Source organism: Cavia porcellus, unplaced genomic scaffold (assembly GCF_034190915.1).
Source record: "Cavia porcellus strain 051 isolate PalLab524CR breed Dunkin Hartley unplaced genomic scaffold, mCavPor4.1 scaffold_8, whole genome shotgun sequence".
Classification (NCBI taxonomy): Eukaryota; Metazoa; Chordata; class Mammalia; order Rodentia; family Caviidae; genus Cavia; species Cavia porcellus.
In genome coordinates, this window is record NW_026947491.1 from 64,554,413 (window position 1) to 64,615,277 (window position 60,865).

Below are 60,865 nucleotides of genomic sequence, written 5' to 3' on the forward strand. Positions count from 1 at the left end.
CAACAATTTTCAAATTTTCTTGGTACTTCTGTTTATTTACAGGTTTCTACATTCATTATTATACTTTTTTTACTTGTTTTATTTCAATAGTGCTGCAGTATGGACCTACAGCCTTGGGCATTCTAGCCAAAGTGCCGTATCACTTTTGATCCACGCTCCCAGCCCTGAGACTATTATTTTTAATTTTTCAATTAATTGTTCACATTGGAAGATGAGTTGGATTTTTAAAAATTTTCTCCAATATGTAGATGCATCCTCTCCTTTCCATGTATTGGTTATGAGGTTTTATTAGCTTAACAGTGAACTTTTGGCAGAAACTACAGAAATAAATTGATGCTGAAAATGGAACAAAACCAAACCAAACAATTTTAATTCCAGGAAAAACAAAAAAAAATGTGCACCATGGCTCACCTGTGAACAATATTACCATTTTTAGTTATATAAACACTTATTAGCAATCATTTTACACAAGACCCTGGTCTATTGGCTTATTCCACTGCAACACGTCTTTCCAGAGAGGAATCCTATAAACTGTTGGCTGTCAGAAAAATCCACACTTTCTCCATAATATTTATTTGATTAATTAAGCACTAAGATAAACTGTGAAGTCTAAGTGTTTGGGAAAGAGGCCTTAGGATGCACATCAGTGGTAGAAGGCTTGCCTAGCATGCCTGAGGCTCTGCATTCTATCCGTAGCACCATGGTGAGAAGACCTTCAGGAATACTGGAAAAGTTGGAGGAATTTTAATACATGAAGTGGGACATGGGGTAAGTTCTAAAAGACAAATAGGTCAGTCAGAGGCTGAGGTAAGAATCAAATGGACTGATAACTAAATTCCTGCAGTTCAAAGCCTGATTGCTTTCAGCTGATAATGTAGCACAGTTGACCACAAAGCATATCTGGAATGAAGTCTCTACTTAGCTATAAAACAACTTGTGACATTGGTAAATCAGTAATCTCTGAGACTCAATCTCTTCCATGTAAAAACTTATCTCTAATGTCCCTCCCAAGTATAAAGGAATTAAGATATTCACCATTAACATCCTTTTGTATATGACTTTTTTTTGTCTTTTTCGTTTTTATTGGTACCAGAGATCGAACTCACGACCTTGCAAAGCAGGTGCTTATGCCGCTGAGCTAAATTCCCAGCCCCTTGCATATGACTTTTTGAGGGATGAGTTATAATCAGTGAATGACTAGCTCATGGGAAGGAACTTGATAGCTTTGAAACTACTCACTCTCACTAGAATAGCAATTGTTTTATTTAGAGGCTCAATTACTACTTTCATTAAATTTTACATGTATGCTTTTTAAAAAAAGCTGTCCATTTGTTATCTGTGTGCTATGATTTTTTCCTCCAATCTAGGAAGAAGCTAAAATTTCAAATGAATTGTTTTGAAATTCTGGCTTTGTCACTTTCCTTTACATAAAGATAGAAGGTACCATTGAAGAAAGAAAACATATTTATACTCAATGAAACATTGTTATGGCTGGTAGCTAGATGTCCCCCAAAGCCCAATTTGTTCGTAGGTGGGGTTTTGCAGAAGTGGCTGGATCCAGGGTGTGTGCATGTGTATTAAGGGTGTGATAACTCAACTCAACTCATCTAAATTGATTTAGCCTAGTTGTTCTGGGTGATGATATTGGGAAAGCACACCCTGGGTGTAGGTGACACCATCCAAAAGGCTTGTAGCCTTGATGGAATAAAAGGGAAAGGAAGGCTTTCTACTGATGCTGCTCACTGCTTCACTGCCTTGCTGCCTCCTGCATGCTCTGCCATGAAGTGTTTCTGCTCTGTGATGTGCCTCTGACCTGCCACGATACCTGTGAGCCCAATGACTATAGACTAACACCTCTACAAATTGTGTGCTAAAATAAATCTTTATAAATAAATCTTCTCCTTTAACTTGTGGGTGGGTGTTGGGTATTGGATCCTAGAAATGAGAACGTAACTAAGACAAACATATAAGTGTGCCATTCCTAAATGAGAAAATGCATTCAAATTAATTTATTACATAACCACTTAGTGTCTATACTGCACCAGATCTGATGCTCACTGAAATAAAAAGTGTCTGTCTTGCAATGGTTCATGTCCTCATGCAGATGGAAGTTCAGTAAACCAGCAACTACATTTCACTGTGACATACGGAAGCACAGAAACTGAGTTTCCTGAAATGACACCTGTTTGGGCTTGTTTGGCACCACTCTCCTTTTTCCTGAAGTGATTCTTGGATTTTTCTCTGAGAATCATTCCTCCTCCCATTCCATGTACTTTTGAGTAGAGCTGAAGGCATAGAGTTTAAACCTTGACAATCGGAACATAAACTTGGGGACACAGTGATCGATCAAGCCAAACCAAGCCATCAGGCAGGCTACAGTCAGAAGCAATCTTGCAACACAGGGTAGCACATTCAGAGGCTGACAGACAAGGAGAGTTGGAAGATGAACCTAAAAATAATAAGAAAGAATTATGAAAATCATTGTATGTTACACTAAAGAATTTAGACTTTTTGCTGAAGAGATGGAGAATTCACATAGCTTTGGAAAGGTTAATGTGGTAGGGGTATGAAAAATGGGCTGGAGAAAGCTGAAACAAACAGCAAGAGGATGAATTAAGATGCCACAGTAGTTGTCCAACCCAAAGATAATGAAGAACCTGGACCATGAGTCTTGTGCAGGGACAGATAGAGAAGGTGAGAAGACAGTGAAGAGGGGGAAGACAAGACGTACATGCAGCGAGGAATGTGACAGCAACAGGCTGAGAAACTGTATTCTGGCGGTCTCAACTTTTGGAGAACAAAAACAAATCTCATTTTATTTTATATCTTTTTCCTTTTATCGGTACCGGGGATCGAACTCACGACTGCCTGCTTTCAAGGCAGGCGCTTATGCTGCTGAGCTAAATCCCCAGCCCCCACAAATCTCATTTTAGATCATGTTCTCAAAGTTACAAACCAGCTTAAATATCTTAGGATGCAGATGTCTGTCCCACAGTTTCTGGGTAGGATTCAGAGATTCTCCTTTTATAATAAGCTTCTAGATACTGCTGGTGCTGTTAGTTGGTCAGCAAACTTCACTTTGAGTAACAAGTCAGAAAGTAGATCAACCTGGATGCCAAATTCTCAGTGAAAAGCTTTGAGTTCCCAAGCTTATTGTATATATAATAGCTACCATTTGTTTTTCATTCTGGAAATTGGTGCTAAGGACATTCATTTTTCTGGACAACAGTCGGTGTCACACCCCAACTCTCAGTTATTGGAAAATTAAATTTTGTTTAGTATTAGGACTCTATCTTGCCAGAGACATAGCTCAGAGGCACAATCCCTGCTGGCAAGTACGAGGTCCTGAGTTCAATTCCCAGTGCAAAAAACAAAGAGACTCTACCCCACACTGAGGATTATGTGAAGATTCTCGGGTATTTAGTTCAGTATACTCGGAGAAGGCCTTGTGCTGTTCATTCAATCTTGTTACTACTAATATGTTCATTTTCTGACCTCTGTAATACTTGCTTCCCTGATTAAGTGCCAGGCTTGGTTGTAATCTGATGTTTCATGCTGCTACACATTCATTCTCTTCCTAGGATCTGCCACATCGCTCACTACTAGGTTCTCAATATTCACAGAAATGGACTCACTTTTTCTGCTCTTCTCTTCTGCCATTTACCTCCACCAAGCTCAAAGCCTTTAACTACTCTCCATTGTGTGAATTCAGGACTACTTCAATGGGAGCAGGCGTTTCGGTACAAAAGGGCGTTTTATTCTGCCCCGTGGCGGTAGAACTCTTAAGATCTTATACCAGCTATCAGGGAGTAACATCTAATCATTCTCTGGATTCTTTTACAGCACTGAGAAGGAATTCCGTTATTATTTTAATATCCTTATAAATCTGTTACCGTCTTTTGAGACCCCTATAACTACTCCATGCATAATTTCTACTTTACAAGTTGGGAAAATTGCATGAATTTAGAAACTCGTGTCAAGTCACATCGCTGATAAGTAACTGTAGGAACTCCAAACTATGTGCTTGGACTCTGGGAGCAAGCAGGGTGTGGTGTTATCAGTTTAAAAATGCCTGCTGAAGGTCATGTGTAAGTGCAGTTACCAGACTCAAATTCATAAACTTCATCTAGAGAAAGAAAAGTTTTTCAGTGTGCCTCTAGTAGAGGGCAAGAGTTATTTTAATCCCTGCAGCAACACTACTATGATTTTACAAATGTAAAGTTTAAAGCTTCTTGGTGACTTGGTGACACCAAAAAACAATGGCCACGGCTGCTTGCTTCCAGTGTGGTATCCCTTTCATCGCATCAAAATGACGTGGCCTGTGTTTACACTCACGCAAATTCCAACACAAATACACTTCAATTTAGGAACACCCAGGGAAAATAATTTGGCACATGCGCAGTGCTGCGCCAGCCGTTCCACCCTAGCGACCACGGAGCCTTAGTCAGCACGCATGCGTCAGGCGATTCCTTCAGTCCATTCACCGCGCGATTCCCGCCACTCCCCGCCTCTTTCCCGCCCGGATGTCGTTTAAGCCTTGCCGGATGTTGTTGTGACTCTGAGAGACACGTGAGGTACCGCTACGTCATCGCCAGGCAGGAAACATGGCGGCGGCGGGTGTTGCGAGCGGGAAGGTATGTAACGGCCTCAGGGAGTTCCCTTGCTGTCCCCCGGAACCCAGGTGTCCTTGCTGGCTGGCGGCCCGCCGGGACGGAGGAACGAGGGACTGTCTTGGTCCGTCACAGCCCATGGCGGACGTAGAGGAGGAGGGCTAGGGCGTGATGTCAGCTGTTTCCCAAGAATGCCGGTTCAGCCCAGTTGCAGAGAGCCAGTGCCTTTTCCATGGCCAGCTGGGCCTCGACTCGGTTCCGCTTTGCTTTGCCCGGAGCGCTAGGCCTGTATTCATATTATCTAGGGAAGGGACCGGCGCTTCCCTCTTTTCCCCCGATCGAGTTTTCAGTCTACTCCCAGATGCTCTGCGTCTTTTCGGTCTCGAGGCGTTAACCTGATCTAGCCCTTCATGTATTTGATGTTGGTGAAGACGTGTGTGCCACCGTCACGAGCTGAATGAGTGCTCTGCAGCTGTGCCCTTAGAAAAAAAGATTGGGTGCATTTAACAAATCGCTAAGTTGGTTGATGGCCATGACCAGAAAGGCATGTGTCCACGGAGGGAGTTCCTGTGTTGTCTAGAAAGGCATTTATTAAAACATTTTCCAGATGTCTCCGGGGTATTTCTAGAGGACTGTCTGTCGAGCTGTTTTACAGAAGTGCAGCCTCTGGGTTGGTTAGGAAGTAGGATTAGGTGCGGAGGGGATTTCATTGTAGAATTCCAGTTCATGTTCCTGGGCCATAGCTTGCGCGTGTTTAGAACTGTCAACTTTAAGAAACGGAATTGGCAGCTTTCCCCTGTACCAGGGGAATTTCGTAAACAGCTGGGACTGACTGGTAATGATTCAGAGTACTAACGACTGTGTAATTGTTACAGATAACGTCCTCCTTCTTGAGTTTCAGTCATATTCTGCTGCCTTCCACCCATTTTTGACTGTTTGACAGCGTTTCCATGGAGTGATAGATGAGTTTGCAGAGTATATCGTGGTTTTCTTTTGATCCAAGTGTGACCTTAGTAAATTGGGCAGTTATGATTTATTTGTTCTTCAGATTCTTTATCTACAGAAGTGAAACGATGGCCAACATTACTTCTTTTATTTGAGTGCTAAATAGTATTCGAAACTAAAAAAAGCCGTTACATATGTTGGCTCTTTTAAATGACTGATTGGACATCCTTTTTTTTTTTTTTTTTTTTTTGATTATTTAAGCTCTTGTCAGTTTTTGTCTTTATTTTAAAATTCACATTTAAAAAATTGCTAATAAATGTCTGGGATACGTACGATTACATTTGTAATGGGGAGTTTGGTGTGCATAACACTATTTTTTTTGGTTCTTTCTCCTTCCCATCTTTTCCTGCTCCTTCCAAATTTTGCTCCTGTCCCTATTTCCAAAACCTCCATTTTCATTTTTATATTCGAGATGGATCTGATCTTCTGCTTGACTCACTGCGTACTAGAAAGTTACCTTGTTCGATTTTTTCCACTTGGGCTGACCAGCCTAGCACTTTCCAAGAAGGGATCCTTTTCATTTAAGCTACAGTTCTCCTTTTCAGGTTTGATTTCCATAACACAAAAACAAAAGTGTTGAGAAGTAGAGTTGTGAAATACTGTACAGGACTTGTGTCACCTTTTCTTCGGAGCCATTACCCTGCATAGTCTGGCTTGTTGAAAGTAGTCGTGGATTTCTTGACTATGCTTCATCCTTCTTATTCTCATTCATTGCAGACCCACACTCATTCTTATCCCTCCACTAAAGCTGTTTTCCATGCCCAAAGCCGCTCCTTTCTCAAATAGTACAATTATGACTAGTCTTTCCACAGTAAGTGCGTTTCTGTCTCAATGGCATCATTCTTCTGGTTGCATGTATTTTTGAAATAAAATCTAATCTCTGACCAAGTCACAATAGTTTTAAGAGTTGTCTTAAATTTGTTAGCTCTTCTTTATTTTCAGTACCTCATTCAAGTTTTAGTTTGCTTCTGGTCCATTTTTTTGCTTATTGGTAGTCTCTTGTCCACAGTGCCTTCTTTACCAGCACTGGAATTTTTTTAGTTTAAAAGTGTGATTGGCTTATGCTTTAAAAAAGAAAACAAAAGCCTTTACTTCACTGCTGTGAGCATTAAAATAATATCCAAAACTGATTAATTAGAACATAAAAAAAGATAAGTTAACTTTATACTTTCCTTTTTTCCAATCTTCTTTCTTTAGTAAAGGGCATATAAAAGGGTGTGTTTATCTCCCTGCCCCTCCAAAGTTCACCTGAGACTGTCAAGTTGAGGGAGAGGTTAATCAAGATTCACAGGATTTATTTGTGGTACTTAAAAAAACCCAAACAGTACAAAACTCCACAAATGCAGGGTTATAGTTCTGCTCAATTAGAATCTCATTGTTGACGTCCAGGATGTAATTTTTCTATCACTCTAGTTACTTGCTTTGAGTGTCAGGGAAGATGGAGAAAGTTTTTTCATGCAGACAAACAGTGAAGAGTGATCGTTAACAGCTTGAACTCTGGAGCCAGATTGGTTTCAGATACTAATTTCACTTACTAGCTGCCAGTTTTCTGTTAAGAAATTAAGACTGCTCATATATATAAAAACAACACAGTTATTTAAAATAAATTAGAAAGAGGAAGCAAAAGCAAAGTTAGAAACTTAGAAGTACAATTATTAAATGCACTTTAGTGAACTGCAGTTGGCTGTAAGTTACCTAGTAGCAAAAGTGGCGAACCTGATCAGTGATGAGAATCTTGAGACCACTGATAAAGACAGAAAGCAAAAACTAGTTTCTGAAGAGAAGACCAGAGAGTATAGTCTTTTGTAAAGTCTATAATGGAGTGTAGTGAATATGATTCTGTAGTGTACTGCATTTTTTTGGTAAAAGAAAACACACCAAAACAAAAACAAACCTTTAATGCCTTGGTTGTGTTATGGTTTCATTTTGTAGGTAGGTCAGTAGATATGGGATACTAGTCTGATGACTTCAATTGTCTGGTGATTTGGGTAAATTCAGGGGAGGTCTTTGTTAACATATGTGGTGTATGTTTGTTAGACATTTATTTTGCTCTTTATTGAGCTTTTGGAAATTGGCTAGAGTTTGTTTAATAACCCTATTTAGTTCTTAGAGTTTAGCTAATTTTTTGGTATATAAGTGTGGAGCTAATTTTTTGGTATACAAGTGTGGACTCTTATTTTAACAGTCAACAGTGAATATTCTTGTGAATACTGAGGGGAGAAATAGGGACACTGCCATTCTGCTTCCAACAGCTGCACAGAATTGAATTAATGGAATTAGGTGAATTTTCAATAAGAGGGGGAAAAAAGAGCATGAAATAGTTTTTGCCATTACTCCGATGTCCCAGATGATTACAGTTACTTTCATTCATTATATGAATACTTGTTAATCACCTGATTTTTGTTCTAGGCTATTAGACATTGGAGATACATAACTCTTGTCCTTGGAGTTTATAGACAATTCTTAGAAAAACAGTCACTTTCTTACTTGACTTTCAGATCCTTGAAATGGGTGCTATTTTTCATGGATGTTTGTGTTTGTGGGTTGGCTGTCACGTGGTCAGATCACTTGGCTTAGATCCTGGCACATAGTTGGTATTTAGAGATGGGAAAAGAGCAAGGTGGAGAGAATGAGATGGGTTTAGTGAGACAGAGGGGTTCAGAATAGCTCCTTTGTTTCAGAATTACAGGATCCTAACTTTTTATTTACTTGGTCTTTCGGTAATTGTATCGAATTTTGTTCTGTGGAAAGTATCTTGGAACAGTTGGGGAACTGTTTTCTTCTTAATCAGAATTTGCTTTGAAATTTTTAAGTAACAATTTATTTTGTAGCTTAAAATTGGCGTTTAGAAACACAGCCTTAGAAAGATAAAGAATATTTTTTGTTTGTTAGTTTTGAGCTCTTTGAATTTATGGGGATTCTCCTGTCTCAGCCTGCCAGTGCTGGGGTTACAAGCCTGTCCCTCCAGGCCTGCAAGAATATTCTTAATATCTAGTAGATTTTCCTGGAGATCTTTTCTTTTCCTATACAAAATCTAGTAACATGGTATGTTATAATATTAATGTCTTTTTTCTTTTTAAATACTTGTTTTGATCGTGCATAGATCGTGTTTAGAAAGATTATAATCTAGCATTCGTATTTGCATTGGGTGAAGGAGGAAAATCTTTGTGAAATCTTCACACTCCTTATTGTTGTGCCATAATATATAGGTGGTTTTTGATAGAAGTCATTCATGTGGCCATTTTTGGATCTCAGACTGCTGTTATTACCATCTCCTGTCTGACATTGTTTAACACACTGATATCCTTAAGAAGCAATATACTCACCCTGCATATCTCGAAGGCTTGTTCTCTCTGTGAATTCCGTGGCTTGTTTTGCAACTACCTGTATTCTATTTTTTATCTGCTCACAGCCCTTACTAATGATTAACACATCTCAAGTAAAACTCTTTATTTACTTTTTTCCTTCTGTAACCTCATCTGCTCAGTTTTGTCCTTGATTTTTCTCACATCTAATCAAAGTGCTATCATTTTGACCTTGTAAATAGCTAAGCCATCTGTCTTTCCTCACGCCCAGTGTCATGGTCTTAGTTCAAACCACCGTGAATCGCTCTCACTGGATTACTGCAGCTGTTCATGCTTGGCCCTGCAGCCAGCATGTTGGGTTAAGCAAGGCACATGTACCTGTGCCATTCCCCCGCTAAAACTGTAGTGGCTTTTCTTTGTTTTTAGGATAAATTCCAAACTGCTAAATTCTTTAGCATGGCTAATAAAGTCCTTTGTGATCCAAGATAGTCTGTTTTTGTCTCTACTGTTTAGAGTTCACTTTCTGATACTCAGTTTTTAGCCACACACAGAATTGCTTTCTCTTTAGACTCTCTTTAGTTAAAATTGTCATTCTAGGGTCTCAGCTTACGTGTCATTCCAGCTATGTCTTCCTGATTCTTAACTTCTGCTTGACTCTTCAAAGTCTAGGTAAGATAGGTACAAGGACCTGCTTCAGCCTGTTTGTCCTTTTATAAATTGTAATTGTTTTCTTGTCTTAATTCCCAGTTAGACTGTTAAGTCTGTGAAGCCAGTAACTTTTTTTTAAATGGTGTTGGAAATCAAACCCAAGGCCTCATTCATGCTCTGCTCTGTTGAGCTGTATTCATAGTTCCAGTGACTGATTCTTATTTATTGCATGTAATAGCCTGCTCTGTGCCCGACACTCCATATATTGAAGAAATAATTGAAAATGTTTTCTTATTCCAGTTCCTACACGTATTTCCATCGTACTCTGGTGTGACCATTAGTTTAGTCAGACACTTTTTTCCCATGTCTGTGTCTTTTCCACTAATGAGCTTTTATTTCCAACATTGTATTGGTGTTCATTTGCTGAATGTATAAATGAAGAAAATTCTAAATCAAGTTAGTTGGAATGAGGGGTGCCTAGAAGAGCTTAGTTAGGCTTGTGCTGTTTTGAAGGATTTAGTAGAAAGTATTTGTGGAGAGGAGAGGTAAAAGGGTATTCCAAGTAGAAGGAACAGAATTCACGTAGAAAAAGACCCAAATGGCTGCACAATGTAGTGTATTCAGAGAGGCTGTGCAGGAGAATTGCAGGTTCAAGCCCAGCCTGGGCAATTTAGGGAGACCCTGTCTTAAATAGGTAGATAGGCAGGGGATATAACTCAGTGTAAGGAGGCTGGGCTCTGTCCCAGTACTACCAGAAAAAAAAAAAATCCCAAAAAACAAAAACCTAGAAACTGCAGAAACAAAATAAACAAGCAAGAAAACCCCTCAGGAACAAATTCAGGGTGGCCCAGGTCAGGAAGGCTGGGGTGCCGGGGAGTATTTGGAGGTGTAATGTCACTGTAAGAATACAAGTTGGAGTCAGAAGGATTTTAGACTCAGATATATTTTTTTATAAAGATCAGTTTTGGCACTGGTTGTATAGTACATATTTTTTACAGATTTTTGGTCAACTAGATTAATGAGAGGTCAGTGTCAGACTGAGTTTTGAGAGGTTTGTGATACAGAGCAGTGGTGGCAAATCTGTGGCATGCATGCTAGCAGGCTGTATCATTCAAAGCTCTAAAAGGTTTGCTATCACCGATAGAGTTAGCTTGATGAAAGAGGCATTTGTGATAACTGAATAGTTTAAGTGTCTTTGATAGAGTTCAGAATAGCAGGAGTCAGTTTAGTAGAGCATAACTGAATTTAAGATACCTGTGGTTATTGAAAAAGATCCAAAGTAGGTGCTCAGACACTTGGGTGTGCAGCTTATTAGAATATCTGCAATCGCACTGGCATTTTCTAATACTTTCTTCGAGCAAAACCTTAAATAATCTGCTGTGTATGCCCAGTGATTTTTAAAGAAGTTGGGATTTTTAAACTTTTTTGATGGTTAGATTAGCAAGTATGTGAATACTATAAGCTAAAGTTTAAGAACATATGTTACGTATACATAGTAGATTTTGGATTTCCATATTTGGATTTAGGGCAAAAGTTTTATCCTAAGCCTACTGGTAACTTTTAAAAAATTGGTTTGAATGTTTTTACTTACATTTAGTTTTTGGAAATAAATATTGTTAACAGTCATAATACAAATGAAAAATCAGCTCAACTTAAGTATAGAAACAAAAAATCTGTCCTGCTACACTGCAGCCACCCCCCATCTCCAACCTGCCTTTTTTTTTTTCTTTTAGCTTTTTCTGTCAGAGGAGTTGTGTTTGGAACTGGATGGTACGAAAATGCAACTTGGAATCTGGAAAGTTACCTGTTTTCTTGCTGCATTTTTGCTAATTCTAACTTTTTGCTACATTACAAGTTAACATCTATACTAAAACATTTACCATGTCCCCAAAAGCTCTTTTGATATTACCTTTGACATAGTTATTTTGCTAAAGAGAAGAGAAACTGCAGTTTTTGTTGCTGTCTGTAGACCATCATTGAAAGCATTATGGATGTACTTACTTAGGCATCTTTGCAATATTTAAGAGTAAAGGCAGACTCGGAGGGCATGAGACAGATTTTATCCCAAGTGGAAAACTTTCCTGCCCTTTTTGTACCTTTAAACAACCCCCCTCGCCACCCCTCCCCGGCACTTAATAGTTTACCTTGGGTAAGATAGTACCTCTTTAATAATACAGCCAGCTACATACAGGCAAAGTATTTTATCTTATTTATCTTTTTATTCAGTATGGTTTCTGGCACATGTTTGCTTAATAAATGTGTCAAAATGAGTTTAAACCATCAGTTTAGTGCCACCAAGTGGTAAATCTTTGAATGCTCTTGCTGTTTTTTTGTTCCTTTTGAATGCCTAATTCCAGTGAAGTGGGGTGTGATTTTTAAACTTTTAAGAGGTAGAAGTGATGTACTTTTCTTTTTTATACTAAAAATACTTCTGTACTTATTTTTACATAGATTTTTGACAGCTTAAAATAATAGGCTTTACAGTAAATTATTTGCATGCTTTATTGAGGTACATGTATTTAGGGTGTACTTACTTTTTTGGTACTAGAGATTAAACCCAGGGTCTCACACCTGCTGGGCCAGTGCCCTGACACTGAATTACGTCTCCGGTCTTTTCTAAAAGTTTGAGAAAGGGTCTTGTTTCGTTTTTCCGGTGGATCTTGAACTTATACTCCTCCCTTTTTACCCTCTCAAACAGCGAGATGATAGGAGTGTACCTCTACACTTGGCTAGGGTGTGTATTTGATGATTTTTGATGTATGTGTATACCACAGACCTATTAGCCCAGTCAAGATGCTGCAGTGACATCTCTGTGGCCAAAAGTTTCTCTTCTTGACACATTGTAATCCATCACTGTATTGTGTGTAGGCAACTGCTGAACCTCTTTTTGCCATTCTGGATCAGTCAGCATTTTCTAGAATTTTTTGGGAATGGAATTATATAGGGTATGTATTTTGGTTTTGATATGACTTCTTTAGGATAATTATCTGGAGATTCAGTCATGTTACATATATCATTAGTTTATTGTCAAGTAGTATTACATTGAATAGCACATTGTGCGGTCACCAATAGAGATTGGGATTATTTTCACTTAGGCTGTTGTACAAATAAAGTTACTCTGATGATTGGTGTACAGGTCTTTGTGTGAACATATGCTCATTTTTCTTGAGCGGATACCTCAGAATGAAATGGCTGGATCATTTCAGATATATCATATCCAGCATTTCAAAGCACTGCCAAATGTTCTCCCAAGCAGACATACCATTTACATTCCACTGGTGGGGGCTGGAGGTGTAGCCTATTGGTACAGTGTTTGCCTAGCATCTGACGGATGTCCATGCTATCTAAACTATCTAAGGATGTCCATGCTATCTAAACTATCTAACTGACTGTCTGATTTCGGGACATGGTCTTACAGAGTCGCCATATTGCCCAGGCTGGGTTGCAGTCCCCCTGTTTGGCTTCCAAGATTGCCGGGAATGCAGGTGTATGCCACCATGTCCCACTGTTTTTTCAACTTTTGACTAATTGAACAGCTGTGTATGCTTGCAGATTGTTTCTTTTAGTAGTTTTAGGTGGCTGTCCTCTGCCTTGGGTAGTTACTACTGATAACACGTGCACTCATCTGCTGAATACTGAAGGAAGCAATAGATCTTGAGTTACTGTGCACCTCTGTGTTTGGTAATCTGTCCTGTGAACTCTGGTTATCTTGGTATCCCTTATTTCCCACCTTTACCTCCCTTTGTCACAGCTGAAGAGACTGAGAGTAAGTTATATTTCTGTCTTCATTGTATTCTTTCTCTTGTACTCACTGACCATTATTCCTTGATAGGTAGTATTTTGAAAACCAACTTCCTTCTCTCCCTCTTTTTTCTAATTTTTTTTGACACATATCTTGCTGTGTAGCCCAGACTGACCTTGAACTCACAGTAATCCTCCTATCTCATTATTTCATGACCATTATTTCATAGATTTGATTATAGTATATTAATTTCCTGGTGAGAGAATGATCCAGTCTGTGTCACTTCATGTTGGTTGCAAGTATTGCTTGTTTTATAGGTTATTTTTTTCCCCTACTCTTTTTGGTAGGAAAAAAATTTTAATACTTGTTTTTTTCTGCATTATTCCCCCATTCTCCAACCCTAGGTGGAATGTTCTGACTATCAAATTTTTGGTTTTGATTTTTTTCCTTTTGTTTTCTCTGTTTTTAGAAACTTGTAGAATGACCTTTTTTCTCTTAGCATTTTTGTTAACGACCATTTTCTTTTCATTGGTCTATATTAATGCTCTTAAAATAAAAACTTAATTTTTATCAGTATGTTTGCAATACATAATGATTGTGTTCATTGTGGGGAGCTACTACATGTACACTTCTTAATTCTTTTTACATCTACTCCTAAGTCTCTTGTACCTTTTAAGAGGTGACATTGTTGCTAACATGTTGAAACAGTTTGTCAGGTGCAGTGTATTTAGAGAAATGTGCCACTGATATGTTTGACTAGCCTCAGGCCATCAACACAATCATGGAGTGGCTTTATACCAATTTGTAGTTCATACGAAAATGTCTATACTAAAGTGTCCAGGTATTGGTAGTCTGTGTGTACTCGCACAATAAAAAGATTCCTTTGAATTTTTCCCAGGTTCATTTGATGATAAGTGATGCTATTCTCCCACATCTTCTGTTTGATCTGTCTCTCCTTTTTTTCTTGAAGTATTTTTCCATAAAGCTCATGTGATAATTTTCATTGACACAGTTCCTCTAGTACCATTGAGGTTTAGTTTAATCTTATTTAAAATTTTGTGTTTTGTGATTGTAATCAGTTTTTGTTGCCAAAGAGAATTCCAGATTCAGAAAATCACACTTATTAAATAGATTACTGAGTCATGAGGCAAACAAAGATCCTGGTATCCATTCAGATTAGGAAATTGGCCTTTGCTAATTAAGGCAGAGTGTCTTAGTTATATTTTACTCGTTGCTGAGACAAAATACCTGACGCCCAAAGTTGGGAAAGGAAAAGTTTATTTCTCACAGTTTTTGGAGGTTTCAGTCCATACTTAGTTGGCTCCAAGGCAGGGTGGCATTGCAGGGCCACAGTTCATGGCTGCTGCAAATAGCAAGGCAGAAACCTGCAAGAAAGTGAGACATACCTTCTTCCTGCCATTACATTATATGCTGGCTCCACCCCTATGTGGGTGTAGCACTGACACCATCAATCCAAGCTCTAGACAATGAACCAGTCACAAATGCATAATGTAAATGGGTGAGACCTGGGGGCCACCGACATAAACCATGACATAGAGGATCCTCTCTGAGTCCCTCACCCCTTAAGGGTGTCCTTTTTATCTTAAATGCTTTCTTATAGATTTCTGTATTTTTAAAAGTACTTTAAAAATATAGATATTGTGCCATTTTTAAGTCCTTTCATGTCTTAGTATTGCTGGGTGTTTTTTCCAGTTTTTTAAGCACTTAAAACCTTTTGTCTTTTGTGGTCAATGCTATTCTGCTGTTCTTTGGATATCTTCTTTTCAAATTTCAGTTTGGGCTTCTGTTATTAAATATATTAATGTAATCAAATACATTTCTTGACTTTGAAAGATTGGACCATTCAGGAATAATTGTCCAAATAAAACTGTCGCTAGACCACCCAATTTCTGATTTTGACAACTGTATATTTTGTTGTGTAGTTTTCATACTCAATTTTCTTTGCCAAATGAACTGAAAGATGAAATAACATCATTTATGTTTGCACTAAAGATTTACTTTGCATGTACATTTGTAGTAGAAAGGGAGGCATTGATGATGCACTTTGTTTGCTGCTTGTAGTGCAGAGGACTTACGCATAGCAAGGATAATGGATGAATACTTCAGATTGGAATACACATAACATATAGCATAGAGGGATTAGTCTTATTGGTGTCTGTATATGCAGACCAGAAGAGCCTGTGGCAGAATGGTACTCCTCAGGAATCAGTTCTTAATAGCGTCTAATGAAGAGGTACTGTCTTCATGCTGTGGTATGATATCAGAAGGTGGTTTTTTTTTTTTTTTTTTTTTGAGTGTTTGGGATTAAACCCAGGACTTTGCATATGCTAAGGAAGCACACTGAACTACAGCCCCACCCAATGTCAAACTTTAATTGAACTTCCGTTTTTTGAATTTTGAGATACTTTAAGAAGTTGATATTTATAGTGAATTTTGTATTTTATATATCCTCACAAATTTGATGAACAGACATGCGATAAGTAAAATCAGTCTGCTTCTTGTGTGGAATGTTTAGAAATTCAGATAGGATAATTAGGGCTAAATTGCTAAATAGCTCTTACATTGATTTATACATTTAAAGGAATTTAAAAATTGATTTTTAGTCATGAAGCAGCTGCATTTTCTTTTTCTAAGCATTCCAGAAATTCTTTTCTTTTAAGGCAGCCACATGGTAGTTCTACTGTGCTTTCTTGAGATAATATAGTTGGAATTTATGGTTAGGGTGTCAGAAAATCTGAAATTCATTGCTTTTGATCAGTATGTAGTCTTGAGGAAAATCACTTAACAGATCTTGCCTGTTTATTCTGTAAAATCGAGTTGGAGAGAATGTGATCTGTTATAACATTCAGGGTGGCTGTGAGGATTTGAGATTAGAATGCTTTGAAAATAGAGTAATTTTCAGTTACAACTCTTACCAGAGTTATTTTGTATTTGAAATACATTGTGTATTGATTCAACTAATATTTTTTTTTCTGTGCTAACTCTTTACCATTGTCTGTTAATGTCCAAGAGAAACTGGTTCCAAGGCCCTCTGTTAGATAATCAGAATCTGAGGATATTCAAGTCCCTTAGAAAATGTGTATAGTATTTGCTTATAACCCACTCCTATCCTCTAGTATTCTTTAAATTGACTCTAGATTACCTTTATTACCTTACACAGTATGCTATGTAAATAATAGCTCTGCAATGTTTAGCGAATGACAAGAAAAAAGGGTGTATGCTCAGTACATACTCTTTCTTTGAATTTTTGATCTGTGGTTGGTTGAACTTGAAAATGTCAGATCCACAAACATGGGATACTCACTGTGTGAGATTTGTAAGATCTAGGAGTTGATACAAGTTAATGAATTTCGTACGTTACCTACTTGGCATTGCTGGCCAAATTACTAATTCATAGTAGTTAACATCAAACTCTTAAAATTGGAAAGCCAAACAGAACTGCTTTTAAAGACAAATGTTAATCTGCTTTGGAGTTGGTGAAGTTTTGGACATGTTATTTGTCTCAGAGTGCTGAGGCTTTAAGGAACACAGGAAGCAGAGTAAGTACAGCTTTGAGATGTGCCTGCTGCTTCAATACATTGTAGGTTTTTCTCCAGCTAAATTACTTAGGAAAGTTTTTTTCTTAACTAAAAACAGACAACACTTGTATGGGAAAAAGAATTACTTAATATGCTATGATTAGGTAAACTGTTTCATTTGATTGTACAGAGTTTATTCTTTACAATCCCACCAACAATATGTGATTCCAGTTTTGCTGCATCCTCATCAGCAGTTACTCTTGTCTTTATAGTTTTAGTAATCTAGTTGTTATGAAGCTATATTCCTAGGACTGCTGTAACAAAGCATCACAAACTAGACATGTAGCTAGGCACCATAAGAAACATTTTTAAATACTGTAAACAAATGTTGAAATACATGTAGTGTGTTTAACCTTATCTTTGCTGTTCCAGATTGTATATGAACAGGAAGGGGTGTATATTCATTCATCTTGTGCAAAGACCAATGACCAAGACAGCTTAATTTCAGGAATATTACGTGTTTTAGAAAAGGTGAGTTTTTAGTAAATGATTTTATTTAATAATAGTGTTCATCTTTGAACCATTATTAAAAAGTTTGAATTTTATTTGAAAGATACAAATATATATTTGACTAGTAATTGTAAATTTAACATGAAAATAACACTTGAAATAAGCTAATAAAATAATAAATGATATTTTAAATTTTACTCTGTAGAAGTTATAATAATACAAAATTTTCACAATAAAAAAGTAAGCAGAATTAAATCTATAGAGCAGATCAAACAATGTTTGATCAAACATTTGTTATCAAACAATGGTTGATTTAACAATGTATGATTTAACATTTAAAGTGCTGGTATTTAAGGGGTTATTTTGGGTTCTGGAAGTAAAAACAAGTGGATTAAAAATGTACTTTATTACTGAATATTAAATATTCATAATTTTTTTAGGATGCTGAAGTAATAGTGGACTGGAGACCATTGGATGATGCACTGGATTCTTCTAGTATTCGCTATGCTGGAAAGGTATTTAAGAAAGAAAAGTATGGCTAAGGAAATGTACTTTTTTTTTTAAAAATTTTTATTTTGAAAGTATACAACAGAACAAGTCAGAATAAAGCCAAGCTAAGATCGTACAGTGAAATTGGTACAGAACCTCACAGCAGGTTACCAGAATAACAGTAATAGGTATCACAGTATATTTTGTTATCTTTATAATAGTTGTTCTTTCAATACCGTATATCAAAATGAGATGAAATATAGAACACTATAGAACTTATCAAAACAGAATATTGAATAGAGCAGTACCATTAATCAGAAAAGAGCAAAACAATAATAAAAATATTTGTCTTCAAAGAAATGGTAGAAGGAAGTCCCCCTTAATCACTATGGTCAACCTCCTAAGAGATGCTCAGATTTCTGGTTCCCATTTGCTAATGGGTGGGGAGGAGGAGGAGAAGGAGGATAGGGGAAGTGGGATATTTGACTCTAAGCCATGTGCAGTAGGTTCACTATTGCTAAGCAGGGAGGCAGAATGGTCATTTGTTTTCACAGCGTCCTCAGTTCCAACATGGCGTGGATCTCAGGAGACACTGCTAGTTTTCCCCCTGGAAGGGCTGCAGTGGGCCACCCTACCGCCGCTTACCAGGGAGGGGAGGTGCTGGCTTGAGGAAATGCACTTCTAAAAATAACATGTTATGGCACATGTCTGTAATCTCAGTATCAGGACGCTAAGCAGGAGGGTCACTGCACGTCTGAGGTCAGCCTCGGCTGCATAGTGAGCTCAAGGCCAGCCTGAACCACATAGCAAGACTCCATGTCAGAAACAAAAACCACGAAACAAACAAAAAACCTCCCAGCTTTATTGAGATATAATTTATATACTATAAAATTTATCCTTCTACTGTATATATTTCAGTGATTTTTAGTGTATTTACAATTGATTTCATTTTCTTGGAGACATTTCCTTCTTAACTTTCTCACAAGCTCCTTTGAACTGGTCTCTCTCTTGGCCTCCTTTGGAGCAGTAACCTTTTTTCAACCCTTCTCATATCTTTGTCTCCCTATTTCCTATACATCATGTCTATTTCTGTTTTGTTTTATTCATGTGTTTGGTGCAGCTCTGATACTTCTTGAATAAAAAGGTGCTCATGGGAGTGCTGTTACATGTGTAGTCTGTCATTGGCTGGTATGTCTTTATCTGATGCGTGACTATAAATTCTAACATACCTTTTTTTTTTTTTTTTTTTTTTTTTTTTTTGGTACAAGGGATTGAACTCACAACCTAGCACTTGCCAGGCAGGTGCTTATGCCACTGAGCTAAATCCCTGGCCCTTACCATACCCTTTTAAAACTACTGCCTAGTATTCTTCTGTTGGTGGTTATTGGGTTTTTCAATATTGTAAACAGTACTGCTCAGATAATTTTTTATTTTTGACTTTTTGAGATAGGGTGTTATGTGGTTCAGGTTGGCCTCGAACTCATAGCAATCCTCATGCCTCAGCCTCCCAAGTGTGGGGATTACAGGTGTGCACCATCACACCTGAAAGAAAAAAAAGTTTTTGAGACAGGATCTCACTGTGTAGCCCAGGCTGGCCTCAAACTCATGGCAGTCCTTCTGCCTCTGCCTCCCAGGTGCTGGGATTACAGGCCTGCACCATCATATGACAGAAAATTCTTGTGTATGCGTTTTTGTGTATTTCTTTAGGGTACTTGATGAAAACATATTTTGAATTATAATAAAGAAAGCTGAATTGCCCTTTGAAGTTAGTACCAAGCATAGTTGTCAGCAGTGTAAGATAGTAGTCCATTGGGGCTGGGGATTTAGCTCAGCAGGCATAAGCGGCCTGCCTTGCAAGCACGTGGTCGTGAGTTTGATCCCTGGTACCAGGAAAACAAAACAAAACAAAACAAAACAAAAATAGTAGTCCGTTTTCTCTCACTGTGTTTCATATTTGATATTATCTTCTTTTCTCTTTTTTCTCCCTTCCCTCCTTTCTTTTCTTCATGTCTTCTCCCTATAAGGTCTCACTGTTACCTATACTGGTTTCAAACTTATAGATTCAGGAGATCTTCCCATCTTGGCCTCCTGAGTAGCTGGGATTAGAAGTATGTGCTGCCACTGCTACCTTGAAAACTATCTGTTAAAAAAATTGGGGCAAAAAAAAAAAATAGAAATCTTACGTTAATTTGCTTTTTTGAAATTGTACTGCATATGGACATCTATCTATATGTTGGTCACTATATTTTTTGACTTGGCTACTCATGCCCTTTGCTTTTTTTTTTTTTTTTTTTTTTTTTTTTACTGTTTTTATATTTGTGTATTTCTTAGTAAAGTGGTAGTTGTGGGTTGTTTTGTTTTGAGACTGGATCTTTCTGTGTAGTTCAGGCTGGCCTTGAACTCGCAGCTGTCTGGTCCTTTTGCTTTAGCCTGCTGAGTGCTGAGATTAAGCTGTTCACTACTATACACCATACATAGCTAAGAGTTGTTTTCTTGTTTGGTGGTTTTTTTTTTTTTTTTTTGTGGGGGGAGGTCTGTCATATATTTTCAAAACATTTTATTCTAGTCTTTAACTTTGTATAAAGTCTTTTGTTATATAGAAGCTAAATTTTGTGGTTTTTTTTTTGGTTTTTTTCTTTTTTATCGTACCGGGGATCAAACTCACGACTGCCTGCTTGCAAGGCAGGAGCTTATGCCGCTGAGCTAAATCCCTAGCCCCGAAGCTAAATGTTTTATTTAGTCAAAATATTTATATTGCATTTTAGAATTTTTATTTTATTCCTTTTAAAAACTGAATGTTTTATACAACTCTACTTATAGAGATGTTGCTTTTAGCAAATTTTGATTGCCAGTAAGAAAATACATAGAATGATGGCTTACATAATTTAGCTATTTTCCTCCAGAAACTCAAAGTCTAGAAACTGGGTACTTTTTGCAGCGGTTCTCTTACTTTCTCTTGACATAAAGTGGCTGGTGTTTTTAGACAACATGACTACATTCAAAGTAGGAAAAGAGAAAAGGAATGGAGCTTTTATTACGAAAGCAAAACATTTCCAGAAGTCCTGACTTGACAGCTGCATATTTTTTATTGGCAACCCTAACTGCAAATGAGTCTGGCCAACCATTTTGCACTTTTTTGGTGAAAGTGAACATGGAAGAAAAGGCTAAGAAACAGGGTTCAGTTGCCTGCCTCAACTTATAGAGCTAACAGTACAAACAGATATTGTGGATTGAAATTAAATTTAGTTTCAGAGTTTACATATTTCCGTGTTATAATTATTTTAGGACTCCAGTTCGGTTGTGGAATGGACCCAGGCCCCAAGAGAAAGAGCTAATCGAGGTGTGGAACATCTGAACAGTTATGAAGCTGAATGGGATATGGTTAACACAGTGTCTTTTAAAAAGAAACCACATACCAATGGAGGTATGAATTAAATCTTTTGAAACTTAAACTGATTTACTACAACATAATCTACTAGTAAATATAAGTGCAAGGAAAATTATCTAAAGCTTCAAGTCAGAAGGATGATTTGATGTGTTAATGTGTATAACTCAATGTCTAGTTATATTCCATTTTCTTTCTTTTTTTTTTTTTTGGTTGTGATTTCAAAAAAGGAATTAACACTTGTTCTTTTTTTGGTATTTCTAATGATAAAAAATAGAAACACTTTTTTTGTTCTTGGTACCCAAACTCACAACCTCTTGCCAGGCAGGTGCTTATGCTACTGAGCTAAATCTCCCAATAGAAACACTTTTAAAAGTTATCTTTCACCCACATTTTTATTAATCGTGTAGAACTTTAAAAATCATTTCATTTCATCAAGAAGCCCTGGAGGGAGATGGAGTATACTATTAAATGATATTCTAATTTCAGTGCTTACTGGCATCTTCACAGCTCCTGCCATCTCCCTCTTGTGTAGATTCAGTTTTTGTTCCCTTTTCCATGTTTCATTCCATATGTGTGCTGTGTGGTGATTTTCTTACATGTAGTTAACAAAGGTCAAGCTAATAGCTGGACATTATACAGTATTTACTAATTGATGTAAGGGAAATGTCCTTACTCATAGGATATGTATACTGTACCAAATAAGGCCTACCTAGATATCTATGATGAGGCCAGCCTATTTGGGGTTGCTTTAAAATAAATATTGAACACTTGTAAAAAGTTGAAATGTGAAGTTTTTTATTTTTTTTGATTGCTTTATATTTTATAATAGGATATTTTCTTTCTTAAAAATTTTGGCCTGAATTTGGGAATAATCCATGTTTAACTATTCAGAAGCTGACCAAAGCTTACTGGAGGATGTAGATAGAGTAGTTACACTTTACACTTCTTCGTGTCTAGGGAACAGTGGCATTTAAGAAATAAAGAGTATTTCATAAGCTTTTGATAACAATCAGCTTGTTTGTCAATGTGTTTTTTGAAAAAGGCATTTGGGCACTGAAAGGGTATGTTCTTACAGTCAGGTAAATAACCTGCAAGATTTTACTTTATGTGGAGAGTGAGGTGGTTTTACTCCTCTACACTAAATTGTCAGGATTGGTTTACGTGAAATATTTCTGTGATGATGACTAACGCTATTGTTCTTGAAGATGAAAGAGTATAAGAATGAGCAGAAAAATTGAGATTAAGAGTTTCGTAAAAAAATGGGACATTACAAGGATGAGAGAATCATGATCTGGCAATAGAGATCACTTTAGGTTGTAGTTCACAGTCTTGCTTGCACATTGAAGTTTTGAAAGAGAAAACAAAACACAAAAATTCAGACTTGGGATGGATCCCAGGTATCTGTGTTTAGAGTGGTTTTAACGTGTGGTCAGAGATAAGAACTTGTATAGATGTGGAGTTTATCACAACCCAAGATATGAGTACTGTGACTTTGCCACACACTGACTTACAAAGTAAATAGACTTCATGCTGTAACTTGTTTTTTTTGTACCGAGGATTGAACTCAGGACCTTGCGCTTGCCAAGCAGGCGCTTGTGCCACTGAGCTAAATCCCTGGCCCCTGTAATTTTCTTTTCTTTATTTATTTGGTACCAAGAATTGAACTGAAGACCTTGGCTTGCCAGGCAGGCGCTTATGTTGCTAAAAAACCAGCCTTATGCTGTAATGTTTAGAGTCAAAAGAAACAACTTCTAAGAAATTAAAGTCTTATAAATTTTTATGAGACACGTGGTTTTTTTTTTTAAAGTTTTGAAAACTTTTTTTCTTTTTTAGCCTTCAGGTTTTTTCCATTTGTGAAGCACAAAGGAAACTTGGGATAAAGCTTTAAGAATATTGACTGTTTTAACTCTGTATTTCTTAAGAACATTTATGTTTCATAAGTTTATATTGCTAAATCCTTTGTTTTTATATACCAGATTAAATATTTTGAAATTATTTCCCAGACCTGTAGTCTGTCATCATATTCCAGAAATCATCCAAATTAAATGTCATGTTCTTTTTTTTTTTTTTCTAAATGTCATGTTCTTGATGCTGATTCTTTTCAAGACTGTGGAGACTTACTGAATTATTTATAGTTTTTCTTTTCTGCTATTCAGTTTCCCCATGTCATTGTGTTGGAAATAATTTTTGCAAGTCTTTGGTTACATAGTAAGTTTATTAGAACTATTTACCTTCTCTTAAAGGAGAAAGAAAGAAGTTTTGAGTTAACTGTTGGCTTTTTCTTTATAAGCGTTTCTTTTTCTAGTCAACTGTTAGCAGCAGACTAACTTGCAGATTACTTATATATTGACTTGGTACTAGATTATGAGAGTAAAACATCTTTGATTACCTACTATCTGTTAGTCAGTCTTCAAGTGCTGGAGGTATACTTATGATCACAAGATAAAGGTCCTATTCTTTTTTTTTTTGAGACAGGGTCTCTATGCAGTTCAGGCTGGCCTTGAGTTCACTTAGCCAACACTGGTCTTGAACTCGCAACGGTCCTCCTGCCTAAGCCTCCTGAGTACTGGGATTACAGGTGTGAACCACCACTCCTGGCAAAGTTCCTATTCTTATAAAACTTGTATTATAGAGGAGGGACTTGCAGAATTAACTTACAATATTTCTCTCATCTTTTAGACCTTTACGTGAACAAATGTGTGAGCCTTTTTTTTTAATCTTATACACTATGTAAAGAAAAATGTCTATAAGTAATTTGCTTTTGTACAAGTTTCTAATAACTCCTAGCCAGCATATACTATTTAAGCATTTTCATGTGACTTTTCTTATATTATTTCAGATTAAATAGTCTTCATATGATAGAAGAATTAAAAAAATTATATCTGGCTCTCCATTGCTGTTTTTTTGTGAAAATTTTAGTTTTTGCAAATAAACTACTAGTATGTATCCTTTCTGGGTAGTTCAGGTACATTTACGCTTAGACGATTCATGGATAGGCTGGAATTCTAGAAATGTTCACATGTGTATCACATTTTAGTGGTCTTATGAGGACTGTACCAGTGAGACGTGTGTAACCAAGTGGGCACATGGCACTTATTTTAGTTTCAGCCTTAGAAATGGGTATACCATTCAGACAAATGTGGAGAAGCTAGACAGATCAGTGTTTATAACCTTTCTGGACATCTTTTAAATGATACTTGTTCAAGTATCCATAAAATAGTGATAGTTCCTGAATTCCTTGTAAATAGAGGGTTTTGTAAACTATAGATTTTGCTCTGATTTTAGGAAATCTTGTTGGGAATATGGAACTGTGGTGTTCCTGATTATATAGGAAGGTGATGCATATACAGGTCAGCATCAGTTGATCAAGTCCTGTAACTAGCTGCTTTCTCTGGAATGTGTGAATAGCAATAATGACACTTCTTTTGAAAAAACATTAGAGAAAATTTTTTTTAAAGTTTTTGAGCCACAACATCTTTATATTTAAATTATTAAAGTGACATTTTAGAAATTAATTTTAAGTAATATTATCATTATTGAGATTTTTTTCTTTGCAGTATATAATTTCAATAATCTTTAAGATGCTTGTTAACAATTGAGATGATGTTCACAGTTGTAGCATTTTACCTTCTGTAAAAATATCCACAAACCCTAAAAAATGCTGAATATAACTATAACTATAGTTGGCAAGATGATTGAGTGTAACTCTTTTCTTTTTGAGCCTATCTCTTCATGCTTAGTTCTCCTTGTTTTTTAAAATTTCCCTCAAAATGCCTATCTGTATAGTCACTCCAGTGTTAATTTATTTATGGCCAGTATGTTTACATTCATTATCAGTGGAGTTTCTTAAAGATAATTATAAAGTACGTGAAGAAATACTTTATAGAAAATAAAATGACTTTCCCGAGATATATCTTTTTATTTGCAGGGAGTCGGAAAGATTCGTATTTATTAATTATTTATGGTGCACTTGGCCTGTACCATTAGTTGACAAGAATTACCTTTTAATTCTTAGACTAATATTGGGAGGTAAGTATAATTATCTCCATTTACAAAATAAAACGAGGCGTAAAAGAGATTAGTTATTCACATCATTCAGTTAGTAAACTGGTAGCATTACAGTTTGAATCCAGCCAGCACGCTTCCGAAAAGCCACAGTCTTTTTTTGGGCAGAGCTTATATTTTACATAGGGATAGCATTTTTTGAATTTGTGTGTGGCAGGGTGATTGTTTCAAAATCATTCTTTTTAGGAAAATGTTAACGTTGCCATTTCTAATACAGGTTAAAACCATAGTAATATGAAAGCTATAGTGATTCCTTAGGGTCAGCAAGTTTGTTAGGCAATCACAATGAGCACTGTCAATACCTTTTAAAAAAGGTGAACAAAAATATTTTGCTCCATTTTCTTGTTTTTAAGATGCTCCAAGTCATAGAAATGAGAAAAGCAAATGGTCATTCCTGTTCAGTTTGACAGACCTGAAATCAATCAAGCAAAACAAAGAGGGTATGGGCTGGTCCTATTTGGTATTCTGTCTAAAGGATGACGTCGTTCTCCCTGCTCTGCACTTTCACCAAGGAGATAGCAAACTACTGATTGACTGTCTTGAAAAATATGTGGTATTGTGTGAGTAAGTATCAAATTATTTTCTACTTATTGAAACTGGATTGATATATTAATCCCAAGGCAAATTATGTTTATTTCTCATTGGGAAGCAATGATCTATGAGAGAATATCGGCAGCTTTATTTTTTCTGAGATATTGACTCTTTTGGGTCAGTGATTGAGTGAAGTGTTACTATTTTAGTAATTTGAATCTGAGACTTACCACGTTAGTGTTTTGAAGTTTGACCTAATATTTTATGCATTTGTTTAAATGGATGATGGATTATGTGTTAGTAATTGATGAATTACATGGTTACAAATTTATCTTTTAGTACATTAAGTATAGTTTTATTTGTAATGTTGGAACTTTGTCAGGCAAGCTTATGTCCTTTATAGAGTTATTTGTAGATCTGATGACTATGTCTTCTTTTTAATTTTTGCAGTGCTGAGATTTAAGGCCTTACATATGCCAGGCAAGCACTGCACCATGACCTTCTACTTTGCAAAAATTATGTCTCATTTATTTACCTGTACACATACATACATCCATACGTACTCTTTTGGTCTCATCCGCAACAGATATTTTTTTGCTATTTACTACTTCCCAGGAACCCTGCTAAAGTTATGTGATATGCATTAGTGAGCAAAACAATCATCTTGGATCTGTGAGATATTACGATCTTGTGAAAGATGCTTACAAGTAAATGGCAGTTAACACTGTAGAACTAAAGTGGAAGGAGTAGAAAGAGATGTTTAGTGAGAAGGAAGTTTTAGAAGGAGGAGGAGTACAAACACAAAAGTTATAGAATAAGATGTAGTTCATTGTTATAGGTCTGCAAAATGTGAGAGGAAAGAGTACCAAAGATGAGTTCAAAGAGCTTGGTAAAGGTCAGAGAATAAAGGATCTAGTCAGTTGTGTTAGCAGGTGTTCCCATCATCCAGATGAGATTATGGTGGCCTGAAATTAGGAAAATGACAAGCAAGATGGAGGAGGTATTAGAGAAATACTGAAGGTTAGATTTTGTAGTTGGGTATGTGAAGTGAGGTTGGAGAAGTACAAGTTTTGGTTTGGGAGAACTGCAGGGGATCTTCAAAAGAGTTTATAATAGCTTGTCTAAACTTAAATCATTTAAGTCTGGGAGTAAATGAGAGTTGGGAGATTTTGATCATGTATTTTCAAGCATGAGATTTTTCTCCTTCATGTTGACCGCCTCTGGCTCACAGAAGGCATGCCATTTCTGTACCAGTAAATATGAGGAAGTCAGGCCTGCTTAGTGGTATGTCAGTTTTGGATCATGAAGAGAGAAACTGTGAGTAGACTATCATTGAGAAGATTAAATAGATTCAGGAGAGGCAGTGTCCTGATTGGAACAGAAGATTTTGGCTGTTGCATAGCAAGCATTGACTTTAAGGTTTTAGCACCAAAGTAAGCTCATCAGTGTTGTGATATAACTTAAGAGAAGCTCATTTGATTTGACTGAAGCATAATCTCTGGAATGATGGAAGTGTTGCAGTCCCTCCATTCTTTACTGGTAAGATCATACTGTGGAGAAGCAGGCAGTGCATTTGAAGTGTGCCAGACTAACTGGCCTGCACTGAAGAGATAACCAGCATAGAGAGGAATTAAAGTGGTCATAGGAAAAGTATTTCAAGGATGTGTAAGTTTATTGTGAAGAATCTAGTGCAGCATTAAATAAAATCCAGTCAGTCAGTGGATTCCCAGCTTCTTCCTGTGGTCACTGTGGATGTGCCCTGTGTTAGCTTTGTTTATATCTTTAACGTCATCTCATGCGGTTCTCTTCTCTCTGTTTTCCTTTCAGTTCATAAAATCCCTTAAACTCTTTCTTTAAATTGTTTCTTTTGCTGGGAATATTCATTCCCTTTTCTGTTCTCTGAGATCTCAGTTTCATATTTTTTCAAAGGGGCTTTTCCTGAATATCCCCTTTCCAGTCTAATCTGATTGCTACCTCCATTCCTTATTCCCTATCTCATTTCTCTATTTCTTAATTGCATTTAAGAGCATACAGTACTTTTGTCTATTTTGTGTTCTGTGTTTGCTGTAGAATATAAGCTTCATAAATACAAGAATTGTTTCTTGTTTTCATTTTTTCCTCAGTTTCTAGGCACAAAGCCTAGTATATATCACAGACACAGCTGTGTTGAATAGATGGCTTGGTAATCAGTTTACTAACAGTAACTTTGAAAGATAAAAAATAAGTTGTAGGTTTCTGTAACTCCAAGGAGAAATTAAATCAGGAGACAGGAAATAAACTCAGAAGATAGAATTTTCTGTCATATGATTTTAAAGATAGTGTTGATAACACTTAGGCAATTATAGGAATATGTGTATCTTCAATGTGTTTTTTTTTCCGAGATGCATGAATCCAATCTTCAATGTGTTTTAATAGCATTTTAATGAGAATATTTAGTGAAATCTAGTTTCGTTTTCTGAACTTGTAAACATATGTGATAAAAATACCATTATTACTCACCCCAAAGAAATTCGGAACTCCCTCAGTTACTGTCACTTGTGGCCAATCACAGGCATCCCTAGTGAGGACAGATCACTTGCCATGTGAGTGAGAACACCAAATAACATATAAGACCCCCAAAATTATGGCAGACAGATACCTAAATCTCTTCTAGTCTCAGCATCCAGGTAGGATTTTCTTTAAATGTGTTTATTTCTACTTGGAAACATGAATTGGTGAAATAGGTGTTCTTCCTTACATGTTTTATTTTTTCATTAAAAAAGTTTTTAGGCTGGGGATTTAGCTCAGCAGCATAAGTGCCTGCCTTGCAAGCAGGCAGTCATGAGTTCTGTCCCCGGTACCGATAAAAAGGAAAAAGACAAAAAAAAAAAAAAAAAAAAAAAAAAGTTTTTAAAGCACCTACTATGTCTTACATATATCAGTACTACAAATTAGAAATATAGCAGAAATTTAAAAAGGATATGTTCCTTGCTTTCATGGACTTTGTAGTGTTATAAGAAAGACAAATGTCAGTTAAATACTGTAAAATTTGTGCTGTAAAAAAGTACTGTGAATAAGACATACGGTATGATAGCCTATAATAAAATATGTAAGCTTTTGTGTGCAATAGTAATTGAAAGTAGTGAGCTCAACTAATGGGGAGGATAAAGTGGGATGAGATGTGAGCGAGCCTAAGGGATTAATTACAACTTTTAATGATTTGGCCAAAGAGAAAAACTAGACACTGAAAGTAGCCTTCCTAAAATTTGATCTTACTGATTTTAATCATTAAGTTTATGATCCATCAGGATGTTTTTGAGAGAGGAGATACTTGTGTGAAGTGATTACTTTAAAATTTTTCTGGAATGTCAGCCATTTCTCCTTTGTATATTCTCCTAGAGAGAAGTTTACTTTTTGCCCATGCATAATCTGAAATGTGTAGACAATCCACCAAATATTTTATCTCTAAGGCTCTCATTGATACTGTGTGAAGACTGATGCCCCTACAAAACAAGTGTGTCTTGTTTCATTTCCTTTTAGAAATTATGCCAATTATTAATGCCTTATATAGCACAGTCAGATTCTTACAAAATTTCAAGTTCCTTGTTCTTGTTAGTTAGGATCCAAGTAAATGGAATTCTCAGATAGTTAAAGTTCAGGGAAATAAAAGCTTCTAAATATTATCCTAAAATTTCATTCTGCTTGGTGTCAGCATGGGGCTGAGGTGTCTTGTTTCTTGTCCTGAAGTAATTGTCTAAAGCAAATTAAGCCTTCCAGATTATTTCTCTGGTCACAGATCACAAAGAAATAGATAACAAAGAAGGTATAGACAAGGAAAACCTTAGTTTCAGTCTCACTTGGAATGCCAGCTAGTCAGTGAATGCCCTGGATCACCCTTCCTATCTTTTTTACCTGAGTTAATAACCAAGAGAATTGGATGAGAGACTGTTAAGTTATTGAATGTGACTTGCGCCTTGGCTGTTACCTTATGACTATATTCCGTAATGAGTAATTTTTGTTCTGTACAGAGCAGGCTTTCTTGTTACAGGAGCAAGAGTTCTTGCCACCCCGTGGATGAGGAGAGAATGCCAGTGCTGTAGGGATGGGTGGTCTTAGAAGAACCAAGAACCACGCAGAGGTTAGGTTAACTGCATAAATTTGTTTTTCAGCCTCTAACCTGATCAGGCAGAACAGAATAGCCTGGGTTCTTGAGGCTGTTTCTCAAATGATTTCATTATCGTAGGAGTCAGTATATTATACTCCCTGAAGGTATATTAAGGGCCCTTTAGTCTTAACATTTAAAACATGATGTTCAGGGGCATAAAACCATGAGTCACACTTTTTTTGACCTTTCACTAAATTGATTGTTAGGCTATGAGTAGAGCCTGTTGACTGTATTACATTATTTTGTATATTGGCCGTTTTTGTCATACATACTTATTTAAGCAGTAAAATATTCTAAAAAAGCCAAATTGATTTTATTGTACAGCATATAGATTAGATACTAGGTATAACATTTTGTTATTGTGAATGTTTATATCTTTCTTTTTTATTCACCTTTTTGATTGATAGCTTTTGCAATGATATTTGTTTCTTTAGTTTTACATATTGGTCAGTCTCAATAACAATATAAAGTTACTGCTTCTTCTCAGAGCACAAACATTGTGCAATTTAGTTTCTGGAGCTTATTCTGAGGTCTTAGTCTACCAAAGAAGCTCACTATAGAGTTTAGGAAGCACTTCACAGGATTTCCTGGAGGTGTATCATTGTATCATTGTGATATTAGACCACGTTTTGTTAAAGTCTTCAGTGGGCGGTAGTGGAATTAGAAGTGCTAGTATTGTTGCAATGACTTGAAAGTCTTAAATAATGTTGGTGTGGAGAGGGGTGTGCGTCTCATCGTCTCAGAATATATATTTACAAAGTCTGTCATAATTTGACAATCAGAAACATTGTAATAATATCTTAGAATTCTCTTCTTCCTCTTGAAGTGTGTTTGTCTAGCATTATACTATTTGTCCTTTGACTGATACACTTTTTAGTATTTAGTTGATTTCATTCATGACAGTAACATTTTAAATTTCATTGTTTTTTTTCCTCCTGGAGGTTCTCTCCATCACAAAATATTAGTTATAAAATATATTTACTTTTTATGAAATTGTTGTGATTACTTGTAGTCTTCTATCTTCAGTTTAGTGGCTACTGCTTGTTATAGAACCATAATTATAGCAGTGTTTTGACATCGACGATCACCTTTTGATTTTAAAGAAATAATTCAGTGTAATTTATTGTTAGAAATAAAGTAACTGCGGGAGCTATAGTGCTGTACTAGGAAACAGATTTGTTCTTACAGTAACTACTTTTGCTTTCAGGTGCTGAATTAGAAGTTGACCTATCATTTAAAAAAACCTTATGATACACTGTATGTCCTCAGTTACCACTCCAGAAATGTCCAGAAAAGTGTATTTAAGGAAAATGGAATGTTTTTTGAAAAGTATTTTTTTGCTGGGTGTGTTGGCACATACCTATAATCCCAGTACTTAGGAAGCTGAGGCAGGAGGATCTCTACTAGTTTAAGGCCAACCTTAGCTATAAAGTGAATTCAAGGTCGGTGTGTCTCAAAGAGGCAAAAAAAAAAAAATGTTTTTTGTTTTGCTTTTCTGTCCCACTATGTCAAATGACTCAACCTCAGCTTCTTTTAAAAATGCTACGGAGAGCCAGGCGTGGTGGCTCATATCTATAATTCGAGCACTGGGGAGGCCGAGGCAGGAGGATCATTTGGAGTGTGAGGCTTGCCTGGGCTACAAAGTGAGCTTAAGGCCAGCCTGAACTGCATAGTGAGCCTCTGTCTCAAAAAGGCAAAAAACAACACAAAACAAAAATGCTAAGGGGTTTATTAGCTGGTATTGTCTCTTTAGATCCAGTGTTGTTTCTGACTGTAAGAATAAGATACTGTTTTGGATTTCATATCCCCTCTAGCATTACATTTGCATCCTGTAACATTAGAAATGAGAAGAGATAACTGTTATTAATGATCTTATCTCAAACATTTATAATAAACTAAAGGTGTACAGCAGCAAAATAGCACATTTAATTTTTATTTTAAGCACCAAAAAGTTGAAGGTTTATTATAACTAAGTCATAAAACTTACTGAGTAGAAAAGACTAGATATTTGATTATTTGAAACTAGGTATCTGTTTGAGAAGCATGTTATTTTTTATTTTTATTTTTGGTACTGGAAATTGAGCTCACAATCGTGTGCTTGCCAGACAGGTGCTTATGCCACTGAGCTAAATCCCTGGCCGAAAGCATGTTATTTTGTAGTTACTAAGGGAGTGAGACTTGTTTCTAGAGTTTGAATAGACAAGAAAGCTAAAAACAAAAACTGAAAAATAATCTTGTTAAATGTTTGTATTTCTAGTCACAGTTAGCATGACTAATAATTTTTGTCAGATAACCACTGTATTTTGTATTTTTAACATCTTGTGTTGCAGTAGTATAAGCTGTAGAATGAAGATAGGAGCCATGTCAAAAGAAGACATTTTTTATATTGTACATATTTATTTGGTGCAATCTATAGTTGTTTGGCTTTAAATTTATGGTAATAAAGGCAGATAGATACATTATAAGACTAAGTAAGCAAGAGTTTCAGTTCATTACAGCATTAAACATTAAACATTTTTGGTTTTAAGTAGAATAAAAGTATACATCATTTGTTTTTGTTATGTCATCATTTAACGGAATACTTGTTAATGTTTCATGTTTTGAAGCTCGTTTAAGATATTTATTAAATACTTGCTAATGTGCTAATGGGACACTTCTGGAACTAAATTAAGATTATTGTTAGCAAAAGTAACTGTGTATTGGTAATAGGTAGTAATGAATATGCCGTAGTAGTATTTTCTATAAATCTCTTTTTTCATTACAGATCTCCACAAGATAAAAGAATACTTCTTGTGAATTGTCAAAATAAGAGTCTTTCACAGTCTTTTGAAAATCTTCTTGATGAACCAGCATATGGTTTAATACAAGTATGTTTCTTAAATCTGTTGTGTAATAATCTATTAATTTGATTATTTTATATAGCCCCTGCTTGTTACCTTTACTAGAATAATACAGGTATATATGCAGTCTTTATGGAACTGTGCTGTGTAATTTAATAGAGGCAATATGTTCCATAACATTTGCAGTACCCAGAAACTTTGCTTATGAGGTACCAGAGCTTAAGCCTAGGCAAGGGCTCCACTACTGGGATGCATCCCTGGCCTGCTTTAAGGCCTAGTTTAAGGCCAATCTTAGGGGTGACAGCTGATCTTAGAGGTACTACAAACTTTCTTAATTATTATTAAGGGGTGATACTTGACCTGAGACCTCTGCGAGTTTAAAAGCAAATTTTCTCTTTACCATAGTCCTGATAGTAAGCATCGATAGATTTTTATAAAGTTTTCATTGATTAGTAAGGTTTAACAGGATAGAAACTCTGAATTCATTAATGATCAGTTTAGGAAAAATTTGGGTTTGAATATTCTAACAAATACAGTATTTGAGTGTTTACTATGTTTTGGGCACATTTTTCCTTAGTTTTGAAGATAGATCAATGAGTAATAAGGAATTTTTTAGAAAGGAGGATGAGTGAGCTAAACACTTGACAGTAAAAAGTGAAGAGACAGCTATTCTTACGAAAATAATCAGTTATTTAATACCAATTTCTGCTAATTTGAATGAGTAAACAACTTGGTCTTCAGAAATGACTATGGCACTTACCAATAGAAAAGCGTTTTGTTGTTTTCCAGGAAAGCAGTACTTAATAGTAGAAAAGCTTTTTGTTGTTTTTCTAGGATAGCACTGCCCCAGAAAAAATTATTATTTCTGTACTATAAATATAAGAAAAATAAAATGTCAGCTAACATTTACCTGTCAAGCTTTTAAATTTAGCTATCAAATATTTTATTTTTGACATTCTCTGATGGTTTGGTGGTTAGAGTTTTGCATTTTCAAATATTTGCGTTAGACTAGTGTAGTGCATACTTCAAGGAGTATTTGTTTATTTTTGTTAAGGCAAGACTGCTAGACAGAAGAAAGCTGTTGTGGGCCATTCACCACTGGAAAGTAAGCACTGCATATATTTCTGATGTATGCAGATAGAAAGAAGGCTGCAAATCATCCTTTTCCCTGCAAATCTATGAGTAGCACTAACCTACCATTTATTATGCTGTTTTTAATCAAATGAAATGGTTGGCTTAGAAAATTTAAACTTTTCTTTAAAGAAAACAAATTTCAAGATAATCTTAGAACACACTGTTTTAGTTCTGATTTCCCCTTTTTTAATAAGCTTTGTTTTTTTGCTATTATGGAATATTTTTACTCTTTTTTGATTTAATAATGCTAATGTTTTTTCTTCCTACTCCATAGAAAATTAAAAAGGATCCTTACACAGCAACTATGGTAGGATTTTCCAAAGTAACAAACTACATTTTTGACAGTTTAAGAGGCAGTGATCCTTCTACACATCAACGACCACCTTCAGAAATGGCAGATTTTCTTAGTGATGCCATTCCAGGTCTAAAGATAAATCAACAAGAAGAACCAGGATTTGAAGTCATCACAAGAGTGAGTGGAGATTTCTCTTAGTGTAGCTGATTTTTTATAGTGTTTATGCCTAATGCTGTAGAAATAGAAACAGTGTTTTGGTGATGCATAGCTGTTTGCTATTACCTATTCTTACAGCTTTTTGCTGACTAATATATCTGACAGTGTATACTGACCTGCTGCCAAATTCTTGATGTGTTTTCCATATTCATCTATTACTTGTTGTTGTATTATTTATTACTATTACTTAATGTTGTATCCATTTCTTTTACTGCTTTTTGATAATGAACAAATTGTTTCATTGAGCACATAGAAGTGAATAGTGAACTTCGCATATTCTCTTAGTTTTGTTCCTCGTTTGTATGTTTTCTCAGTAGCCCTCCTTTAGAATTTTGTTCTCATGTAAATCTTTCATTCCAAGTAAGTTTCCCTCTGAATTGTGGCAGATCTTATATATAAGCAATAAGACTTCAAATTGCTATAATTCTAGGCTTGCTTATAGTTAAAAAGTTACAAATATGTAAGTTGCAATGCTGAAAGGTTTTTCTAAAATCTTGCAAATGGTATTTTTAAATTGCCAATTTTGGTTAAGTGAATACAAAACTATAGAAATTACCAAGTGGAGCTAATGGGCCATGAATCAGTTTTGAGGATTACAACTTAAGTATGAAAGAAAAGATAATTATGATTAATGAAACAATTATGTATTTTCTCTATTTTAAATAATAAACCATTTGGCCTGATTTACATGTTAAATGTTCTATATTTATATAATTGAAATTTCAGTTAGCAAAGAACTGACAGCTTCCTTTCCCTTCCTTCCTGTTCGAAGATGAGTCTCAGCATTTATTTCAGGCTGACCTTGAGCTCTTTATCCCATGCTGGCCTCAAACTTGCCATCTTCCTGCCTTAGACTCCTTGAATACCTTTTTTTCTTAAATGACAAATGTTTTTAATCTGTGGGATTTCCTTTCAAAATTTGTAGCCCAGCAGGAAATGTAATTCTGACAGTTTGTAAACTAAATACTGGAAAAATTAAATATTGGGAAATATGGAAAAGTATTAGAAGAGTTAGAACTAATATCTGAAAAATAGTATTGTGGATTTAGTTTTTATATATCTTGATTTCATGTCACAAACTGGTTAAAGAAGTGCTTTTATTGCTAATCTTATTTTAGATTGATTTGGGAGAACGACCTGTTGTTCAAAGGAGAGAGCCAGTATCACTGGAAGAATGGACTAAGAACATTGATTCTGAAGGAAGAATTTTAAATGTAGATAATATGAAGCAGATGATATTTAGAGGGGTAACTTAAATACTTCACCATTGATTGTCTGATAAACTGCTAGTGTTCAGGGTTGCTTTTTTTCTTAAGAGCAGGAAGGAGTTTCTTTATTTTTTTTATGAATGATGCCTTAAGATTTCTGCTTTCAGTTTTACTGAGTGAGGTGTTTACAGTTTCCTTGGGGTTAAGTATGGGAATACTCTTGACCCTAGAGTAAAACATTCTTCCTTATTGTAGTTTCTGTGGGTCATGTGAAGGAAGCATGTATCTCAGTGACGTTTGCTAGATCCAGTAAAGTTGGGCTAATATGCATCAGTGCTACTTTCCATTATGCAGTCTACTATATACCCTTATCATTTAAGCTTTCTGGTAGCTGTTTACATCCTCAGATTCTAGAAGTAAAAAATAAGATAGCATTCACATAGTAGAGCTATTAATATGTGTTAAACTACCTCTTAAACACTAGTTTTCTTATTTACAAGTTTTGTGAACTTACATTTATTCTTTTTTCTAATGTTTAATATGCATGCTTTCTTTAGGGTCTTAGTCATTCATTGAGAAAACACGCATGGAAATTTCTGCTGGGTTACTTTCCTTGGGACAGTACTAAGGAGGAAAGAACTCAATTACAAAAGCAAAAAACGTAAGTAATGATCTATGTATGTGTTCATCAAAGAAATTCAAGTAATTCAACCATACAAATTAACAGAAGGTTTCTAGCTGAAGATTTAGAATAATTTTGGTAGTGGAAAATTTTGTATTTTTATTGTTTTAATTTAAAAATTATGAGTACTGTAATTTCAAACAAGGAACATTAGAAGGAACTAGTTATGTTAGAAAATACGTAAAAAGATAGTAAAAAAATTGTAGTCCTCTTGTGCCAGCTTTGAGCACACCTTTCATTTACTTAATAATTATTTAGACATACACTAATTTTTTTTTCTTTTTCTTTTTTGATCTTTTTGACCCAAGATATGCTATGCATTTCAGGCTACACTTAAACTAACTTAGTAGCCCAGGGTGACCTCAAACTCACAGTGATCCTCCTTCAGCCTCCTGAGTGCTGGGATTGCAGGCATGTGCCATCACACCCAGCTTGACAAGCATTATGTATTGTCTCAGTTAATTTTTCAGTTTATTATCAAATAAATTCAGGTCATTGAAGTATATTTGCTCTTTAAGGTACTTTCCTTTAAATTATTTACTGATGGTTCCTTTTTGAAATGTTATTATTTTTAAGTTATTTCTCATACTTGAAGCAGTTTCAGCTTTCCAGATACACTTGTTCCTAGTGGTCATTCTAGCCTTTGTCAGTCTCACTACTTTCAATTATTAAGTGTGTATTTGCATTTTCTTGATAGTCCAATCCTAAAGATATTTTTATATTAACAAGTTTCTGTAGTAAAGTGGGTATAAAATGAAACGCTTGTGTCACATTTTTGAAAAAACAAAAATCATTTAGATTTGTACTTAAATTCTTCAGAAACTTTAGTGGTTAATTATATATTTTTTTAAACCAGGGACTTGCTGTGTAGCACAAACTGGCCTTGAACTCACAGTGATCCTTGTGACTTGGTCTCCCAAATACTGTGATTACAGACATGCCCCGCCATGCCTGGCTAGTGGTTAAAATATTAATGACTATATAAAATAATAATAATACTGATAATTATTATTATTTTGGTACTGGGAATTGAACTCATGACCTCGTGCTTGCCTGGCAGGCACTTAGGCCTTTGGCTAAATCCCTGGCCCAATTTTAATTTAAGAATTGAGGTGCTTCCCTAATCTAAAGTTAATCTAAAGTTCTTCTAGGAATTAAACAGAATTTAGCACATAAATTTTGTGCACATGTACAGTATTTTTATTTTATAATTTTAAGTTGTAATTTAAAATTTTTCATTGTCATGTTTATAAACTTAAATCTCCCTAACGTTATAAATGTTTTTCTATATTATTCATAGAAAAACTAACTAAACAATGTTAAGAATCAAATTTTCAAATAGCTTTCTTTGGTATAAAATTGTTTCTATAGTGATGAGTACTTCAGAATGAAATTGCAGTGGAAATCTGTCAGTGAGGAACAAGAGAAGAGAAATTCGAGATTAAGAGATTATAGAAGTCTTATTGGTAAGTTTTCTTAACATTGGAATTACAAGAGAGGTTCACATTGAAGTCTTAAGGTTAATAATTAGCCTCAGAAATACAGAGAGGTGTGTTAATAGTATGGCACTATCCATGATTATCCTTCTGTGGAGGATTAAAGAAGCAGAGCTAAATGTCAGTGTGAGGGTTCAAAAGAAGAATCAGAATTGGAAAGTAAACTGGGCGTGGTGGCACATGCCTGTAATCCCAGCATTTGGGAAGCTGAGGCAAGAGGATTGCTATGAGTTTGAGGTGAGTGCGACTACCAGTCTAAAGTCATTATGAGACCCTGTCTCCAAAAAAAAGAAAAGAAAAGAAAAAGGAATTGGAAAGCACATTAACTTGGTCATTATATTTATAAGTAGTGATATATTCTATTTAATTTTCATTTCCAAAATGTAGATTGAGATTATTTAACTTTATGTTTAATTTCATTTTGTAAGAACTTGCATTATTTTCTTTACTATGAAAATGTACAAAAATTAGGAGCTATAAGTGAGGAAAAATAATTCTGTTTCAGTTTCCCATAGGTAATATGGTTAATAGGTTTTGATTTATATCCTTGTAGTCCTCTAAATATTCATGTTTCTTTAAATAAATAATTAGGTAATAATTTTTTCTTTTAAAAAACAAGAATAATTACTAGGGAATAACTATTTTCTAAAAAAAGAGATATTTGATAGAATCTTATCATAAAAAATAGTGGAAAATTAGACACAGTCTGCCTTCAGCATTGTGAGTCATTGTAAAGACTTCTGGCTTTTAACTTTAAGTGAAGTTAAAAATCACTGGAGGATTTTCAGAGAAGCACTGTGATCTGATTTGCGTTTTAACAAATCACTTTGGCTGCTGTTGGGAGAATAGGTGTAGGGGGCAAAAGTGGAAAGAGATAGCCATCATCCAGCCTTATTTCCAAATAATCAGAACTGGGTTATCTGGCTTTAATGATAAAGGCCAGGTAGATACAAGTTACTGAAGGATGCGTAGTTAGTGTTGTACATGTCCACCTCACAAGTTTCAGTTCATAATCTTTGTTTTACAAACTGAAGCATTGAGAGCGTACGTTACATTTGTAAGCTTTACATAGTTAATGTGTGGAGTGTAGTTTTAATGTTCTTATCTATCATATTATACTGTTTTATGTAATTTTAGGATAGCTTTGGATAGTTGGAAAGTTTAGTTTTGAAATTCTTTGCTGTAGTTGGATTTAGATGTCTGCAGCCTTAAAAAATATAGAGGCCCCCATTAGCCATTTCCACCCTCCTATGAAAGAAAGAAATCTGTGAATTAGTTTGAGAAAGCCCAGTGTAACAGTGATTTTTTGTTTGCTTGTTTTTGGGACAGGATTTTGCCATGTAATTTAGGCTGGCCTTGAAATTACCGGGATACTCCTGCGTCAGCCTCCCAAGTCTTGAGATTATAGGTGTCCACCACCTCACCGGGCATATAGCAGCAGTTTGTAAAGACAGTTATTGAGATCTTTTTTGCAATAGTAATTTTGACTGTGAAAAAGTAGTTTATTTTTCTGTGTCTCCCTTCTTGGGAAGGAAAAAGTTGGGATTGCATATCATGGAATTATCTCGTTTCCAAGTGAAGTATGCCACTGTTTCTTCGTTAAGTGGGAAAAGGTGGTAATGGATTTTTTTTCCCATTTGGATATAAAACATTGGACCTGGCACAAATTGTCAACTAGTTGCATATATTTGAACCCTTTTCTTTCCACATGCCAGATTATTTTCTCTCAACAGTGGTAATGATTCATCATTTTGATCTTTCTCTGTCCTATTTTCATTCTTTCCAGGAGACTTGGAAAAGAAATTTAGATATTTAAATCTCCAGAGTGAAATTTGAATTGAGACATACTTTAATCTAGGTGTTTTTCAGTTTTATGAGATGATAGAATTGAAACCAGAAAAGATTAGTAAATTGTTTTAAGCAAGATACCGAGGTAGCTCTTAGTCCAAACTTGCTCTTATTACTTCATTTTAATTTTTTTAAATTTGGTTTTGATTCTAACTGATCTTTTAACTCTACCATGCTTTCTCCAATGTAAGTATACATAGTAAGTTAGGTTAGTTTGTTCTGTTTTTGAGTCAGTTTAGCCAGCCCTTGAACTTACTTTGTAGCCCTGGTTGGCCTTGAACTCATGGCAATCCTTTTGCCTTAGTTTCCTGAATGCACAGATTACAAATGTGCACCCCTATGCCTGGCCATTGTAAGTTAGTTCAAAAGCATTCTTTTTTAAAAATACTTTTTTTCAAAAGTATTTTTCAAAAACGATTATCTAAATTTTTGGGGGGGGGGAGTTTAAAATTTATGTTAAAGAAAAACACAGTACTTCGTAGGCCTTCTGGGTCATGTCAAGACATTGGACTTCAATGTGAGAAACTATTGGAATATTTTAAATAAGAGTAACTTACATTTTTAAATAACTTTTGCTATTTGGAAGTGGCTTGTGTCAAGGAGGGGTAGAGCAGGGAGAGCAGTGTGTAGGGAGGAGGAGGCTGGGGAGACGGGTGGTGGAGTGCGGATGAATGGAGCATTGCAGGCAGATTCATGTCATGCTTTAATGAAAGAATTGTAAGATTTTTTCGTATATGAAATATGGGAGAGAATCAAAGATAGGACTCAGTTTTTTGAGAATTTGGGCATTTGGTGGTGCCACTTACTCAGATGAAAATGGGCTATAGGGAAATTGAATTAGGGATGAGGTGTGTAAACTTGAAGGTGAGATACACAAATGGAATGTGAAGCGGCTTGCTGAGCAGTTTGGTGTGGTTTGGTAGGAGACATGTATTTGAGTTTTACAATGTAAATATTCTTGGGACAGGTGTCCTCTAGGACATCAGAGAAACAGTTAAAAAAGGCTCAGGAAATCCCAGTTTTTATTCTTTGACTTTGAGCTTTGGCAGCACATTAGAATCATCAGGGCATCTTTTACAGTCATGTTAGTTACTAAGCATTTGCATACTCATTTTTCAATAAAGTATTTACTTAGTGCCTGTTGTGTACCAGGCTCTGCTCTAGGCACTGGGATTCATCAGTGAACAAAACAAGTAAGATTCTTGCCCTCAAGCAGCTTCCATTCCCTGGGAAAGAGCAGACAGTAAGTGAGATAAGTAAGTAAACATGGGGTGTGTTGGTGGTGAGTGGTTAGTAGAGAAAATGAGAGGATAGAAAGCTTACGTGTAGTGTTGCATGTTTAACTCTTGAACATTCATGGAAAGCTTTTGCTGAGAAACTGGTATTTGACTAGAAATTTAAAATAGGGGAGAGGTGAGTTATGCAGACAGAGATGTCGGTAAAAAGGTAATCTAAGGAAGGGAGCAGCACGTGGGATTTGTTTCCACTCTAGGACTTTTGTATGTCTGAGCTATAGCAGGGAGGCCAGTCTGCCTGAAATGAATTAGATTAGAGTGGACAAACTGATGAAGCCCAAAGGAAAAATAGTGGAAAATTAGGCACAGACTGCCTTCAACATTGTGGGTCATTGTAAAGACTTCTGGCTTTTAACTTTAAGTGAGATTAAAAACCACTGGAGGATTTTCAGAGAAGCACCGTGATCTGACTGGCGTTTTAACAAATCACTTTGGCTGCTGTTGGGAGAATAGGTGTAGGGGGCAAAGGTGGAAAGAGAAGAGCCATTTGAGGCTCTAGCCATCACCCAGATAAGAGGTGAAGGTTGCTTGACTGAAAAGGCCAGCAATTAAGTGGATGAACTTGGAATAGACTCTTGAAGAACAGGAGGTGTGTGTCAGTCAACCCTCAGGTGAGGGCCTTCCAGGCAGAAGGGTGCAGCAGGGACTAGACTTGTTTCTGCTCAGGACCTCTGCATTGAAGACGAACAAGGAGAGCAGTGTGGGTTAAAATGGAGTTAGTCAGGGTGGGAAGGGAATGAGTAGGGTGGGAGACACAAGGGAAGCAAAGACTAAAGGGTGACTCCAAGGTTTTCAAGGTGAGCATCTGGAGAAATTGTGTCACATTGTTTACTAAGATGGAAAAAACTATGAGCCAAACAAATATAAAGGGGAATTCTTAGAAGTCAGTTCTGGGCAATCATTTTGAGATACATCTTGGAAATCCACAAGTTAAAATGTAGAGTAGAAAGTTGATATAAATGGCCAGAGTTCAGTGGAGGAATCCAGTCCAGAAATAAATTTAGGAATCATCAACACACATACGCTGTAACACTATATGAAACTATAAATTAGGATACTAGATACAATTACCAATGAGTAACAGAAGAGGTCCAGGAGCTGAGTCCTAAGGCATTTTGTACTTAGGAAAACTTAGGAGAACTCAGCAAAGGAAACTGAAAAAAGATCTCAGAGTCATAAAAGACAAATAAAGAAAGCATTTGAAAAATAGTGGCTGGGATATCGAGTAAGATGAAGGCTTGACTAGATCATTAAAAAATTATAAAGAACAGATATATAATTGGAAATTGAGATTAAAGAGGAACGTTGATGAATAAGTAGATGTGACAGTTTGATTGAAATGAGTTCAAGAAGGAACATAAAGAGGCAGGACTTGGAGACAGCACACAAACACTCAGCTCTTTCAAGTTTTGCTCTAAACAGGAAAACAGGGAAAAGTTGGATTAAGAAAGGTGTTTTTCTCACTCAGCCACCTTATCTTTGGCAAAGGAGCCAAACACGTTCATTGTGGGAAAGGTAGCTTCTTTAATAAATGGTGCTGGAAAAACTGACTTTCCATATGCCAAAGACTAAAACTAGATCCTTGCGTATCATGATGCATTAGACTAAAGTCAGCATGAATCAAAGATCTAAATATTAAAACAGAAACACTGAATTTTCTTGAAAAGAAAATAGTTAGAATTATTGAAGTCACAGGTGTTGGCAGAGACTTCATGAAAAAAATCCAGACCACATGAGAAATGCTATAGAGGATCAACAAATGGGATTTCATCTTATTAAAAATCTTTTGCATGACAAAAGAAATCACCAGCAGAGTGAAAGGGTAACTGACCCAAGTGGGAAAAAAATTACAATCAGTTGTCCCTCAGACAATAATTGATATCTGGAACATATAAAGAACTGAAAAAAAAATCAGGCCTCCAAAATTCAGAGACTCAATCCAAAAATGGGAATCTGAGATGAATATAAACTTCTCAGATGAAACACAAACAGCAAATAGACATGAAAAAGTGTTCAACATCATTGGTTGAGAAATGCAAAGTAAAACAACACTGAGGTTGAATTTCATTCCAGAAAGAATGGCTATCATCAAGAAATCAATCCATAAAAAAATACTGTTGTAGACTGGTGTACCTATTGTGAAAATCAGTGTGGAGATTCCTAAAGAAAAAACTAGGATTAGAGGTCTCATTCCATCCAGCTATTTCCCTTAATCTTCCTGGAAGAATCAAAAATGTTGTATGACAGCAATATATGTGCACCCACGCTTATAGTAGCACAATTTGTAATAGCTAAAATCTTGGGAACAGTTCAAATACCTATCAACCCCTAAGTGAAGTAAATCAGACACACGTGTAAATATTACATCATCTCATTGTTGGGAGAACCTGAACAAGTAAGATCCAAAATGTACAGTAGGTACTGTGAAGTAGAAAGAAATTGTTCAGAAGAGGAAGGAGGGTGAGGGAAAGGGTAAAGGAAGGAGGGGAAAAGGAAAAAAAATACACACACAAGATAGTTATATAGCTAGTTTCTCTTCATTGAAAAGTTTGTGCTAATATTGTTTAGACAGTATTTCATGCATATTTCTTGTACTCTGAGTAACTATTACGAAAATAACAATACACTATATTATTTTTATTCTCCTATTAACCTGTTTTGAAACTATTTTATTGTTACTTTTTCTCTTTAAAATAAAAAAAGAGGTGTTTTTGTTTTCTTTCTTTTTTTTTTTACCATTAAGAGAATCAACAGCATGGTTGGATGCTGTGGGAATGACACAGTGAAGAAAAACTGATGAAACTGGGGAGGGAGACAACAATTAATAGAGACACCAGATAAGAATTACTAGAGCCCTTCAGTGGCCAGTGGTGATGGGTCTCATGTACAGGAGGGGCTGATTTTAGACACAGTCGTGGGCTCATTCACAGGCATGGGAACACAGGGAGACTGCAGCACCTACATTCACATGTAGTTACGGGGTTTGAAGAATGGGAAGTTGGGGAGTTGTGTAGGGAGTGTCGGTTTTTCCCAGAAGTAGGATGCAAGATCTCAGGGCTGAGAGGATGTTGGAGAGGATGGACGCTTGAGAGAGATGCAGTGTGAAATGGATGCATTGGGAGAGTGAGTGGATGAGGGCAACAGTGCACGAATGCCCAGCAGCGCTGAGGGCCCTCTTGAGGGTGGCAGTGGTGGTGCACGTCAGATATGGTCACTCAGTAGAATTGGTTTATTTTTTCCATCAGCTGCCTTTAGCAGCTTTAGAAGCAAGTTAGAGAGTCAGATTTAATTAGGGTTTGAAAAGCTTAAGTACCCATTTTCTTTTCACAAATACCTTAAAAATATTGCTTGGCATGTTGTTACTGCGTATCTATAGATGAAAGTGATATGGTAGATCATGGGAATATGAACAAGTTTGTTATTGTGCTTAAAATACTTAGTAAGGCTTGTGTTTTTACTGACATTATGACTTACTGAAATGTGAGAATGAAACACATTTGTAAGTGAAATTTGATATTCACAATAGCGTGGTTTTTTGGTACTGCTTTTGCTTGTTTGGGAAGTGTTATCTACATTATATTTTATATGTTTGCTTTAAGAAACAAACTATATTCACCAAAAGCTAGAAAATTCTAACATTTAAAAAAATGTACGTACATAACCTAATTTTACTACTGTTAAATACCACCTTTTTTCATAAATCATTTTAATTCTCAAATCATTTACTTGGAGGAGTGTGACATAGCTTTGTAACAGTTGCTCTTAGAGTAAATTAATCATACTCACTTTCCTGATTTACTGAGGGTTCAAGTTTAGGAAGTGCCTTTTGAGTTGCAAAATCTCTTACAACAAGATGCACACAGCGGGCATCAGTGTTTGAATTGTTGACATTTCGTTGACTACATTAATGGTGTTTCCCTATCTGTTTTTAATGTCTTGAAGTTTTTGCCAGCAAAGTATGACAAAATTAAAATTAAATTGCTTATAATCTAAATTGAATGATATATGTGAGAATAGAGAAGTAATTTTTCATAAAGATTATGGAATATGATAAAGCAGTTATGAATGAAGTAAATATCTTTGATTATGTTTGATTGGGTAGTAGTTTTTTACTGCATTTTCATTGGCTATCTAAGTATAAAGTTGCACACATTAAAAGAATGGCATTGTTGTTACTAATGTGAATTTTTATTTAGTATTTTAGTTCATTGAAAATGTTTGTTACTATGCAATTTAAAGGTTATGTTTAGATTAAAATTGAAAAATACTTGAAAATTTGCCCATGAGGAAGTAGACTGGTTTTTGAAAAATATACCAAAATGTTACTCTGCATTTGCAATGGAATTTGACAGTTTTCTTTCATTAAGCTCGGCAAGAAGTGAAATTAATAGTAAGAAAAGTAATTCTGTATTTGTAAGATGTAAGCTTTATGTGGATCTGTTTTTTTGAAAAGGTTTCAAATATGTGATGCTTTTCCTCTTTAGAAAAAGATGTTAACCGAACAGATCGAACAAACAAATTTTATGAAGGCCAAGATAATCCAGGGCTGATTTTGCTTCATGACATTTTGATGACCTATTGTATGTATGATTTTGATTTAGGTAAGTTCTCCTCAAAAGTCCTAATTTGCAAAAATTTTTATTTATTTTAGAATTTAAATTTATTAGCCAGTTAGAAATAATTGGTCTGTCAAGTAGGTGTTATAAGGGAGGATTGTTCTTCAGGAGACTAGAAACCTTTAAGGCTGTGTCTCCCAAGCAAGGAGCCCTGGTTGTTGTAACAAGCATGCAGGCTCCTGTGGAATATATTAAATTTTGAATTATAGTGACATCTATACGATATTTCTCTACTGGCTGAAATAGTTAAGAGTTTTAATGTTAGATCATTGCATTGCTTTCGATTAAGTTACTTATTTGCAAAGCTAGTTTTTTGGCTGTGATGTGTTATGCAAGTAGCATGTGAAAATCAATGAACAAAAAAATGACAGTAGTGTTGTTATCAAGGTTTGAGAAGCATGTATTGCCCAAAGGCTAAGTTTATAGGGCATGAACACATGTTCAGTATATATTATCTAAAACTCTTTGGACCAGAAGTATTTAAGATTTTGTAGTTTTTGGATTTTGGAATAGTTGCATAGACTAACAATGTTGAATATGTCCTTATCTGAAAATCTGAAATGCACCAAAGTTGTATTGTGCTGGCACTCAAAAAAGTTTTGAATTTCTGAACATTTCAAAGTTTACATTTTGAACTAGGGATTCTTAACCTCCTGTACTTGAAAGTTATATAGACATAACTAATAAAGGGAGCTATCATTTCTTTGAAACAAGGAATGTCTTAGAAAAAATTACCATGAATTGAGAAAGTTTAGGACCATTGTTTGTGTTTTTTCCCTTGTGAAGAAAAACACTGATTCAGTGTCATAGATAATAGTGCATTTTATTTTGAAGGCCATGTAGAATCTACTTCTTTTTCTTGGTAAGTCTTCCTACCAAAAATGAGTTGTTAGGACTGGTGCTGGAGGTACAACTCAGAAGTTCTATAGGGAAGAAGCGTTAAGGGGACAAAACGTAAGGAACCAGTATCTTAAGGGGCTAGAGAATTTGAACTGTTTGTTTAAAGGACCAACAAATTTCCTAAGTGTCAGCTTTTAAATAAGTATAAATAATAAAATTTCTGAGTTACTGCCATATAAATGGCTTCTAGCTAGAGAATAATAGAAATAGTTGTTTTTCAGAGTATTTTAGTCGAGCTTTAACATCTTCTGTGGAAGGTGGTTACATACTCCCTTAACATTTAACCCACATAAGCATTGAGTTATGGCTGCATTTTGTTCTGTGCAAGTTGCCTGGATTTCTGAATGTCAGGGGAAGATGTAAAATTGGTTGATGGGCCTAAGGTATCAGCCTCTTTGGTGACAGTAAGTTTACTAAGTTGAAAGTCAGAAATGTAATATTATTACATTAATTAATACAGCCAGCCTGTATATTACATATATAGTAAGCTTCAGGGTGGATCATTGAGAGCATAGTGTGCTTTTCAGGTTACAGAGTGCTGTCCTACTTGATTCAATTTTTGCTTTGATTCTCATAGTAGCCTCTTAGGGAAGTGAGAAAAGTAATTTCATTTTTATGCGTAAGGTTATATTAAGAGAGTGATTCAGTGTTATACAAGTAAGACATAATTGGTTTTTATTGCAGGTGGGCATTCTTACCTATCTTTAGCATCCCAGTTACCAGGTCCTGACCTAGATCCCTGATCTCCCAAACGAGTGTACAGCGGAGGTTCAAGTAAATTGAGACAAGTTATATGATTTTAGGGCTCCAGGAGGGCCAAAACCCTTTAGTTGAGCTCCAGACTCTGAGGGTTAAGACCAAGACTTCTCTGGATCAGCCCACTTTTCTTAGGACCCAGGACAAAAGGCGGGGAAACTGAGGAAAGCACGGGGAAATGAGCAGGACCTTGGGAGTCATTTCAAAGACTTCTCCAAGTAGTAAATTATGCCAATTTAGGAGAACTGTTTTATCTTCAGGATAACATTTATGGTAGGGGTGCGATTGCAGGAGTGAAATTCCTTCAGCTGCAGTCTCTATTTACTTAATAAGTGTTGGAGCCAAGGTGTCTTCAGCTGCGGCCTCATCTTGCCCTTTGTGGTACCTCTGACCTCACAGGCCTCAGTCAGGACCAGTGATTCATAGAGGTTCACTTACTATGAATCAGCTCCCGTCGCCAGGGAAGGGGCTTAGGCCTAGGACAGACTCACAGATAAACATAGAAAGCCCATTCGTTAATTTTAAGTCCTGTTTGAGTTATCCTCAGAACACTGTATGTAAGAAACCAGAGGAGTCTCAGTTTTTTATTTCTAATCCCCAAGTTTCTTTTTTCTTCTCTCTCTCTTTTTTTAATGATACCCTAAGGGATAAGTTCAGTTACTTGGAAAGTTGACCTGTGTATAAAGTTTTCTGCTAAAGAAGTTGTACAGTAGGGTGATGTGGAGTTCATTTCTCACACCTTTCAACTGAAACAAATTTATTATGAAAATAATGAGCTACTTTAGAAAATGTGGTAGTGCTGATTAAGATGTGCATCAGTCAGCAATACTGCAGAATCTGAGTGTCACTGAATGCTAATTTAAATAGCTTTAATCTTTCTTTAATTAAAAGGAATTTGTACATTAATTCCACCCCCACAACCCATGATATACCCCAAAGAACATCATGTATAAAATAAAATAGATTAAAGGCTACCGGAAGATGAAGATTAATTTGACTGCTTGCTTCATCTAAGACTTAACAGAAATGTGGTAGTGATCTTATATGAAAACCAAAGACTTAAAAGATTAAGTTAGCTTCATAGAAATTTTTATTCATTATAACTTACTAATAAAGTGCTATTATTCCAGAGGAAAGGTGCTTTGTAAATCTTTTGAATAGCATACTTAGAAATTTTTCTGTCATAGACCATATGTAGTCAGACCCAAGAGAGTACTACTCTTTTGCATTTTGTTAATATTCAGATTAGATTTCCTTCATGGCAGTTGGTCTTGACTTTACTAAATTGTTGATTTCTCTGCCAGGTAAGAAAATTCTCTGATAATGGGTTAGTCTTTCTTCTCACCTTTTTGCTCTTTTCTTAAAAGTGTTCATTATTTTAGAAAACATCCACATAAATTTTTAGAAATGCTTATCTTTAGATACCTTGTCACATGCCACTTACTCCAGCTCCTTTCCTAAATATTTTAGGAATTTGTTGTTTGATAGTGTAGTAATTGGCTGTCCTTTGTGAGAACTCAAGTGTCCTTTCCTTGCCAGTGGTGGCAGATCTGTGGCACATGTGATACTTGTTTTTTTTTAAGACAGAAGATATTAATGTGTGAGTTGGTTTCTCTAGAATAAAATATCAGTGTTGAGATTTAATTTCAGTGTTGGTACTTTGCAGTAAATAAGTGGGTTTTCAGTTGAAGCTAGGGCACTTGGTCTCTAAAAGAGTTGCCATCACTGTTTTATGCTAACGTGCATAGAGCTGTGTTTTCCTATGGGTGTGGTGGGGTTACCCGGAGGGACATAGCAGTAGATGGCACGGCAGAGGCTCCCAGCAACGTTAGCTCCTCTTTTATTTGTGAGGAGATTCTGAAGTGATCTAAGTGTGTGTCTGTATTACATGTTTGTTCTGTTTTCTAAAGAAGTTTTGGTTTTTCTACTTCTTGAGGTCATTTTAAAAGTTCTTCCACAATCCTCTTCCTTTTACATACATGTTCTTGGGCTTCAGTGTGGATAGACATTGGTGATAAAAAAATGTAAGTTTTGAATTTACACACAAAAAACTTTTCCCTAGATTTTCCAAGCTGCCATCAAAAAAATCTCAGTAATTTTCTTCTTTGGGGAGGTTGTGGGTGGGAAGGTTTTGAGACAAGGTCTTGCTTTATAGTTCTGGCCTGGAACTCATGGGGATCCTTCTGCCTCAGCCTCCCAAGTGCTGGGTTCACAGGTGTTGCCCCCAAGTCCACCCATAATTTTTATAAATGTACAGAAGTTAACAAAGTTGAATGATATATAAGTGAACAGGCTTAGTATGAGCTCTTGTCGTTTAAGAATTGGTGTTGAGTTTGAAATTGAATTATAGAACAAAAAAGTGAGGATTTTATAGGATGAAAGTAAAAAAGAAGCTTGACATACTCAAATGAAAAGCAAGCTAAGCAATTTTGTTTGTTTTTAAGTTTGAGGTTTGACTCCTTAACTTTCCAATTTGTTTCTTAATTAGGGCCTGAAATTAGTATCATGGTTATAAAATTATTGTGTCAAGAGAAAGTAGATAAGGGGTAGCATGAATTACAAAAATATTGGTTGGATTAGACCCAGCTGCTAGTATTGGTTGACTAAAGACTTAACAAGAGAGAGGACATGGTTTGCTTGCTAATGCAGTTAGATCTCTCTTTCCCTCCCCTTCCCTCCCCTCCTCTCCCTCCCCTGTCTTCCTCCTCTCCTTTTTTTTTTTTTTTTTTCTTTACTGTACTTGGCTTAGTCTTCCTAGTTTGATACTGTTGACCATGCTGGCCTTGCAATTTTCTTTTCCTGGGGGATTTTTGCAACTTTCTTCTCCTTGTGTCCCTCTCTCCCTGCTCCTCCTCTCCATTTATTTTTTTCTTTGCCTCTATTCTTATATTTTCTTTTGAGCATATACTCTTACATTTGCTCCTCATTTGGGTTCTTTCGTCATTTCTCCTTTTTCATGATGCTCTTGCACGTTATTTCTTTTTATATATTTTTTCTCAGTGGATTAAATAATATACTTAGTTTAATTTACTTTTTATTTCTTTATTACCCACTTTTAATAGTGATAATTACTCTATGATGCATTCTGCATCTGTATTATCTTCATATCTGTCTAAAACAACTCATCTTTCCCACCTGATTAGACTTTCTCCCTGTTTATTTTCATTGTGAATAATAGTATCTTCCAATTTTTGAATCCAAAGGCAACCGTAATCTTCAGCAAAATGGTCCTGATATACCTGGAAAGATTCATAAAGATTCATAGCTTAGGTTTTCAGAGATGTGATGATTGTTTTTCTTCACAGGATATGTGCAAGGAATGAGTGACTTACTTTCCCCTCTTTTGTATGTGATGGAAAATGAAGTGGATGCCTTTTGGTGCTTTGCCTCTTACATGGACCAAATGGTAAGAACAGTGACTCCTTCCTTTAGTCAAACTGATTTTGAAAATTTTAGCTGTATAATTTCATTATAAGCTTGATTCTTACATGATGGAACTTGAATTTTTTCATGCTTATTTTATTTTTCTTTTTAATAACATTTCAAGAGGCTTGGAAACACTGGTACTGTTTTTAATATAAAAGTAGATAATAAAGTATATCTGTAAAGAGAAATCAAGATTCAATATCAAAAATGCTTATGTTCTTCAGAAGAGCCATGAGTCATAGAACATTGATGAAATAGATTATTCACTTTGTGAAGTAGTTGAGCTTTCCTATCATCAGTTTCAGAGATAAAAGATTTAGTCAGGCCAAGTAATATCCTTACCTTTTGTCAGTATTTTAGATTTGGTCATTAGTGTCTGATTTTTATCCACATATGTTTTAGTTCTGCCCAATAGCCCTTAGAAAATATTAACAAGGAAATAGAGAATTTTCTTAGGCAATGTTTTAGAAAATATACAAAAGAAGATACCAGTTATAAAGGCATATAAAATCCAAAAGCCTGACTGCATAGGTCACTGTATTTTTCAAAATAAAACTAATAAACTTGATATTGGGTCTTTATGTCAAATACTGAAATGGCTTGTTAGTAAAGGGCAAAGGCTTTGAATCTGTAATCTAAAATTTTTCTCAGTATTATAAAATTTAACTCAGGACTTCAGGGATATAAATTTGAAAGCTGAACTCTTCTCTTTTCCTTCTGTTCTCCTTGCTTACCTATTTTTTTCTCTTCTAATTTTTCCCGTTTTTGTCTGTTTTCTTTAAATCTCTTATCCATAGTTTGAGCTTATCTTTACCTTTCATAGTTCTTTTATGAAAGTACATTTGATGATTTGATAGTTTTAAAATGTTCATTAAATTAATAAATATTTAAATTAGTCTTGCTATGAATTAATATTTTTAGATTGTTTAGAATTGTCACTGTATTCTGATACTTTCATAGTTTGTTTTCTTTACCTTTTTGATTGAGGTGATTGATTTGCCTGCGTTCTTATTTCCAATTACTCTCAAGTGCTCTAGAAACCTGAGGCATTTGTTATAAAGGTCTGTACAACTGGTACTAGTGACATAAACACTTTTCTCTGCCTTCTTTGTGTTTTGTTGTTCATCTTTTTCACTAGAATTAATATGTTCCTTGATAAAGGGATCATATCTTTGTTTCATTTAATATGTACCAGAATTTTCCTAATGCTCAGCATGAGGTGGCTTAAAAGATTTTTTTGTTTGTTTTGTTTTAGAATAAATGAATCTTTCTCTTGTGCTCAGTTTAAACTTTTAATTAGAGTAGGGAATCTCTCCCTAAAATTAATGTGGATAATATATTTAATATCTTATAATAGTTTTCAATAAAAATCAATATTGCCACATTCTATTATATTCGCTATATAATGCCTCATACATACATGCATATGTGTGCATATATATTTAGGTCTCAGGTAAAGACTGCTTTCTTAACATCTGTAGTATATACTTTACAGTCTCTATCATCTTTGTGAACAGAGAAGCTTTAATTTGATTCTACCTTTTTCTACAGTAAATGTTTGACTTTTCCACTTAGGATGCCTGGGGATTTTTTCTATCTTTTATTTTAAAACGATCTCTTTAGTATATTGTCTACTAATACATATTTTTTCATAGTATTTGATTAAAATAGCAGTATGTGCCCCTCAAAATAATCTGCACTATTACTTTTCATGTATTGCTATTTTGATGTCTTTACGTCTGTGTGCTACTGCTCTGTCTCTTTTTGTTGTATAGCATTTTTGATTCATGCACATTTTTATTGCTTTTGTCATGATGAACCTAATGTCCCCGAATTTACTTTGTCTGTTTACACTGAATGTAGGTCTCGGCATAGACTTCATTATTATGGGACTATTTTCAAAGTAATGGTGATCTGATGGTTTAATCCCTGCTTTTTTCCTTCCCATCTCTGTGCATTTGCCTCCCTCCCTTTCTCTTAATTACTGGTCCAGGTGAAATTTTTTGTATATTCATCATCAGTCTTCCTTCTTCATCTCCAGGGATGAGTAGTTTTTCAGAGGTGATGCTTGTCATTTTGGTGACAGGTACTACTACTACCTGTCTTTTTAGCAGAGTGAGTAGGTTAGCTATGCCACTTTGGTTTGGTACTTCAGTTCTAGGCTATGGCTGTCACAACAGAGATTATCCTGTTACTCAGTCAGTTAATTATGTCCTCCCTTATCAAGTTTGTCTGGTAAATTTGGAGAAACTATATACTAGAGGCTTAAACTAGTTCTTTAATTTATTAAAAAGAAACAGCTTATTGTTATTGGTAGCTTTTACAATGTTTTAAAAAGCAAGAATATATTGTTCTATTCAAATAGATAATTCTAATAAAGCACTGTTGTGTTTCAAAAATGTGAGGGATGAGAGGAAGTTGTTTGAAGACTTTTTACACGGGTTACGATGGTAGGGTGTATAGAGTTGAGGCATAGGATTTAAGGCTTCAGAATGATTTAGGAGTTTGAAAACATTTGCTTGGTGCCTTTAGTCCTTTGCCTCTGGGGATTTAGCTCAGCAGCCTAAGCGCCTGCTTTGCAAGTGTGTGGTTGTGAGTTCGATCCCCGTACCGATAAAAAAAAAGAATTGGTAGGGAATCTTCTTGCGTTTGAAGACTGTTTCAGCACGTGAACTACAGCCAGAACATGCACTTTGGACCTCAGGATGCCTTCACACTCACATATTCCTGAGGACCCAGATGAGCTTTTGTTTATGTGACTCATATCTATTATTTATCATATGACTAATACTGAGGAAGTTGTGAATATTTATTGATTCCTTTTAAAATAACTATATGCCTAGTACAATTTAACATGTTGCATTTTTTTTAAATAAAAAGTAACTTTTACTAATGAAAAAATTCATGGAGAAGAGATTGTTTCCCATGGTTTTATTTTGTTTTGTCCCCAAATTTTAATTTTTATTAGGACATTTGAAGTACATAATGATTATGTTCATGGGGGGTCGGTACACGTGCATAACACATCTTAGTTCTTCTTAATCCTTTACCCTGTCCCTGCCTGCCCTTCCTCCATCTCTTGGTCCCCTTCCTACTTGGAAAAGATCTGTCTCCCTGTTTCTTGTTATCTTTTCTTTTTCTCTTTAAGTATTTATGCTTTGGGTTGCTCATATAATAGCTGGATTTCCATTTCTGCTGTAAATTTGGTCAGTTGCAGTATCGCACATTGTATGTAGCTTTTTGTGCTTTGAGAGTTAGAAATGTGAGTACAAATAACATTTTAGTATGGTCATAAAAGTAGTTTTGACCTCACAGATTTCTCATTGTCATCAAAGCTAAACAGTATTAAATTAATTCCAAAACTGAGATATATATTAAACCTAGTGTTATTTTTATTTCATGTGACAATTTGAAGGAATTTTAACTATGGAACTAATATATGTATGTTTATTTCCCAAATATGTGTTCATTTCACCAAGTCTTTTATGCTGGGTAAGAAATAAGCGTGTGTTAGTTTGCTGTTACTATCCCTGTATTCTTCTTTACCAGAATCAAATAGAGGGAGAAAATAATCCTTAGTTTGAGACCAAGGATTTTTTTCTCTTCTTTCCTTTTGTAATGTTTAGTTTTTTAATTAATGTTGTAATTTGTAACATAACCAGTGTAGTAAAAGTCCAAAATTTGTCCTTCGACATCATGTGATATACTTAGTATTAGTGATTATATATAATAAAATATTTATTATTAAATATTTATGTGATAACAATTATTTTCTTTTAAAGCATCAAAATTTTGAAGAACAAATGCAAGGCATGAAGACCCAGTTAATTCAGCTGAGTACCTTACTTCGATTACTGGACAGTGGATTTTGCAGTTACTTAGGTAGGTTAGGTAGAATATATCCTATTCATAAAAGGAATTATTTATTGTTTGGTAGTTTTTAAGATATTAGAAGGCCAGGTATCATGAGTTTGGGAGTCTGAGGTGGGAACATCATCAGTTGAAGCCCAGCCTGGGCCAATATAGTGAGACTCCATCTCAGAAAAAATGTAGATGGCCTGTAAATTTGAATTGTTTTCTTGAATTAATAAAAGGCAATTAAATGTAAAGAGCTTTTAATCACTTGAAATGCATAGAAAAATTTCAGTTTGAGAAGGGTCTCTAGGTTGACATAATTAGCTTAAGGTAAGCCATATTTGTATTTTTTTCCTTCCGTACAGAATCGCAGGACTCAGGATACCTATATTTTTGCTTTAGATGGCTTTTAATCAGATTTAAAAGGGAATTTAGCTTTCTGGATATTCTTCGGCTATGGGAGGTAAGTTCTTAAATTGTTACATAAATACAGCATTCAGCATTCATTATAAAAAGAAACAGTTTACTCTATAGAGGATAAAAGGATTGTTATGGCCTAATTGCTAAGGAAAGTTCTAAAATCTTGATGAATTTCTAGCTGTTTCTAAGAAAAAATAATGATCTCAAACCTAGTATTTGGTCTTTTGGGACTGACTTCTTCAAGTTGCCATCCTTATGAGATTTGAGCCTAAAAGTATCCCAGGTTCTGTAGGTCACTTGCAACTATTGTTATTTCTTTGGGAAATGACTTTTTTGTGAGGCTTGGTCAATTCTGGCAGATTTGTTTAGCATTCAAGGTAGATTTGAAGACTCAGTCAACAAGTTGACATTTTAGTTTGTAGTCCAAACTGTTGGGAGGAGATGGCTTGTGTTGCTTTTTCAAAGAAATTTAAGTTACAATTAAAGAATAGTATAACAAACATTCCACCTATTGCATTTAATCTTTGTAGGTAGTTTGCTGTATTTACTACTAGTTTTTCTTTTTTGTCAAGATAAAAACTGAAGAGATAACTAATTTAAATTACTCCACAGATCTATTCTTCTCTACTCTAGAAGAAATCTAATCACGTATTTGTGTACATTTTTTTTGCTGCATTATGTACCCAAAGAAACTCTTGATGAAACACAGAATTATTTTATTCTCAAATGTCTATTGGTATCAGTTCATTCTGCCTTTTAATACAGTATTGTTAACATTACTGATTGTTGCCTTACCTCTCTACACTTGGCATTTCTTTGGATTGAACTTCCTGGGGCCTTCACACTGAGCTATATTCCCAGCCATTTTAAATTTTTTTAAAATTTTGAAACAAGGTCTCACAAAATTGCCCAGGCTGAGCTTGAACTTTTGATCTTTCTGCTTCAGTTTTGCAGAGTAGTGTGCGATTTCATAGTAGTCAGATGTGTGGTCCTATGCTTGTCCTTTGTCGTATCTTTATATAAAAAACTAAGAGATGACAGAAATTCTCCTATGAAAGAATGAGGCAAGAAATTGGTTGCTAGAGTGCTTAGAACTTGTGCTAACATCGGAGAAGGCAGCTTGCTAATATTTGCAAGTTAACAAGAAGTTTGAGGTTAATTGAGGTTAAATTCAAAAGTTGAATTCAGTTGGCAACTTACTCAACTTTATTTTACTGCTTTTTAAAAAAGTAAAAACATTCCAGGTATGCTCTGATATATTGTTTTTGTGAGTCTTTTTTGGGTAGTTGATTCACTTTTTTTCACGACCAGGAATATTCTGTTATAAAATGTGCTAGGTTTTACATACTTAGAATATAATACTATTGGATACTTTTGGTTTCATGTACTTATATTTCTTTTTATAAAAATTTTCAGGTGTTAGCTTAATTATTTTTAAGGGGCTGAAGGTTTATAAGTGAGAAGCTGAAGGTTTAGAAACATACTGAGTCTTTAACTGACCCTTGTACCTTAAACTCAACTTTTGAGCCATGGCTCCTTAATTCATAAGACATCATGTTGGTTATGTGAAGTGTACTGTAGTTACCCAAAAGGTCTGAATTGGAATATGTCAAATATTAAACCTGATGTTAGTTAGTAACTAAGATGAGGTTCTTTTACTTCTTGTTTGCTACTTAGAAAAACTGGTGACTCTCCCAACTAGTCAAGTTCATTGCTTCAGTGTTCAGCTTATATTGATGAAGAAAATATTCTGGAATTGAAAGTTTACTAAATTGTTCTTCTACTTTTTAAAGGTAATGTGGACTGACCTGCCATGTAAAAATTTCCATCTTCTTCTCTGTTGTGCTGTTCTTGAATCAGAAAAGCAGCAAATAATGGAAAAACATTATGGCTTCAATGAAATACTTAAGGTACTTATTCCTTTAGTTTAGATTTTAGTATTTTGACTCTGGGCTGCTGATACATGGAACATTTATGTGGAGTGTTATTAAATCCCTTAACTAACTTAAATTGTATTAGTAACAATGGTATAACCAGCTTTCTTGAGAATGTTATTTTAATAGATATGTATTGGCTAGTTACTTTTACTGGCTAATTTGGAAGAAAAGGAAATTCAGCAAATGTAGTTTAGTTTTTCGAAAAATAATTCTTTTTCTTATAGCTTTGAAATAGTAGACTTGGGACAGCTGCTAGGTTTAATGTTCCATAAGCTTATTAGCTATTCTTCAGCTTTAACACTTGAAATAATCTAATGAAAGATATATTGGATTTCCTGGGTATTTGTTGCATGTACATATTTTAAAGGGTTTTATCTGCAGTGCAGTGTAACTGGTAATAAATTGTTTACATAGTAAAATATAATAGTGCTTTCAATTGTGGTTATCATTTTATGTTATTGATGTTTTCAAGCATATCAATGAGTTGTCCATGAAAATTGATGTGGAAGATGTCCTGTGCAAGGCAGAAGCAATTTCTCTACAGATGGTAAAATGCAAGGTACACAATGTTTTAAATAATTGCAAGATTTTTTTTTTTGTCTTTTTAGTGGGATTTTTTAAAAAAAAGGTTTTTCTTTTTAAAAGTAAAATAAATGGCAGTTCTATCAGGTTGAGAGCAGCAGACACAAAGCGTTGACTGGCTTTTTGTTTACCATAATAGATTTTCAGCAGTTAATTAAAAACAGTTGACTAATTATATAAGATAGGAAACTTAATAATAAGGCAAAATAGCAAAAGTAATGACAATATTTCTGCAATTAAAGAATGTGGGTAGAGTATAAGCAATGATACATTACCCAATTGAATCAATGAGTACTGAATCTTTTAAGTATGCAGGATCCTCAACTAGACAGGTAAAACTAATAGTATTGAGTGTATGTCATTATACTTGTATCAGTCAAGCTGTTAGTGATTTCTAAAAAAATAGGCAAATTTGAAGTATTATCTTACTTCAAACCAAATCAGTGTACTTTTTGATTTTTCTTTTTTGACTTTTGCATTTATTTGTTTGAGACAGGCTCTTGCTTTGCAGTTTAGGTTGGCCTTGAACTCACTAGCCCAGGGTGACCTCAGACTCATGCTGATCCCTCTGCCTCACCACACCGGATAACCTTCATGTCTTTTGTTCATGGACTCATTTACTTATTTTAATTCTACATTTATTTGATAGATACTCTGTTCCAAAACATGTCAGTGCTTACCTTTAAGAAACTTCTCTTTACTTAAGGAGAGACATAAATATTACTATAAAAAGAAGAGGGATGAATAAAAGAAGAAAGTGACTGATTTGGAAGAGCTACAAGAACCACTTAATAAAGAAAAAGCAGATGGAAGTAGCAGAGGAAGAGGGGACAGATAGGGAATAAAAAGGGAAAAAAAGAATTCAGTTGTATTATGTCCATGTACCAAGTCCCTACAGTAATTGTAGTCATTATGTACTGCACACTTGTACTAATAAAAAACTCCAGATGGTTAGAATTTCATTTGGAATGGAGAAGGAAGGTCTGAGAAGGATATATGATATTTACATTGTAAAGTCCGATGCAGGAATCAAAGTAGTCTATAGTAGAAGTGTTACTTTGTGATGAATTTTTCTTAATAAGTGAATGATGGTGTTGTGTTTGTTTTTTCATATCAAGGAATTGCCACAAGCTGTTTGTGAGATCCTGGGGCTTCAAGAGAGTGAAGTTACAACCCCCGATTCCGACACTGGTGAAGATGAAAGTGTTGGCATGACTTGCCCTGCCACTGCATTTCAAAGTAACAACTTGCCCACTCTTGCTGCCAGTGGAGCCAGAGATGACAGCCCAACAGTGATAGCAGTGTCCCCAAATGTTAGCAGATTAACACCTGCATGATCATTTGTTTTGCTTTTTTTTTTTTTGAAAAGACAGTTTATTGAAACATTTTTTCAAGTACTTGAAAGGTGGACATTTAAAATCTTTGTATTGATCATGCTTTAAGGTTGTTGGAAAGAAAATGTACTGATGTTCTTGCATTAAAGCTTTACAAAGTTTTAAACTAATTATTTTTGTAGTTACTTCTACCAAATAGCCTTTCCTTTTAAATAACATTCCTTAGTATTTTTATAGCCAAGTACATTTTATTTTCTTGCTGATGAACTGGAATTGGGTAAATACTACAAGTGGATGAGTTGGAAATTATGCACTTTGAAAAAATTCACTTTGTTTACTGTTAAATTTAGTGGTTTTTGGATTTGATTAAATTAAATGTCAAACTTTCATATAGGATTCTAAGCTGAGAAGTAGGTTGTTACCTAGTGATGAAATTTTTAAAAATGAGTTTGCTTTTTTTTCTATTGTTTACAACAAAGTGCTCAGCTTAAATATTTATGCAGATTGAATGTGATTTAAATTGGACATTTTCATCAGTGCAATTTAATGTGTAGATAAAGAACTATTTTGACCATAATAAGTGGATTGGCAGTATCTTTTTTTTACATTGAACATTTCTTCACTTGTATATAAAGACTATAAGTATTATTTATGAGTATAAGAAATAATAGGCATATTTTCTTTAAAGAAACTTGACTATTGATTTATATAACCTGATTCAATGAAATTAGTACATGGCTTCAATATGAAATTTTTTTCAAAACTATTTTCTTAAGATTTATTTCATGAGAATGCATTCAAACCTGTACCTGTTGTAATTTTAAAATTAATTGCTTGTAACTTTACTAATAATGTTTATTATCTTTCCTAATGCACTAACTGATTAATCAGGTCTTTAAATTTTTATAAAAATACTCTTTGAAAAAAGCTTATGTTAAATATTTCAAGATATTATCGTGAGTCTTGATACTTTTTTGTATATGAATGAAGCTGGTGTTTTTACCATGCAGTATTGCATGATTTTAAGTTATATGGAATTACCATAACTGATTCCATTTTAATTGTAATTTGTTAACTCTGTACATATCATTAAAGTAAATTTGAAGTCGAAGTGTTTCCAGTTAAATTACAGTAAGAAACATTCTGCTAGTTCTTCATCAGAATCAGCAATTCAAGATGGATCTCAGTACACCTCATATTTTTATGTTGCTGAAATAATCATTTCAGCTTTGGAAGAGATAAACATAACTCCTTTTATAACTGAGAACATTCTCATCAGTATGAAAATGGGTTTGGTGTTGCCTTGGAGGACATAATTATCTCACTCAATAAAAGCAGCTTATTACACTTCGTGCTAGTAGTGCAAAGCATAACTTCTGAAGTTCTTATGTGGTTGCGATAAATTTTCCCCCCAGAAAGTTACAGACCAAGTGAACTTTTTTGTGGCTTAGTGTTAACTGGCAATCGTGACAGTAGAAACATTAGATTTTAGTTTTTAATATCATATGTGTTATCTTTCATCAGTTAATAATGAATAAGCCTATTCAGAAAAAAGTTAACTGATCAAAAACAGCATCTCCAGCTTTTCATTTCCTGCTATTCAGGAAATTGCTTAGAACATCTTGATGTCCTTCTTGTTCCTCTTGGACAGTGAGGTTTTGGTTTTTTTCCCCATCCTATGTAAAATATCTACTTTAGATTTTTGTAAAAATCTTAGTTAGTGTGTTGCACTTTTTTCAAGTTCTATTATACAACTGCTTGTTAAAACATAATTTTTATTAAACTGTACATTTCTATCTTGCATACTTTTATATGAAATTGATGATAATATAGCATCTGCCCACAAACACTATGGAAACTCAAGCTGTTGAGATTGCTTAACTGTATAAATATATAGCTTAGGTAAATTTCTATAGTTTAATTTTTTGGAAGTTTATTTCAATTTTTTCAACATGTTCTAGCTACACCTTTAAAATGTTATAAAGTTGTTAAACTTCAGGTAATTTCTGCTTTAAGTGTTAATGGTAGTATAGTCTCAATTTTTTGTGA

The 60,865-nt window shown here is 35.2% G+C and overlaps 1 protein-coding gene across 3 annotated transcripts; it reads left to right on the forward strand.

Annotated features, from left to right (window-relative positions):
• Positions 1–4,477: 4,477 nt before the first annotated feature.
• Tbc1d15 (TBC1 domain family member 15) lies at positions 4,478–59,927 on the forward strand. 3 transcript variants are annotated; one of them, XM_003475917.4, is made up of 18 exons: positions 4,479–4,634; positions 17,282–17,380; positions 17,800–17,874; positions 21,134–21,272; positions 25,655–25,865; positions 32,741–32,843; positions 33,871–33,921; positions 34,225–34,422; positions 35,580–35,708; positions 36,227–36,330; positions 37,723–37,817; positions 45,475–45,591; positions 50,568–50,668; positions 54,471–54,570; positions 54,909–55,006; positions 56,757–56,873; positions 57,373–57,459; positions 58,601–59,927. In XM_003475917.4, exons 1-18 carry the CDS (start codon positions 4,605–4,607, stop codon positions 58,817–58,819), a joined length of 2,073 nt encoding a protein of 690 aa, XP_003475965.2. In that variant the 5' UTR covers positions 4,479–4,604; the 3' UTR covers positions 58,820–59,927. The 3 variants fall into 3 exon arrangements, with proteins under 3 accessions (XP_013014844.1, XP_003475965.2, XP_013014843.1); XM_013159390.2 differs by lacking the exon at positions 35,580–35,708 and having other exon boundaries at positions 4,478–4,634; XM_013159389.3 differs by lacking the exon at positions 33,871–33,921 and having other exon boundaries at positions 4,480–4,634.
• The last annotated feature ends 938 nt before the right edge of the window (positions 59,928–60,865 follow it).

Excerpts from the sequence above, each read along its gene's own strand:
- Tbc1d15 (XM_003475917.4), top strand. The coding sequence starts at position 4,605 with ATGGCGGCGGCGGGTGTTGCGAGCGGGAAG. Across the intron at positions 17,381-17,799 it reads TATTACGTGTTTTAGAAAAG|GATGCTGAAGTAATAGTGGA; the intron begins GTGAGTTTTTAG and ends TAATTTTTTTAG. Across the intron at positions 36,331-37,722 it reads CAATTACAAAAGCAAAAAAC|TGATGAGTACTTCAGAATGA; the intron begins GTAAGTAATGAT and ends TTGTTTCTATAG.